The 72,089-nt window shown below is 43.1% G+C and overlaps 1 protein-coding gene across 1 annotated transcript; it reads right to left on the bottom strand.

Annotated features, from left to right (window-relative positions):
* Window positions 1–27,730: 27,730 nt before the first annotated feature.
* LOC124264059 lies at window positions 27,731–59,817 on the bottom strand. The gene is made up of 5 exons (XM_046698777.1): window positions 59,629–59,817; window positions 31,212–31,425; window positions 29,553–29,888; window positions 29,320–29,344; window positions 27,731–28,611 (listed from the first exon to the last, which is right to left on the bottom strand). The coding sequence occupies exons 2-5, from the start codon at window positions 31,408–31,410 to the stop codon at window positions 27,924–27,926; spliced, it is 1,248 nt and encodes a 415-aa protein (XP_046554733.1). The 5' UTR covers window positions 31,411–31,425; window positions 59,629–59,817; the 3' UTR covers window positions 27,731–27,923.
* Between the last annotated feature and the right edge of the window lie 12,272 nt (window positions 59,818–72,089).

Raw genomic sequence — 72,089 nt, 5'->3', positions numbered from 1 at the left:
TGGGTATAGCGGCGACCGCGTTGGTTGCAAAACAATTAGACTAAGTACTCATATAAGTATAAACATGAGACCTGCTCCATACCGATGCTAATACATACTTATGGGGAAGAAAGAACCCTGTGGTAAGAAATGTAGGACTGAGGGATACTGTTGTTTCACATGGGAAGCCCTAACTACTCGTGTTCTGTGTGTGGCATAGGGGTTAAAGGGCACTACTGCTCTATGTAAAGCTCACGGGCTAACGTAGTCAGACATCACCTCATCTACGAGAATAAAAGGCCTACATAAAAGAACGTAGGCTTACTTCTCAGGATAGACCCCAATTAGACACTGTGCACACCTACGTGATAGCTATGTCTGTGGAACTTAAGATCGAATCTCTGGTCAAAACATACTCAAAGATGAACTGAACTTATGGGGACGGCTTCAGATTTCAGGTAATATTGAAAGTGGCATGGATTAAAGAGGGTGTTATATACTCGCCCTTCACATGTGAGGGGACATCACGACTCAACACCAGATAAATTGTTTTTACAAGTATACAGGAATACCTGCACAACTTCAAGGAATACTATATCCAACAGTGTAAGTACTGGATTGAAACGGCCTCACTATATTTTATCAAGGTTGGAGGAGTTACCTCCCTTATACTGTGGTCCAATTAGACATTGATTCTCTTAGGTGTGTAATACGCAATTATGACTACTATACGCGAGCTCAAACAAATCGCCGGACGCGCAGGTTATCGGTATTTCGAATGCGAAGCCAGCCTTGTTGAGATTACTTAACATACAAGCCCCTCCCACGGTAAAACAATTAAAAGCTCAAGCATAACAGCTTGGGCTCACGGGTTATTCAAACCTGGGGAGAGCCAGGTTAGTCGCATTGTTATCACATGCCCCCGTAGCAAAACCTCCAACTGTAAAACAACTAAAAGCCGAGGCACGCGATTTGGGGTTAGGGGGATATTCCCGTATGAAGAAGCCACAGCTTGTAGAACTATTACGGCAGAATAGAGCTATCGACCTACAGTTCGTGCACACTGAGCGCCCTGTAGGTAACTATTTGAGAGGCTGGCCCATGCATGTTGATAAGAACATAGACATCGCCGATATCAAGCCTCTGATAGCTGATAAGGTCAATCAGGAACTAAACAGTCTGGGAAGTCGTGACCCATATAGAGACCATAGACGCATCAATCAATACCAGTTTTCAGCAGATACGGGAATACCTAGAACGCTACACACACTTGGGGTCCGGGTGGGCTGTAGATAAAATCGATAATGTCTATCTAGACATAGCTAACTACGTGCCGTTCAGAGGCGGGTCATACCTAGACTTGCCACCCTACTATAGGAAAAAACAGGCCACGGTAAACGTTAAGAATAGAGGAGACGATTGCCTGAGGGTAGCTACCAGGTCTGCCTTGTTTCCAGCTGACACTCATTCAGACAGGCTTTCTAGCTATCCCCAAGATGATGGGCTCAACTGGGATGGTATAGATGAACCACCCCCCATATCCCAGATCACTAAAGTAGAAAAACAGAATAATCTAGCTTATAACGTCTTTGGGCATGAAGGTAACACAGCAATAGTACACAGGGTCAGTCCAGTGTTGGGGGAGGAGGGTCGCCAAGTTATCAATATATTCATGATCCAACGAGGTGAAAAGTATCACTACGCGTGGATAAAACATCTCAGCCGGTTGTTGCACGACCAGTCGAAACACGTTGGGAAAAAACACTTTTGTGTGCGATGCCTGCACGGTTTCAGCCGAGCTGATTTATTAGAATCCCACCGGGAGGATTGCCAAGGTGTGGGGCAGACGGCCATACGAGTCGACATGCCTAAGGAAGGTGACAATATCCTAAAATTCGACAACCACAAGCACCAAATGTCTGTGCCTTATGTCATATACGCCGACTTTGAAGCCTTGGTCAAACCTGTTACAGGCGCGGTTGATGGGGATACCCCAACCACATGCAAAACACAGGAGCATGAAGCCTGTGGGTTTGGATACATTGTCGTCCGTTGTGATGGGGAAATGAAAGCTCCCGTAGTGTATAGGGGTCCTGATGCGGCTGAAAGGTTTCTAAAGTGTTTGCAGGAGGAAGAAAAAATTATTCGGAACGCACTGTATAGAGTCGCTCCCATGCGTATGACCCAAGCCGACAGGTTAGCTCACGCCTGTAGCACTAATTGTCACGTGTGTGACTCACCACTTAACGGTGATTCGGTGAGAGATCACTGTCACGTAACCGGTAAGTATAGAGGCGCCGCTCACAGCGCGTGTAACCTCAAGCTTAGAATCATCCCCAAGACAATAAACATCCCCTGTTGTCTCTTCAAGCAACTTGAGAGGGTACGACTCTCACTTAATCATGCAGGCCATCACGAAAATCGATGGTAATATAACGTGCATCCCCAACAACATGGAGAGATACATTTCCTTCAGCTTAAACGGTCTTAGGTTCATAGATTCAGTACAATTCTTATTGTCGTCACTAGACAGTCTGGTCAAGGCCAACGATACCTTCCCTATTACCGATCAATACACAGACGCCGAAACTAGACCCCTGCTTATGAGGAAGGGTGTGTACCCCTATGAGTACATGGATAGTTGGGCCAAGTTCGCCGAGACCAGACTACCCCCCATCAGAGAATTTTACAGCAATCTGACAGACTCGGAAATATCCCAAGACGATTACCGCGACGCTATTAATGTATGGAATAAACTAGGTTGTGAGAACCTGGGTGACTATCACGACCTGTACTTGAGGACAGATGTACTGCTGTTAGCCGACGTGTTTGAGACGCGAGGGCGACATGTTTCAAGCAGTATAAACTCGACCCGCGATGGTGGCATACACCAGCCCAGTTCTGTCGTGGGATGCCTTGCTTAAAAAGACCGGAGTTAAGTTGGAATTGCTTACGGATCATGACATGCACCTATTCATTGAGAAAGGCTTGCGAGGTGGGATCTCCATGGCAACCAAACGATACGCGAAAGCAAATAATCAATACGTGAAGGGCTACGACCCTAACAAGCCAACCAATCACATTCTCTACCTCGACGCCAACAACCTGTACGGCTGGGCCATGAGCCAGTATCTACCCACAGGGGGATTCGAATGGGTATCACCCATTGATGTTATGAGCATCGCACCAGATTCGAACAAAGGTTATATCCTCGAGGTTGACTTAGAATACCCCAAGGCATTACACACATCACACAACAGCTACCCCCTGGCTCCCGAACGTATGAGGGTTAACCCAGACTGGATGTCTGAGTACCAACATAACTTGTTAGGTGGGCGGGTGGCAGACGTTGAAAAACTTGTGCCTAACTTAATGAATAAGACCAAGTACATCGTTCACTATCGCAACCTACAGCTGTACCTGTCGTTGGGTATGAGGCTGACCAAAATACACAAGGTGCTCGTGTTCAACCAGAGCCCGTGGATGGAGCCCTACATCAGAATGAACACAGACCTCCGAAAGCTTGCTACTAGTGACTTTGAGAAAAACCTCTACAAGCTCATGAACAACTCGATGTTTGGTAAGACTATGGAGAACCTGAGGAAACGCGTGACCGTGAAGCTGGTTCGGTCGAATGAGGAAGACAAGCTCAGGAGACTGATAGCCAGTCCGGCATTCAACCGTAGCAAGATATTCACCGATGACATAGTTGCCCTACACATGAAGAAAAGTCACATAAAATTCAACCGGCCTGTTTACATGGGGATGAGCATCCTCGATTTATCCAAAAACCTGATGTACGACTTTTACTACAACGAGCTTAAGAAACAGTACGACGACAGGTGTGAAGTGCTGTACACTGACACGGATTCCCTGCTGATGGAGATTCGAACGAGGATGTGTACGAGGACATGAAAAAACACCTCGATTTGTACGACACCAGCGACTACCCCAAGGACCATGCCATAAACAGCACGGTAAATAAAAAGGTCCTAGGTAAGATGAAGGACGAGTGTGCTGGCACGCCCATAGCTGAGTACATAGGGTTGAGGCCTAAGATGTACTCCATTCTGAAAGCCAACAATAGTGAGATCCGGAAGGCTAAGGGTGTTAAGAAGTATGTGGTGAAACAACACATCAAACACGCCAGATTCAAGGAAGCCCTGTTCAAGACCCGTACCTTTAGACATAAAAATGAACACACACTTAGAAGTGATGGGCATAAGATATATACGGACTGACTATAAACAAGACGTCTCTGTCGCCTATGGACACTAAACGTTGGATAGCTATTGATGGGATAAACACGTACGCGTATGGGCATGAGAAAATTGAACCAAGAACGGAACCAGAGAAAGTTTGAGGTTATTTACTATAGCCCGCGTGGGTACTGGAAAGGAGCTAGCGCTGTAGATAAGCTGGCTAAAATGGCGCGAGTACCGCCGGAGGAGGTCAAAGCGTGGCTTGAAAAACAAGCCCTGTGGCAGATCTATTTACCGCCACCACGCTACGTGCCTAGAAGGAAGTTCGGTATTAACATACCTAATAGCGTTCACCAGGCAGACCTACTGTTCCTACCCCACGACAAGAGGTACAAGTATGCCTTAACCGTAGTGGACGTAGCCAGTCGCTACAAGGAAGCCGAACCCTTGACCGCAAAAGATTCGGTCCAGGTAGCCAGAGGATTCGAACGCATATACAAACGCAGTCCGCTAGAGCTGCAAGTTGACCCCGGGCGGGAGTTCATGGGTGCCATGTCACAACTGCTAGCCAAACACGATACAAAGGTCAGGCGTTGCACGGTCGGAGCCCATCGCAGTCAAGCCATAGTTGAGAGATTTAATAGGACTTTAGCTGAGCGCTTATTCGGCCATCAGTATGCGAGGGAGATGGCCACCCCGAGAAAACGATCGACTGAATGGGTCACGAGGTTACCCAAGGTGGTCTCGGCAATCAACCATGAAGTCACCCGTCTCACCGGCAAGAAACCGGCAGACGCTATCAAACTAAAATCAATAGTGTCAGAGTCGGCTGCTCCATTGTGTGGGAAGGAGAAACAGATACCAGATAGGGCCCTAGTGAGGTATCTATACCAGCCTGGGGAACACGAGGGTGATAGTCATAAGCGAGCCACCGATCCTATATGGTCATTCAAAACTTACAACATAGATAAAGTGGACATGAAAGCAGACGAGCCTAACTTGTACTAACTGGGATGGGCCAGGCAGAGGGTTTGTAAGAGAAGAATTATTGATCGTACCGTACGGCACAGTGTTACCTCCTGTCAACACGGCATAGCGATGATGCAATGATGCAATACCCGTTACTTCAGCTAAGTCCGCGGTAGCTCAGTCGGTTGAGTGGTGCGACCCCATTATGTGTAGTCTGCGCAAGCTGTACATGTGGGGTTTGTATCCCGCCGTCACAACTTTGTGTGATGTGAGGTTCTCTCACGGTGAGAGACACAATTCCCCTTGGGAGGAAGCGCAATACATTTCTATTTCTCCCTTGGGGAATTGTGGCTGCCGGGGACATTTTACTACTTTTAAGTAGTAGGGGTAATGGTAGTAAGAGCTAAGGGTCCGACCAAAGCCTTATTTGGGAAATAAGGCTTTGCAGAGGCTTTTTGTTGGAACTGGTCCCGGACAATCATTCTCTCTACTACTCGCCCGCAGTGCATATAGTTTTATGGGCTAATTATGGGAGCTGAATCACTTCTTTTAATTGTAGCTTTCACTTGTCTTTTTAAACCTTTATTTATAAGGCTAACTATAGCCTCATCTAGTTAGAGTTTTATAAAAGATAGGACCTTTCCTTTTCAATCTGCTGTCTTCTGTCTTCCGCCTGCATTGTGACCAGCCAAACAAGCAACTCAAAATGAGGACAATTCTGGAGTCAAAACAGCTTAAAGGTAGTATAAATTATATGAAATGATAATTTATGATGAACACTGTTACCAATATTAAACAAAATATGTGATTGAACGTTGAAGTTATTAATTTAGGCCTGGAAACTCCATTCTTCAACTCCTGTGACTTAGGTTGTTTTGGCAGGGAATGGATCCAACAGGTTGATGGGATGTTTTATTCCTACCAAATGGGTTTCGAACAATAATTGACATGTTTTGATGCGGAAGAGTAAAATCTTAAGCACTTTTATATGTTTCACCATTCAAATCTTTTGTTAAGGGCTAGTAAAATCTCGTTATTAGTTGATATATATTGCTTTTCACTCATTCTGAAGTACAATGAAAACTTCTGTTTCTTCCAGGTTTCTGTAGTCGTGATGAATAGTCTTCCTTCTGAGGTTTTGAGAGAGATCTTTCAGTACTTTGAACCGACCATCTTATTCAGGGATGTAGCTTAGGTCTGTAGACGCTGAGCCGAGATTTCTAGAAGTCCACCTCTTTGGTCGAAATACATCTACCTCAATCTTCAAATTTATGTCTTCCTTATATACCATTATGCACCAATGTGGACAAGCTTCTGCTCAGTAGGGTACATTTATGCTCCTTGCAGTCATTGCATGTGCTAAAAAAACTTAAAGAGCTCACCTTTTCCGGCTGGTTACATGACTGAAGATGTATGCATGTCTATCTCACCTCAGAATAATGGGGCTTCAGGATTTATCAGAGAAAAATCAGTCAGAAATTATCTCTGCCATACCGCGGCTGAAATACATTAAAGTTTGCAATTCACCTGCAGTATCTCCAGCCAGTGTGCGACAGGTCCTCGTGGAAAAGGTGTAACTGTAAATGAAGAAGTTAATCAATTGGCCATGCTTTCAAATGACTTCGTTGGTGATGTATGTTTTGGACATGGTATCATGATGCATATTCCAGACCCCCTCCTCACCCATCGTCGATGGGTTTACTCGGTGCCCTATCCAATAAGATCTCAGTGCTGATACAAAACAGACAACTGACATCATGAACAGACTATCAACAAATGATGTCCTCAAGTTCCTGTTTGATGAGGACTCTGACACGGACAGCAGTGGTCCTGACACCCAAACTACTGAGAACTTGTAAGCAATGACAATGTGGTGATGAATACTGTCAAGTGTGCCATGGAGAAAGAAGTTCTTCTAAATGATGAACAATTGTTACAGAATACCTTATCTGAAAATGAAGAATGTGTGAGTGATCCAGAGTATGAACCAGATGTCCCAGTCATCATCAGACGAGGAAGCAGTTCCATGTTCTAGTATTATGTCTGGATCAGAAGTGTCTCAGTCACCAAACAACCTTCATTCCAATCCTGATCTAGCTCAAGCAGTACCTCTTGTCGACAAGAGGTACTGCTAGATGTACTGGAGGTGAATGTTCAAGTTGCCTCGACAGCTATTGACAGTCAGTCTCCGATAAAAAGTCTTACGCATCTGACTATAGAAAATCAAACATCTTCACATGAGAGACAAGAACAAATGAACATAAATGAAATAAATAAAATGAGAAAATAAAGAAAGCAAATCCAGATTCATGGAAAAAGAATAAGAAAACAGAAGCGATCTAGTGGACAGGAGCACGTAAATTATAAGCATGAAGTCGTAGCAAAGAAAGAACTATTGTCCAGAGACTGTCGAAAGAAAACGTTTGGAGAAGATGGAGGATAATGCTAAGAGAATTTGTGATTAGTTTTACAGATTACCCACCAAGAGAGACCAAGACATGTACCTCTTCGGACTGATTGACCAAGAGACTGAAACAAAGCAACTAAGAGGCAGACATCAGGTTGCTAGACAGCGCTCATGTCCTCGTAGCTACCACGTGAGGCTACTCAATGGAGAACGGCTTGAAGTCTGTTGTGGCTGTTTTCTTCATTTGCATGTGCATGTGATAGACAGATCACGTTTGAGGGTTCATTGAAGAAGGATGGTTCCTCAAAGTTCTTGAATTTAAAGATTGAAGTTTTAAAATTAGTTTATGTTTTCATCCTCAATAATGTGAGTTCCAGTTCTTTTATTCGTTACTTGGAGAATCAAATCGTGAAGGTCACCTCAGTCTGAGATCCTGATCGCGATCCCTATCGCGGCTAGGTCATGTGACATGGATTTTTCTACGAGATTGAATTATGATTTGACAAACAGACAGAAATTAGTATTACATCATGGTTTGTTGATGTTACCTGAACAACAACAGGTAACATGCTGCATTTCCTATTCAATGTGTTCAATTGAATTGCGTTAATTTTTTATGATAAAAACTGCTTGTTGTTTTGTGACATTTGATAAGCTGTTGATTGCCATGTTCATATTTGTAATTAGAAATCAAAAATTTACATTATTGTAAAGCCTTTCCTTTATTGTCATTAACCATAATGTGGTTACAGAACTATAATACACTGACACAGAAGTGACAGAGTACTAAACGATTTTGTCTTACGGGTACCCATTTACAGCAACGGCTAGTCAAATGCAAGATTCAGGATATCTTGTTCAACACCATCATATTTTTAACGGAAACAATTTGTTCCATACCCCATGAGCATGCTTGTCACAGTGTGAGGCTCATGCTATCACAATGTCATCTTGTTTAAGTGGCAATAATTATTGAATCGGGAACTGCATATTCCATTAGACTTACATGCCCATACCAGGACCTATTCTATTGTCATTGTTATCATTTAGCATTGAAATAAAATAATGAATATACTTACAACCACAATGAGGGTAATTTACACTGAAATAATCAAAATAGTTAAGTATTTTAGTGACTTAGTTTATTTTTGGCATGTAACTTTTGTGACCTAGGTTGTTTTGGCATGGAAACTTGTGTTGACTTAGGTCGTTTTGGCGGGTGATGAAGAAGTCACAAATGGGTTTTGTGCAATAAATGTTGAAATATTACTGAAAACTCATGTAACGACTCATAAGCCTTCATTGTATGCTTCAGGTTATGATTTGAGCTTATGATTTGAGTTTTTCGTCTCTCCTGTAAAGTTGCAAAAAATGACTTAGGTTGGCATGCAGCCGTTTATATATTGTAAACAAAGGGGAGATAACTCTCATTTACTTGTTTTCAGTGCGCTGGAGCGTCAAAAATCCAAATTTAAACCTCATGTCATAATTTTGTTTCAATTTTAGCTTTCATTATTTACTATTTTGTATACTTTAGTTCTGCAAGATTTTATACCATTTTTTGGCCTTATTTTCAGATAAATAAAATAATTGAAAACTACCATTTTTTCATAGTTTTTGCCCCAAAAAGGCCACTTAGCATCACCATCCAAGGGAGGACTTTTTATATATTGTTTACATAACTATCATAAATGATATAAACACAACCATTTCTGTACCAATTCTTTTTAGGTTCAGCGATTTTTTCCACTAATTTTACTGGACTATATAGTACAGACACAGATATATATTCTTTCCGACAGTACAGTGACACACGATATACATCGTTTTTAGAAGAATTTATTGCGTTAGTTTATCGGCAATTATTTCTTGCAATTGCAAGGGTAAGAGGGTGAAAATTTTGTTTACTTTAGTCCACAAGATGGCATCAAATACAGTACTTTGCATGGCCGCCGCTGCTCGGCACCGTCTTGGCACAGACTGGATAAGTAGACGAAGTTGCTCTTGTGGAAATCTCCCCCATTCTTCCTGCAGTGCACTGGCCAATTGTTGAAGTGTCTGAGGGGTGTTTTGACGTTGACATACAGGCCAATCGAGTTCATCCCACAGGTTTTATCGGGTTTAGATCTGGTGATCGGGAAGGCCATGGCAAGGCACTGACGTTAGAATTTGCAAGGAAGGGGACTGTGATGCGTGCTGTATGTGAAGTAGCGTTGTCATGCTTGAACAACTCCCTCTGTCGGTCCATAATCGGAAACCTGTGACGTGCAAGGACTTCGCTGATATATCGAATTGCTATCAAATTCCCTCGAACCACCATAAATCAGACATTTGTGTGCGAGATATCGCACCCCATAGCATGACACTGTCTACACCGAATCTGTCTCCTCCGAAAGCATTTAAGGGCAAAACGTTCATTTCCCCGCGGTAAACACGCTGTGTTCCATCTCGCAGGTGAAGAAGAAATCGTGATTCATCACTGAACCAGACCCGCCTCCAGTTTCCTCAGGTTCCAGTTCCGGACTCTACGACACCGCCGCAAGCGGTTGCGCCGATGGAAGTCTCTCAAAACAGGGGAGACAACAGGCTTTCTTGGTCGAATCCCCACTTCACGCTATGGATTCCTGGCAGTTTGGTCGGAAATTATTTCCAAACCAAGGATGCGTTGTGCAGTCTTTACGGCTGTGGCAAGACGATGACGCAAGTGGACAAACCGGATGTAGCGGCCCTGGGCTTGGGTGGTAACTCTTGGACGGCCGCTTCTCGGGCGATCTTGGGCAGAGTTAGTCTGCAGAAAATGATCCCAAAGGCAAGATATGGTGCTCTGATGAGCGTTGAAATGTCGGGCAACTGCAGACTGCGACATCCCAACTTCAAGGCGGCCTTTGGCAATGTTTCGATTAACGGCACTCAGTCGTGGCATGATGATTTCATCTTTTTCCAGGCAAAACCGAATGACAAAATTAAATACAACGTTTGCCTTTCTATAATGATCGATACCGCATGCTTTTCCGCTTATTTGCACGTGCATTTTGCTTTGCATGTTTTCTTGGTGACGTTTTGGCGATCATTTCTTCAAACTCTTCTAAAACAAGGGAAAAGTTAGAATTGCAGCATTTTGGCACTGAAGTTGTTTACAATCACACAAAGATGACGTTTTTGAAAGAAATAGTATATTTGTATTGCTTTTGCCGCAGTTACATGAGTTCAAAGTTCTCAAAATCGCCTATGCGTTTCTTTTTTGAAGAGTGTATATCGTCCCCTATAGTCTGCCCACAGTACAGTGACGCACGATTCATGTTGAGGTCCCTTCTCCATATCTTGCTCCGTATCCATCCCCAGAGGCCCATATCTGACAGGGATTAGCTCAGATATGGGTCGAAGGATGATACGCGGCAAGACATGGAGAAGGGAGGGTCATAATATCTATATCACTTAATAATGTCATTTGCACGCGTTCATTCATCGTCGGTGTCGCTGTCGATTACCGGGCGTCGGATACGTTTGTATCGTTTACCCTCGCCGCTACTGACATAAAAAGGCATGCCAGATAGAGGTCCAATACTTTTGCGTCGATTTGCGGAATGTCCCGATTCTCTTTCACCGATAGCAGTCAGGCGTTGAGCATCTTGCTTTTATTTCCAGTAGTGGAACCGGATTGGTAAACAAGTTGTATGTTGCTTATTTGAATACCGCTCCCGAACACAAATATATTATAAATATAACAAACATGAATAGAAAAGCATGCTATTAACAAACGCAGAATAGCTTTCTGGAAATGTAACAATCAATAACTGTAAATATAGCTGGTTATAACATTGGAACAATTAGTGTCGGAAAGTAATACATTGTAGTTAGTGCAATGTCGTGTTCACTATTACAACACAAATCTGCCTAATTGTACAATGAAAGAATTATTAGATTCTAATAATTCAACTTGTTTGAGTGGCATTTTAGAAGTTGGGAAGTACAATATAGAACAAACTTTATGGATAACAACTTCTTTTTATTCGTGAGTGCGACGTTTCTATCCGCCTCAGTAAGTTGATTCTCTGGGGGGATATGACTCTAATCAGCACACAAGTCCGTCTTGGGGTCCACACGATTTATTCTGGTCTAGTTACAAGGGGTGGCTCTGAACTCTGAGTTTCAGTCCGAACTGCCCAGCACTGCTGGTTCACAATCATTTATACCATCCATTAATTGACATAGCTGACATTCCTTGCCCGTATCCGGCTTTCCCCCGATTCCATGTTTGGTGTTCTTGACCGATGGGGGGAGGGGTGACTCATGTCGCCAATTCGGGTTCCCTAATACGGAGACCGATCCTTGATTCTTGCCTCTGATATACACCTGATGATACTGTGACCGCAGTGATACCTCGGGCTAATATATAGTTGGACCCGCAGGTGACCAATTCTTCGATTCATAGTAACTAGTATAAATCCAAATAGAATCAATATTCCCCACATTGCCATATTGAGATACGTGAAAGGGTTGGTCCAACTAAATGTATCGGACTCCCCGCTCAAGGAATTTAGAAATAGTGGGTTGGAAGGATCAGTATAGATAATTTAGTCTGCCTTTGCTTGTGCCACCACATGTTTAAGATTGACACTTAGTTGTCTATCAGTTTTGATAAGTTTGTTGAAAGTTCTATTTGCCAAACGAAGTGGTGCCGTTTTGTATCGAACCGGTTCCTTAGCTAACAATGTAGGGATGGAGCTTTGGATTTGATCTGTATCGAAGAAATGGCGTAAGAACCCAATGTTTACTGGATATTCAATTTGGGTGACATTATTATGGCTACTGCAGTCATTAAGACGTGGGGGAATAGTTTTATTGCTTGCGTGTAGTGAGCATGAACAATACATGGGGGCGAGACACAGACTACATCCCTTGTGGGTCTTAACCTCTCTTCCACATTTATACTTGATATCAGGTACGTTCTGTAATACGACTTTACCCGACCTAAGTCCAAAAATGAAAGTTACATAACCTATGTACCAGATCGATGTCGTTAAGGAACAGGGCGAGTGTGTACAACTCGGTGAAGCGAACGAGGATTCTGGTGGCAGTATATCACAGTGAATGTGTGACTGTCCACTACACGCTTCGTATTGTTCAACCTGAAGTTCTACATACTTCTCACTTTCCCTGGAGATGGCAATGTATGGAGCCACATCACGGACTATAGTTGCGTGAGGGGATGCCACATGAGTCGGAAGTGAGAACGTCGATGTCGCGTAAACGCGCAGTACAGTACTGTCAGACACTAAAGGCACTAGTAACGTCACAAATATCATGTCGTTATGGCGGGCCAAGTGGACGTCGACGTCTGTGTAATACATGGTGGCGTTGGTGTATCGGAGTTTAAATGCAGGGTAGTTTTGGGCCAAAATTTCTTGAATGGAGGAAGTAGTTGAGGATAAGGTGTGTAAAGGTACGACGTTAGGGGACAAGCGACCCCTTAACAGTTGGAGAATACCTGCCAGCAGAGACTGAGACTGAGAATGAACTATTGACGGTAGCTGGTTTTCTCGGCCCACGTTTAGTAAAAATGTGGAGAAAAATCTTTCATACCACTTGACCTCTTGACGAGTAACTATACCTGTTTGCACTATTTGTTTCTGGTTACTGTTAATAAGTTTGATGATGTTGTCAAAACGGGCGTTTGTTTTTGCCATGTATGAGGCCATTTGGTGTTGAGAAACATTGAACCTTATGTCACGTGCGTGTATGTTTTCCACAATAATTCGGATGTGGTCAGTCACTATTTTGAGATCGCGTTCTGTGGCCAGTCCAAAGGCCCCCTTGTCTAATTGCCCCAGCCAAGGTAAGAGACAACGTGTTTTACGTGATCTGGATCTGATCTCGGGAGTGTCCGGGATAAGATCCTTGATCAGTTTAATGGTGTTTACTAGGTCAGTATTGGCGCGTTTGTGGATAGAACTAACCAGACTGAGTATAGTGCTTACATGAAAGTGTGTGTTTCTACATGTAGCGTTACAGTGGTTCGTGCAGGCAGGTATATGGTAAGACATGCCTTTCAAGTACGGCTGAGGTAGGTGTAAGGCGAATGTGTGTATCCATGACTAGCCATACGTTGTGAGCTTAACTCTCTAGGAGAATAGTACCCCGTAGTGTAGACGGTCATGATCCTGTCCGTGGACTGAACTGGTCAAAATGACCAACAGCAACCAGGCACAGGAAAGTATGTCGGTCACCATCCTGTGTAAAGATAAAGGTCATTTGGTAACCCACTGGTAAACTACTCTCCATCCATTCCAGTAATTATTTTATTATGAACTTGTGGTGAAATTCATTAAAAAAAACCCCACATTCAATAAAAATATTCTTAATGAACCATGGAACATTCAAACATCTGTCGGCTGTGCTGATACACACATTCTCGACATAATTATACCTACATAGCCCCAAGACGTCTTCTCACAATTACTTCAACAGTTCCCTCGGGTCGGCTGGCCCTTTAACTACTACCGGGACTTGTGGGAGGGGGAATGATTGCTCTATCCCCCCGTCCCATGGGTATCGAGCACGCCTGTGGACCCGTCCGTGATCAAGAGACGGGTAGACGGTGGAATCCATCAGCCGCCCTGTCGCGTAACGACAAACACCTGGTGTCTCTCCAGGGCCCACAGACAATGGCGTGATGGCTCTTTTGTCTGCGGGTTGTCCTGTACCTGTTTCTGCACAGTTGACACCTCACTCTACATCATTTCACTACTACTCACAAACACCTGGTGTCACTCCATGGCCCACAGACAATGGCATGATGGCTCTTTCGTCTGTGGGTTGTCTTGTACCTGTTTTTCCACAGTTGACACCAAATATCAACACTGCACAGCCCTTCCATTCTTCAAGTCTTTCATACACGAGTAAACAAAAATAATTTAAAAAAAAAAACAACCCCAAACAAACAAGGCATCTACACAGGTGATGACCGAACTATTGCATGTAACCTATTTTATGCGTGATGCATCATAAGTAGTAACCCACTTCTAATGGGTTATCAATGTGGGTACCTCGAGGGTGTGATATGGAGAACTATCCGTTTGTTGATCACGCATTGTTTGTGTTGTAAGGAAGGACAATCATGTTGTGTGTGATGTACTGATACCGACGAACAATGTAAAGAGAGCACATGTTGATTTCTGATTTGTGGGACTGGGTCACATTATTTTGTAACTGGGGAATTCTTGTTAGCTTTCTGTTATGCTCTTCAGTGTGCATCTTGCATAGTAGTCCTCAACAATAAATGTGGGTATTTGTGGCTTGGAGACCCACTGTGGGGGTGGGATAGCCAACATATTGTACCTTGAAATGTTGAACGCCGCATATGCGTTTCGACGACAACACTTGTTCAATAAAGGGTGTCTGGTCCACAGAGTCACTGACAGGTGAAATATGGTGTGGGGTATTCCATCTCCTCTGTAGGACAGCGAGTGGAATATCATCCTCGGGGTCCCAACTGCTATTTTGGGGAATGGGATTTGGCTCGTCTAGGCTTGTGTGGCTTCTTTGGGAACTGGTTGGGACATTGGTGGAGGCACTGTCGTGATGTAAATCAGCGTCGTTGTCTCCGTGGGGGTCAGTTTGGGTTGCGTCAAGTCAAGAGTAGTTTGGCTGTCAGTCAAAGATACGGATTGATTGTCTTTAACTGTTCAGATGAGGTATCTCTAAGTGGACCCAAGTCAAAGTTCGGCTCAAGTGACTCAAACATAGCAACAGGTGCGTTTGCTGGCAAGGTAATTATAGAGTTGGTTGGGTTGAGTAACCTATAAGGGACCTGAGAGTCGACACATCTCACTGCACAATGTATACCTATGACCGGATGAGTTTGGGTCAAAGTACAGAGTGGCTGCAGCATACCAGGGGAGCCTGTCGGGGTGTTAATTGGGATGTCTAATTGCAAATACAGCTCTGATCGAGGAGGAATACAGGCATGTGTGGGACATCTGGCTAAGATATGATCTGCTGTCGGGATAAGGAATGGGGCTTCGGCTAAACCCTGGTAAAGACAGAGTTTGTTATTGGAATAGTCAACTGAAGCTGAATGTTGTTTGAGGAAGTCAAGGCCAAGCAAGATGTCCTGTTGTAGATCTTCCACTACATAGAACTTATGGGATAGTTTAAGATTGGCAATGTGCACGACTAAATCAGCTGACCCAGGCACATTAAGCGTTATACCATCTGGACCAGCTAATTGAGCAGAACCACTGGGCGTAAGGTGGAATTTATCAGACCCCTTAAGATTGTTGGATTGGAGAACATTAACCTTAACGGTAAGTTCATTAATTGCTGACATTAGCTGATCAGATTTGGCGTCAGACAACCCAGATGTCGCATCTGAGATCTCAGCGCTCTCTGTCACTTGGTCTAATGAAGTATGGGGATGTGTAAGAATGAACTGGCGGATATGGGGCAAGGCATTACGGATTATGAGATCCTGTATATCCCCCTCAGTAAGTTGATGCTCTAGGGGCTATCTAATCAGCACACAAGTTCGTCTTGGGGTCCACACGATTTATTCGGGTCTAGTTACAAGGGGTGGCTCTGAACTCTGAGTTTCAATCCGAACTGCCCAGCACTGCTGGTTCACAATCATTTATACCATCCATTAATTGACATAGCTGACATTCCTTGCCCGTATCCGGCTTTTCCCCCATTCCATGTTTGGTGTACGTCCCTGTGGTCAGTTTGTGTCTTTCGCCAGGGTTATGTCTCCCCCCATCGGATTCTTGACCAATGGGGAAGAGGTGATTCATGTCGCCAATTCGGGTTCCATAATACGGAGACCGATCCATGATTCTTGCCTCTGATAGTAGTTCTGGCTTAAATCGACCGGTAGCTTTCGATGCACTACCGATGGTTGTTTCCCACAGGTGTCGTACCCACGTTGAAGATGATATTTACCATCCAGCGATACACTGTCTTCGTATAAATATTCCGATAAAGTCACTGGCTTCCTCGCGTCGGTATCATCATCATAGCAATCGGACAATTGACCCCTTTCTCCATCCTTCTGGTGTTTAAGGGTATCGGGAACGTAGTACTGAGACATCTTTGCTGTAGTGAGTGGACACTCAAAAATATACAACCTCACTCTCCGGCTGTCGGGTTCTAACTGACTTCGAGCCTGACATATCTGGGGCGTCAAACAGTCAGGGTAACGACGTGCGTGACATCATCGTCAAGCCCCGGGGCACACGTTACTCCACACCCGGGCGATAAGCACCTGTACACCATTGTCAAAGCCTCGGGGGCGTCTGTCGCCAATAGCTTCGTTATACCAGCGTGTCAGAGCAAACACGTGAGGGTCTCTGCCTAAACGCTAATCAAAACAGAATCCACTAGGAATACACAACCCTGCCCCGGCGCGTATTTAGAATTTTTCGAGCATACGTTTCAGGCTGTCGTCATACCATCTGAAAACCATCGAATCATTCTTAAGCGTGTTCTTTTGACTGTAATGTTTCACTATCTCGTCGTTGAAAATACCCCTAGAACGACAGCTACTGAAATATAGGCAGTGGTGTCCGCAAGCTACAGACGATAGGCTCTGCACGCTAACTCTATTGTAGGTATATTGCAAACGACCATATTTTGACACAAATTCGTGAAATTCGACCCAAATTCGCGTGTAATCTATACCGTATGAGTCGTGTATGTGTAATCTCCGGGTGCCTCTATACTTAACAACTGCTCTTGAGCAAGCCCATGACACTGCAGCGGGTGATGATAATATACATTACCAGCTACTGAAACACTTACCTGAACCATGTCTGATGACACTTTTAGATATATTTGACCAAATATTGACGTCTGGAGCATTTCCTCCTTCGTGGCGTAATGCCATTGTAGTCCCAATACCAAAACCTGGCAGGGATCATACAGATCCGTCAAATTACAGACAAAGATCTCTAACTAGCTGGGTCTGTAAAAGCATGGAACGGATGGTGAATAATAGATTAACTTGGTATCTTGAAACCAATAACCCTTATAACAAATATTCAATGTGGTTTCAGGAAAAATCGTAGTACCATTGATCATTTGCTGATCAATTTTCTTGAGAAAGCTTATGATACGACCTGGAGGCATGGCATTTTGAAGGATTTACATGACTTTGGTTTGAGAGGCCGTTTGCCTCTTTTTATATCACAGTTTTTTAAAGACAGACAATTTCAAGTCCGAGTGGGTTCAACCCTGTCTGATCATTATAATCAGGATCAGGGTGTCCCTCAAGGCAGTATTTTGTGTGTCACCTTATTTAGTATCAAGATCAACAGTTTATCCAAGGCTTTAAACGATTCAATTGATGGATCACTTTTTGTGGATGATTTTAATATTTCTTGTCGTGGTAAAAATATGCATACTATTGAACGGCAATTGCAGTTGTGTTTAAATAAAATAAATAAATGGTGTCTAGAAAACGGCTTTAAATTCTCCAAATCTAAAACTAATTAATTGTCTACACTTTTGTAGAAAATATAAGCCGCATAAAGAACCAGAACTATCTTTAAATGGCACTCAAATCAATGTTGTCAAGGAGGCCAAGTCCTGTCGCATAATTTTCGACTCTCATTTAACTTTTTTGCCGCATATAAAATCCCTTAAAGCTAAATGCCTGAAGGCCCTTGATTTGTTGAAAGTTGTTTCCAACTGACAGTGGGGAGGGGATCAAGCTACACTCCTCCACCTATATCGATAATTGGTCCGCTCGAAACTTGATTATGGCTCCATCGTATATGGTGGAGCCTGCAAAAGCAACTTAAAACTACTTGATTCTGTCCACCACCAATGCCTAAGACTTCGTTTTGGGTCTGTTAGAACCTCTCCTATTGATAGTCTCTATTTTGAGGCTGATGAGCCATCCCTTAACCAACGTTGTATCATATTATCATTACAGTATATAACAAAACTCTATTCTAACGAGTCTAATCCTGCATTTAACTGTGTTTTCAATCCTCTGTATGAGGATTTGTACAACAAAAAGCCTTCTCTTGTTCCACCTCTTGGTTAAAGAATTAAACCATTCATTTCTGCTGCCGGCATTGAGCTGGAAAATATATCTCCTTCTCGTCTTCTTTCTTCTCCTCCTTGGCAATTGGTTAGGCCACAAGTCGACCTAACACTCACTAAATATAAAAAAATCAGAAACTAATGACTTACTATATAAGTCGACCGGCCTTGTTTTTGAGCACTGCCCGAAGGCGGTGTGCGGGAACAGGTGAGGGGGTTCCGGGCATTGGGGGATGCAGTGTCCCCAACCCTGTACAGAGTGCAACAAGGAGGGACATTATAGAAGAAACTGTCCCACACTAGGGGGCAGGGTGATGACCAACCCCGCGAGGACCATCGCCGCTGAAGCGCCCGCGCTGTACGTACACCCTGGAGCGGACACTACGACAAACGGTGACCCACGATCCCTCGGTGTCCAAGAAACGGAAGGAGATCCCAGAGAGCGACCTCTGGCATGAAAAGGAGATGATGGTGGTACCTGTGGAGAAGTGCTCCAAATGCTTCACAAAAACATCCGATGCGAGCACTCAGACAAACGGGCGTTGGATGAGCTGCTCGCAGTTTAGGGGGGGCTAGGAGCACATTGACTTTGAACATAACAGGTTTAGCCCATCGTGCTCATTCCTGAAAATTACGTGTCCCTTCAAATTCGACAGTGATATGAGTGAGTGAGTGAGTATGGCTTTACGCCGCTTTTAAGCAATATTACAGCAATATCACGGCGGGGGACACCAGAAATGGGCTTCACACGTTGTACCCATGTGGGAAATCGAACCCGGGTCTTCGGCGTGACGAGCGAACGCTTTAACCACTAGGCTACCCCATCGCCCCTGACAGTGATATGAGGACGCATACTATCGCATGACAGTAAATTATTGTATATCTACTCCTCGTCGTATTGCTTAAAATGTGTATATTCTCGTCGTTGTTGTATTGGTTAAAAATGTATATAGAATATATTCTCGTCGCTGTTGTATTGCTTAAAAAAATGTGTATATGAACATATGTTTGATGGTGTCCAGAATTGCGAATAAACTGTATGAAATGTATGAATGTCTATGTTGTATTTTACGTGTTGCTTCGTACGGCCTAGTAGAGACCTCGGGAGTACACGATTTGTTTGGTAGACTTAGAGCTTTACACACACACACACAGAGCAGGGTCAGCGCATGACCGCCACCGTGACGTCATGCTGGACGCTTTGTGCTGGACGCTTTGTCATTGGGAGGGGTGGCATGCCACTGACACCTTGAGTGGACGTTTTTTTCCTACGTCATAAGGCGCAAGACAGACACTGTGACGTCAGGCGCTTTTCCTACGTCGTAAGTCGGACACCGCCATCGTGACGTCAGGCGCTTTTCCTACGTCATATGGCGGTCACCGTTATCGTGACGTCATGGTGGTTGTGAGTCAGTGCGTTTTCGACGCCATAGGGCGGTCATGCGATGACCGCCTCTGTGACGTCATGGTGTTGGGCCAGCGCTTTCCCGAGGGCATATTACGTCACCTCGTAAAAGCGCTGGCCCCATACTACTCAGCTTTTTGCATGGTAACCTGAAGTCACATCATACACCCGTGTGTACCTTTGTTGTATCTGGTGTACTTTTGATGAAATCTTGATCGGAGTAAACAGCGTTGTTCAAGCTAACATATTTTGAACATGCATGTCCGTTAACGATATTAGTTCCCATGTCGTCACCTCATCTCTAGTTCAAGAGAAGTATAAGTAAAGCTTTAAACCAAAAAACGTAACCTTAATAAACAAATAGTTCAGGTTAAATGTTATATCAACAAAGGCATGGGTTGTGTTCCTTTACCACAGAACTTCACACGACAAGAACACTCAAAAGGTCAATCACGAAATGGGATAAACATGTCCTGCCCTACCATCAGCACCAGTCACAGTGTTTGTTTGTTTGTTTGTTGCAGTAACTCCTACCAAGCAATACCTTGAGGGTTCAACCTCCAAATCAGTTAGAGACATTTTAAGGCCATCCCAAAGGGGCTACCTCAAATATCCTAAACTCGACATTTAAGCCCACTTCACTCCACCTTGCCGACTTCTCGTGTTCTCGCCAGACTATGATTCTGAATGTGTAACTAACATGTCCATGGTGGGAAGGGAAATACATCTGATCTAGTCAAGCACCGCCTGCATTCAAACCGCAGGACCTTGCAGCACCCGTATCAGAGACATCTTAACGTGGCGCCACCTTGACCCACATTACAGAAGTAGGACAAGTGTTTGCCACTAACATGGCTACAGTGCATGAGACATTGCGTTAACAAGAAATGGGGTCAAAGTGGTGTGGTGACCTTGAGAATACGGTCAAGGTCACCCAAATGGACTGGAGTCTGCGTAATCCCCCACAGTAGGCTTTCACCTAAATCGAAGACATTGGGTACAACAGTTCATGAGATATCGCGTTAACAAGAATCGGAACGTACGAACGGACGTACGGAGGGCGCTGAATACATAGTACCCTGCGGGGGACAATATACTTGCTGGAAACAGTAATTATGTCCCATATAAAGTGGTGTAAATGTTATATAATTACAACACTGTGTTTGGTCATTCGTCTGATCATTTTTTATCAAAACACATCACCCTGTGTAATTGCTCAACTGACAATGTGGACTACAGGCATATGCCTCACACACACGAGGTAGCAGCTGCGCACTGGAGCAACCAGCGTGTTCAAATTCCATATGTCACCCACGACTAAGCTAGTGTGTTCTGTAGCCTTAGTTTTGTGTACACATTGTTTATCTCAATCGCGACATGTTGTATGGGGAAGGGGTCCAGAGGAACAACTTGGCATTACAGCGTCATAACGTCCGCTTTAACACATGCGGGGCGGTGGGGTAGTGGTTAAAGCATCCGCTCTTCACGCTGAAGACCCGAGTTCGATTCCCCACATGGGTACAATGTGTGAAGCCCATGCTTGGTGTCCCCCGCCGTGATATTGCTGTAATATTGCTAAAAGCGGCGTAAAAGTAAACTCACTCACTCAACACCTGTCACGTGTGAGCTTGTGTTACTGTGTTGCAGTGTGACGTTACGTCCCTGTGACGTGTGACGTTACGTCTCGAACGATGTGTTTAGGCTGTGCATGCCGTTCAAATTTTCATTAACAATCATGAGCTGTGCTATACCATACCATTCCGCTTCTAACCTTAAACAACAAGCGCAACTAAAACGTTTTCCTGAATGCCTGTATACCACTACACAAACACCTGAGAAATTGTCTGTGAAATCAGTTGTGAAAATTATACTGTCCTAGTCTTGTATTCTGAACCTCAGATGCTGTCTTCATAAAAACAGGAAGCAAAATTGGGAATAGCCTGCGACCTCGTTGTATCGCGGTACTTGACATATCCGTAATCGTAAATAAAATTAAAAACTTTAAGGCCTAATTTATTATTAAATCCGATTACCATCACATTTAATCAACACATTTGTGAAAAGAATATTATTTTAACTTTGATAGTGTTTCAGCGAGAGCCATTAAACGAACGAAGCCGGTTAATATTTACCAAAGGATGGAACTCCATCGTATCGCGGTAAACGCTAAAACTCGGATTGCAAGGCGAAGTAGGGAACAAAAAATGAAATAGTTTAACTCACCTTAATATGAAATCAGTTGAGATATTTTTTGCAATCGAAGGTGCATAAAACTGTATCCATTATGAAATGTTATTCAAGGAAATCACCAAACTTCCAAAATATATCATTTACATCATGATTTTCTTAATATTTGTTCATACTGTTTATTTTTTTTAATTTCAGGCATGATTTCAACAATATTTCAATGCAAAAAATTCTTTGAAATAATGTGAATAAATAATTGAACAACAGTATAATAAAATCCGTTCTAACTTTCTATTTTGTTAGAGTGTGCAAAATCGTTTTCAGTGAACAGGGATCATTTTTACGTTTTGTGTCCTTTTTTGAATTACAACTTTTGGTATTCTGCAGGAATTTGGGGCCTGGTGTAGTGCTTCCTCAACCGGTTACCTACAGCAACGCCATCAAGAACTGGTTCAATACTTGTTCTCCAGTGGTTAGTATAGCCCACAGCAACTAATGCCTGACGTAAGAGACGACCGTATGTATCGGGTCTGAGGAACGGTGACGTTCAGATAGCTCCTTGACAACGTGGGTCGTTGCTCACAGAAGCAACCACTGGATTATGTGGAAAGTGCTAGAGTGTGGCGGTGGAGAACTTACAATTTATCAATACAAATATTCAACAGAAGCCGCATACCATTATTGGCAAAAAGATAAGAAAATGTTCAAAAAATATGTTTTTCATCACTATTTATTCACGTTTCTATTAACGGTTTGTATTACACTAAATGGATACAGTGCAGCCGTGGGTGCTCATTAGAAAAACAAATCGAACAGTTTACAAAATATGTAAGTACATTAGTGCTTGAGTATCCTTAAATAGAAGCCACAGACTGTGTTAAAAGAGAAACAAATACCACCAATAGCATGACTGGGTAGTCAAATCAAATCATATTAAGTCAAACCAAGAAAAAAACCCGGTAAAAAGTTAGTTACATTAAACACGTAAAACGGCAAATAATCTATCTTTAGACTACAAAGTGTTGATCCAAACATACATAATTTAATCTATTGTCAAACAATAAAGCAATAAAAATCCCATGAGTGATCAAACTAGAAGTCAACCTGTGATACGGACTGAATGACCTGGCACAATGGTGACAAAATGTGTTGGTTTTGTACACCTTCTAACTGTTCTGACACATTTCATAAGTTGTAGAAATATGACAGATACTATCTTTAGATAGCCAATAGCCTACATATAGCCCAGTTAAATACCTAAACAACACTTTACATAGTCCAAAGCACAGTCACCTGGTTCTAAAAAAAATCATGACATGGAAACTGAACCAACTGAAAATTATCTTTACCTGATAACTGTGAGTGTTATTTTAGCCAATCTGGAGGCTGTCAAGTCTAATTACCATTGAACGGTTTATACATAGAGCAAACAATATCGTTTCCTCTTAACTTACTTCTCATATACCGTCTAATGATTTCTGATCATGTACTTATAACCTAACGTCTCAGAAACCACAATAAAATGTGCCCAAACTACACGAATGGATATTAAAAGAATCAGACCGAGACAACTACATATAACACCGTGACCATATGAATTGAATCGATGAAAATAAGAATCGATTTACAATAATAAAAGAGGGAATTTGTTAACATCAAATGCTGTGACACGTGAACACAGCATAAGACTGTCGTATGTATGACAAAACATTTCAACCACATGTTTTAAAGAGATATTGGACATAAAACCAGCAATAACAATGTCGGCTGAGCAACATCATGTTTTAAAGAGATATTGGACATAAAACCAGCAATAACAATGTCAGTTGAGCAACATCAAGCTTTAAAGAGATATTGGACATAAAACCAGCAATAACAATGTCAACTGAGCAACATCATGTTTTAAAGAGATATTGGACATAAAACCAGAAATAACAATGTCAGCTCAGCAACATCAAGCTTTAAAGAGATATTGGACATAAAACCAGCAATAACAATGTCGGCTGAGCAACATCATGTTTTAAAGAGATATTGGACATAAAACCAGCAATAACAATGTCAACTGAGCAACATCAAGCTTTAAAGAGATATTGGACATAAAACCAGCAATAACAATGTCAGCTGAGCAACATCATGTTTTAAAGAGATATTGGACATAAAACCAGCAATAACAATGTCAGCTGAGCAACATCATGTTTTAAAGAGATATTGGACATAAAACCAGCAATAACAATGTCAACTGAGCAACATCATGTTTTAAAGAGATATTGGACATAAAACCAGCATTAACAATGTCAGCTGAGCAACATCAAGCTTTAAAGAGATATTGGACATAAAACCAGACATAACAATGTCGGCTGAGCAACATCATGTTTTAAAGAGATATTGGACATAAAACCAGCAATAACAATGTCGGCTGAGCAACATCAAGCTTTAAAGAGATATTGGACATAAAACCAGAAATAACAATGTCAGCTCAGTAACATCAAGCTTTAAAGAGATATTGGACATAAAACCAGCAATAACAATGTCAACTGAGCAACATGAAGCTTTAAAGAGATATTGGACATAAAACCAGCAATAACAATGTCGGCTGAGCAACATCATGTTTTAAAGAGATATTGGACATAAAACCAGCAATAACAATGTCGGCTGAGCAACATCAAGTTATAAGGAGATATTGGACATAAAACCAGCAATAACAATGTCGGCTGAGCAACATGAAGCTTTAAAGAGATATTGGACATAAAACCAGCATTAACAATGTCAGCTCAGCAACATCAAGCTTTAAAGAGATATTGGACATAAAACCAGCAATAACAATGTCAGCTGAGCAACATCATGTTTTAAAGAGATATTGGACATAAAACCAGCAATAACAATGTCAGCTCAGCAACATCAAGTTTTAAAGAGATATTGGACATAAAACCAGCAATAACAATGTCAACTGAGCAACATCAAGCTTTAAAGAGATATTGGACATAAAACCAGCAATAACAATGTCAGCTGAGCAACATCAAGCTTTAAAGAGATATTGGACATAAAACCAGCAATAACAATGTCAACTGAGCAACATCATGTTTTAAAGAGATATTGGACATAAAACCAGAAATAACAATGTCAGCTCAGCAACATCAAGCTTTAAAGAGATATTGGACATAAAACCAGCAATAACAATGTCGGCTGAGCAACATCATGTTTTAAAGAGATATTGGACATAAAACCAGCAATAACAATGTCAACTGAGCAACATCAAGCTTTAAAGAGATATTGGACATAAAACCAGCAATAACAATGTCAGCTGAGCAACATCATGTTTTAAAGAGATATTGGACATAAAACCAGCAATAACAATGTCAGCTGAGCAACATCATGTTTTAAAGAGATATTGGACATAAAACCAGCAATAACAATGTCAACTGAGCAACATCATGTTTTAAAGAGATATTGGACATAAAACCAGCATTAACAATGTCAGCTGAGCAACATCAAGCTTTAAAGAGATATTGGACATAAAACCAGACATAACAATGTCGGCTGAGCAACATCATGTTTTAAAGAGATATTGGACATAAAACCAGCAATAACAATGTCGGCTGAGCAACATCAAGCTTTAAAGAGATATTGGACATAAAACCAGAAATAACAATGTCAGCTCAGTAACATCAAGCTTTAAAGAGATATTGACATAAAACCAGCAATAACAATGTCAACTGAGCAACATGAAGCTTTAAAGAGATATTGGACATAAAACCAGCAATAACAATGTCGGCTGAGCAACATCATGTTTTAAAGAGATATTGGACATAAAACCAGCAATAACAATGTCGGCTGAGCAACATCAAGTTATAAAGAGATATTGGACATAAAACCAGCAATAACAATGTCGGCTGAGCAACATGAAGCTTTAAAGAGATATTGGACATAAAACCAGCATTAACAATGTCAGCTCAGCAACATCAAGCTTTAAAGAGATATTGGACATAAAACCAGCAATAACAATGTCAGCTGAGCAACATCATGTTTTAAAGAGATATTGGACATAAAACCAGCAATAACAATGTCAGCTCAGCAACATCAAGTTTTAAAGAGATATTGGACATAAAACCAGCAATAACAATGTCAACTGAGCAACATCAAGCTTTAAAGAGATATTGGACATAAAACCAGACATAACAATGTCAGCTGAGCAACATCAAGTTTTAAAGAGATATTGGACATAAAACCAGCAATAACAATGTCAGCTGAGCAACATCATGTTTTAAAGAGATATTGGACATAAAACCAGCAATAACAATGTCAGCTGAGCAACATCAAGTTTCAAAGAGATATTGGACATAAAACCAGCATTAACAATGTCAGCTCAGCAACATCAAGCTTTAAAGAGATATTGGACATAAAACCAGCAATAACAATGTCAGCTGAGCAACATCAAGTTTTAAAGAGATATTGGACATAAAACCAGCAATAACAATGTCAGCTGAGCAACATCAAGCTTTAAACAGATATTGGACATAAAACCAGCAATAACAATGTCAGGTGAGCAACATCAAGTTTTAAAGAGATATTGGACATAAAACCAGCTATAACAATGTCAGCTCAGCAACATCATGCTTTAAAGAGATATTGGACATAAAACCAGAAGTAACAATGTCAGCTGAGCAACATCAAGTTTTAAAGAGATATTGGACATAAAACCAGCAATAACAATGTCAGCTGAGCAACATCATGTTTTAAAGAGATATTGGACATAAAACCAGCAATAACAATGTCAGCTGAGTAACATCATGTTATAAAGAGATATTGGACATAAAACCAGCAATAACAATGTCGGCTGAGCAACATCAAGTTTTAAAGAGATATTGGACATAAAACCAGCAATAACAATGTCAGCTGAGCAACATCAAGCTTTAAAGAGATATTGGACATAAAACCAGCAATAACAATGTCAGCTGAGCAACATCAAGCTTTAAAGAGTGGGGTCATGCCATTTAGACTCCATTATGTGATGCAGAGTACTTTAAACATTATGCCCACCTCAACTGGAACTCTTAACCTCCTACAAATCATTCAGACAACTGCAATCTGAAAGCAAATTCTTATTGAAAACTCTTATAGATGGGCCTCTTGTGGAAAGGGTTCTTTCAGTGTGTGTGTTCTATCGCTGTGGAATGAACTGCCCCTTTACTTCAAATAACATCATAAACGCATCTCTTTTCACTACACTATTAACTCTACCCCAACATTACTTTGTTCCGCCGGAGCACCCACTAAGTGGTTGTTTTTTTCGCTATATAGTAAATCACAATTTGAATGACATCCCAAAAGAAAGTACAATAAGTTAGAAATGGGAAATGCACTAGTCCAAACAAAAAATGGTTTATCATGGTTAATAATTCCCCAGCGTAACATGGCTGCCTCACTAAGGCACATCATACTCACTCCGACAAGTGTTTAATCCACTTAGTGTTAAGTGGCTGGCAGGGTAATAAAAAGTATCATCTCTTTTGTCGAATCCCAAACCCTCTGCTCTATGTCGGCCCCGTGTTATACAAGGTACAGTCACAAACATACTCTCATATCCCATAGTTTGCAGTTTACTTGTTGATCTTCTTGAAAAATAACTTTTCTGTATTGTCTTTAAACCGGATTTGGAGCTTCATTCGGACATATGTTACAATTTACTGTATATTGATGAATATTGTATATTGGTCAGCATCACTAATGTCCTTCACTGTACTTGTAACAGTCGGCGAAAGGGATCCACGTCCATTCTTTCTATTTGTCGAGCCATGTCCCAGATATCGTCTTTCACCACTGAAGGGGGACGCCTTTTATTTTGCACATTTTCAGAAATGAACTCGTATAAATTCATTTTATCCATTGGGATTTCCTGCCCGTTGATGTTGAAAACCATCTTTGAAGCGGACTTTGCGGATTGTCCGAGAGATATCATCATATCTGATATCTGTACTGGCTTGACTTTCAGACGTTCCACAACTGCGCTTTCCACCAATTCTTTCATGACATCATCTTGCTTCTTCAGGATAGAAATATTTCTCTCCAGTAACTCCACTGCTCTGATGTACGCCTCCAAGCTCTCTTGTGCACCTTGTCTTACTTGACTTTTCTTAATTGACAACAAGAATGCAGCAATGAGCGCTACTACAGAAGCAGCACCCAGGCCCGCAGTAGCAGCTCCAAAGGCGAGGGATGCTCCAAACGTGAAGGGAGCGGCAATCAATGCAGCCGTGCCAAGAGCAGCCCCTCCAACCATAGCTCCGTTCAGGAGTTTCCCAATTTTTTCCACCTCTTCAGCTACGTCTTTAAGCCCTTTAACAGACTGGTGCTGTACGATCTCTTCGTTGCGTGAACTGTCCAAAAGCTCCTCCACAAGTTCACAGGCGAACTGTTTCTTTCTGAGGATAGAAAACATATTTCACCTTTCAGATCATGTAAAAACTATGTTCAGATATTTAGATATGAAGTCTCCAATCTCTTCATAACAAGACATGATCACATAAGTAGCCAGTGGTTAAGTTAAATTGGTACGTCATATGGGAGTATATTACTACACAGTTAAGAGTCACAAAGAAAACGCCCATTGAGCTCAACATTTTAGTAGTAGTAGTGAGGAGGAGTAGCAGTAGTAGTAGTAGTAGTAGTAGTAGAAGTAGTAGTAGTAGCAGTGGCAGTGGCAGTGGCAGTAGTAGTAGTAGTAGTAGTAGTAGTAGTAGTAGTGGCAGTGGCAGTGGAATTAGCAGTAGCAGTAGGAGTAGTAGTAGTAGTAATAGTAGTAGTAGTAGTAGAAGTAGTAGTAGTAGTAGTAGTAGTAGTAGTAGTAGTAATTATGAAAAAGGGTGTTTCAGCCGTTCCTATGCTAACCAAGCTAACTGACAGATGAAACCCCGTGGCATTGGCCTTTAATGGACATTTAATTTGTCTCGGTGTTAATGTATGTAAATTCACACGTGGTTCACACGCTCAGGTTTTACTGCAATTAAAATGGTTTCCTAGTGATAGACTCAGTGTGTTGGGAATCACGTTTACGAACACTTAAGATATGTATGCCAAAATAGCATATTCTACAAACAAGTTTTAAGTTTTTAAGAACATTTCATACCAACCTTTTCATCTCTTTAGACATCTCCTCTGAATAAAAGAAAGCATATTGATGTAACCAGTATTTAGGTTTGGTCTCAATCAGAATGAATTAGCTTCCAGATGTCTTTGCAATGTACTTCCCTGCCAGCTCAAATGTGAAAGCAGTGTCACGTTAAATGAAACTATTAAATTAGGTAGTGACAAAACATACAAATTACTAAATTGAACTGTCCTGCGTACAGCTGACCAAACCTACCATACTGGTCTTCCGGGATCCTGACTTCAACGGTTATCTCCACCTTTTGACCTTTAATTGTGTCGAAAACGCCCTCTTCTTGAAGGAGATTCAGGATGAATTCATTCAGTCGACCTTCCTTGGCTGCCTTCTCGATACAATGGAGGAAGTTGGAGTCTGTCACCTGGAGTTTCAGCACCACACTCCCCCGATATATCCGCTCCAGTCCAGCATATAGTGTGCTGAAGAACCGTCGCAAATTATCCCACACTCCACGTCTGTTGGCTACTTCGGTCAAGCGTTCCTCGGCAGCAGTATTTCCGCTGATGGTTATGTGTATCTCCACTGTGTCAACGCCTGAAAGAAATATAAAATTCACTGTCTGAATACTGTGCTGACAAGACTATACAGGTACTGAAATATATGAAAACAGATCCATGTAACTAACAAATCGAGAGCCTACATGACTAGTTACATCATTAAAACGAAATGTGCATGTAACTTTTCACAACCGAAATATTGCTGATTTTTCTGTCATGGCAATCAAGGTCTAAAGACTTTAACACCATCTAAAATGTATAGGATGCTCTTGATCATCTCAGCGATCACATCAGCATCAGCCACAGAACCTCCAACAGTTGACACAAGCACTGCAGGAGGACTGGGTGAACAGTCCCCTGGCAACATTTCGTAATCTGATTGGTTCCATGGGGCGCCGATGCCAGGCAGTACTTCAATCCCATGGCCATACAAGACGATGAGAACAGATGACCTTCGCCTTGACAGTTATTGTTTGATGTTTGATGTTTGAATATTGCCCGACATGAAAGGGAAGTTGACTATTGGAAAGTTGAAATCATCCCTTTTGTCATACAGCCTTGTTTTTTGTCACTCTGAATCTTTATGCATAGATCTAAATATGCAAAAACAACAACAACAACAAAACCAAAAAAACAATAGATCCACAAGGAGGGGAGCACAATTGGTAGCCAAGGTGATGCCTACTTCTTGGCAAAATGTTTTACCCCCACATTTCACAAAGAAACAATGAGAAAGTCCAGCAATTCACATATTGTTTTCTCGGTAGGCTTCAAATGACATTTGCTTTAATTTTTAACAAATTGTCCTAAACCTCTGAAGATATGTAAGGATGTCTGTGTTCACCACGTTCGTTTACAAATGCCCCATGCAAGAAATGAAGATTTTCCTTACGTTTGTCATGTGGCATAGTGGTAGACAGAATGGAATTCGGTCCGTTTCTGAGATTGTAAACTTGTAAGCAGATGCTTTGAGCTTTGGAGAATCCACATGGTATTAATTCCGCTTGTCTCAAATAAGTACTGTGCATATAGGAATTCCTTCCTTGATACTTTTAAGGACCATGGTTAATCTTTGAGACAGGGATTTATTTGGTGGACAAAAAGAGGACTGGACATGTACTCTGGTCAATAAAGAGTCAACGACTGACTGACTGACTGAGTTGAGTTTTACGCCGCTTTTAGCAATATTCCAGCAATATCACGGCGGGGGACACCAGAAATGGGCTTAACACATTGTGCCCATGTGGGGAATCGAACCCGGGTCCTCGGCGTGACGAGCCAACGCTTTAACCACTAGGCTACCCCACCGCCCCAAAAGAGTCAACGAAGAAATAAAGACGTTCATAGACGAGGTACTTACTTGCTTTACGGATCATGACACTCATTTTTACTTCTGTGTCTTGAGGCAATTCATGTATTCTGTTCAGTTCAATGGTGTTTTGGGGTCCCATTTGAAGACATTTAATTATTCCTTCCCTTTGGTACACGGTCGTTTCATTTTTGTTTCCCACTTGTATGTAACGTTGGTCATCGGCATCGGACGAGTCACAGATGTCCATGGTGAAGCAGAGTACCTACAACAACCACAAATGTTACACTGGCATTTTAATGCGTAAAGAAATCTGTATAAGGACAGTTCACATAAATAGGAAGGAAAAACATGTAATAGGACAGGGAGGATGGATGGATGTTTGACCGATCATTTCTATAACCTACTGATAGTGATGGACAGTAAAATACAAATTGTTTCTTTTAAAAAAACAAGGAGCAGATGGTATTACAAATAGTGAGCGCAGGGAAAAAACAATCCTCCATTGCTGCCTCCTCAATATCCCAGAAACATGTATACACCCCAACATACATTTCCAGTCTCCATCTTCAAACGAGATTCAAAAGCTTTGACTCATCATTTGGCATCATTTGGGAATATACATACACTTCCAGTTGAATCTCGATGCTTTGGGCTCGAGAGAACACATGATGTTCCATCTCTGTTATTATGTGACGTGGCACCCTTGAAGAGCCACCTCTCGTGGTGGGTGGTGGGTAACGCTAAGAGCTCTTCAACCCCCCGTTGTTGACACGGGGGTATATTTGCTCCACCAACCCGTTTGCCGTGGGTTGCGCCCCTGTGTCGGTGGAGGACGGGACAGTGTTCCTTTTGCCCAACACACCACTTCGGCCCTTACTTCACCTAGACGGGTGGTAGATTGGGCCTGGTTCTACAAATCGGTTGGTCATGCCAAGCCCTGTGCATGTATATTGTGCTGCACAAATATATTATATTGTTAAATGTTTCTATCAAATGTCTTGGCTTTATGATGTTTCCTTCGAAATTCAAATTAGATCTTTCATTCTATAAATTGCCTAAAGCCTTATGCCCCGAAGGCGGTGGCTCATGGGCCAATCTGGTGGAGTAATTATTTATAATTCTTCTGCTGGAGTATATCATCAAAGTATCCTTGGTGCTGCAAGTCGGAAATCCACTTGTTTTTAGCATTGTCTATATGATACTCCGTGGTGGGTGGGGAGCGTGGATGACGAACCAATATAACAACCATGGATTATCAACCCCCTAACAAAAAAAACAAACGTCCACTTGAAAACGATGATCAGCAACGACCCTTCATATCTATTGATTATTGGCCACGATTTTTGGTTATCGAGACTCTCGATAAGACTCCATTAAAACCAAACCCTTTTGCAATTTCTAAAGATGTCTCTGGAATAGCAGGAGAAGTTAAAAACATCAAAGGCTTGCGTACAGGATCGCTGTTAATCAAATGTAACAGAAAACAACAAGGCAACCAACCTGCTATCAATTGATGTGTTCATTGGAGTCCCTCTTGTGGTGTCAGCTCACAGAACGTTAAACACCAGCAAAGGTATTGTTAGAGATCGAGATCATCTATTTGCAGACATGACTGAGCTCGATATTGTATCCGAGATGAAAGACCAAGGAGTTTCATTCGTTAAAAGGTTTACAACCAGGAAAAACGTACTCTTCTCTAGATTTGTCTCTTGCAGACTCTAACCTCCTCAATGAATTTGACTGGTCAGTTCACAATGACCTCTGTGGAAGTGACCACTTTCCAACTATCTTCTCAGAAATTTATCCATCTTATTCTACATCTTATACAAGACGGAAATTTTCCAAGGCAGACTGGTCCGTATTTCAAACTTTATGCACATCTAAACTAAGACCCGAATATTTCAGTGATATAACTGATCCTACTGAGGTTTATTCTGACGTTTTAAATGAAATAGCTGATGAATGTATACTAAAGACCTCTACAACTCCACATGTACGGAAACCATGGTTTAATACAGATTGTAGGCAAGCCAGAAAAGCGTGGAAAAAGGCAGAGAACTATTTCCGCCATCACCAAACTGTCCATAACTTAAATAAAATTTAATACTCAATGCGTACCTTCAAACAAAACAAAAAACATTTTTGGAGGAACTATGTCTCCAAAATTAATTCACGTACGCCAATGTCCAGAGTATGGAACATGATTCAAAGAATTAAAGGCAAAGGTTCAAAATCTGCTGTTCATCATCTTAAAGATGGAGATAATTTAATAACTGACAAATCTAAAATTGCAGATAAAATTGGCGAAACTCATCAGAGATATCAGAAACAACAGGAAAAGACAAAAGTTAATTTGGAATCAAATAATGGTGAAGACTATAATGAAATGTTTTCATTACATGAACTATATGCAGCTCTTGAGCAAGCTCATGACACTGCAGCAGGTGATGACAATATTGACTGAAACACTTACCACACTTTTAGATATATTTGACAAAATATGGACGTCAGGAAATTTTCCTCCCTTGTGGCGTAATGCCATTGTAGTCCCAATACCAAAACCTGGCAAAGATCATACAGATCCGTCATATTACAGACCAATATCTCTAACTAGCTGTGTCTGTAAAACCATGGAACAGATGGTGAATAATAGATTAACTTGCAACCAATAACCTTATAACAAATATTCAATGTGGTTTCAGGAAATATCGTAGTACCATTGATCATTTTGAAGGATTTACATGATTTCGGTTTGAGAGGCCGTTTGCCTCTTTTTATATCACAGTTTTTAAAAGACAGACAATTTCAAGTCCGAGTGGGTTCAACCCTGTCTGATCATTACAATCAGGATCAGGGTGTCCCTCAAGGCAGTATTTTGTCTGTCACTTTATTTAGTATCAAGATCAACAGTTTATCCAAGGTTTTAAACGATTCAATTGATGGATCACTTTTTGTGGATGATTTTAATATTTCTTGTCGTGGTAAAAATATGCACACTATTGAACGGCAATTGCAGTTGTGTTTAAATTAAATAAATAAATGGTGTCTTGAAAACGGCTTTAAGGTTTCCAAGTCTAAAACTAATTGTCTACGATTTTGTAGAAAATATAAGCCGCATAAAGACCCAGAACTATCTTTAAATGGCACTCCAATCAAAGTTGTCAAGGAGGCCAAGTTCTTGGGTCTTATTTTCGACTCTCATTTAACATTTTTGCCACATATTAACTACCCTCCTCCACCTATATCGATCATTGGTCCGCTCGAAACTTGATTATGGCTCGATCGGATATGGTGGAGCCTGCAAAAGCAACCTAAAACTACTTGATTCTGTCCACCACCAAGGCCTAAGACTTTGTCTTGGGTCCTTTAGAACCTCTCCTATTGATAGTCTCTATGTTGAGGCTGATGAGCCATCCCTTACCCAACGTCGTATCAAACTATCTTTACAGTATATAACAAAACTTTATTCTAACGAGTCTAATCCTGCATTTAACTGTGTTTTCAATCCTCCTTATGAGGATTTGTACAACAAAAAGCCTTCTCTTGTTACGCCTCTTCGTTTAAGAATTAAACCATTTCTTTCTGCTGCCGGCATTGAGCTGGAAAATAGATCTCTTTCCCGTCTTCTTTCTTCTCCTCCTTGGCAACTGGTGAGGCCTGAAGTTGACCTAACTCTGACAAAGTTTAAGAAATCTGTAACTAATGAATTACAATAAAGAAGAATATAATCAATTAAAAATCAAATATAAAACATACAAATCCTTATTTACAGATGGTCCAAGGGTGGTGGCGCGGCGGCACGTGCCACTGTCATTGAATCCAGAACAATATCTTCTCGACAACCAAATAACAGCTCTATTTTCACAGCATAACACCTTATTAACACCTCTTAAATATATTCAAAGACATCCTAAACATAAACAATATATACTGAGTCAAAAAAGAAACTTCACATTCTTTCTTCAGGGCACTATAAAAGAACAAGAGATGGTAAGATGGTTAAATTGTTATTATTTCAGTCCTGGGATCTGTGTGATGTACTCGATACACTGACAGTGCCATAATCAGTTCCATTAGGCTACACCGCCGTTCCAAAACATGGGTATACAGAATGTCAAGTCACAAGAATAAAAATGTGAAGTTTCTCACTTCAATATCGTGTATGGCCGCCCCGCGCATTCACCACTGCCAAACACCGTCTCCTCATCAACTGCCTGATGCTTGTGAACATGTGGTTGGGGATTCTGCGCCATTGCTCTTGCAAGGCAGCGTCAAGTTCCTGCAAATTCTGAGGTTAGTTCCTAAGACCACGAAGCCTTCTCCCAAGTGCATCCCAAACATGCTCTATTGGATTAAGGTCAGGGGACCTCGATGGCCAGTCCATGACATGTTGATTCCAGCGTTTTGAAGGAAATTTCATGTCAACATCGCGGTATGCGGCCGAGCATTATCATGCTGGAACTGTAGACCTGGGCCATGAGCCGCCATGAAAGGAACGAATTCAGGGGTGAGCACCTGGTCGTGGTAAGCAGCAGAAGTCGGGAACGGTTGTTCCCACAGAAAGCACCCCACACCATGCAACTTCCGCACCCGAATCTGTCGTACTCCTGTACACAACATTGGGCATACCGTTCATGACGTCGTCTCCAGATTCTATGCCTGCCGTCCGCGAATCTGAGGGTAAACCTGGATTCATCGCTAAAGATGACTCGATTCCAGTCTCTCTGGGTCCATTGGAGGTGACGTTGGGCCCACAGCAGATGTTGACATTGATGAAACGGCGTCAATATTGGCCCACGATATGGACGTCGAGAATTGAGATTGGCAGCCCGCAACCGATTTCGAATGTTCTGTGAGGACAGTCGACCTCTAAACATCTCAGCCCTGGTTCGTGTAGCCGGCAGAAATCTGTCACGTAGGTGACGTAGGACGATTTGACGGTCTTCTGCTCGTGACGCCACACGTGGACGACCCGACCTTGGGCGATCAGAAGTGGTGCCAGGTTGTTGTAGACGACCTCGCAAGTCACACACAGTACGACGGCTGCATCCCATTGCTCTTGCGACGTCAATAACTGATCTTCCACTTGCAACATGCCAACGGCACGTTCGCGTTGCACATTTGACAGTCGTGGCATTTCAAGTACCGTTAGAACTGTGGTTTAAAAGAGTTTTTTCAATTCTTGAGGTCAATACAAACACGTGCATATGAAGAAAACTTCGATGGGAAAATCACGTGATCGACTGCATGTGCAAAACCTGATTTGGCACAAACGTCATTTGCACGACGAATGGATGGGTTTGAGTGGGTTTTGCTAACGTTTTTCTAGAGTCGAAAGATAGGGATCCCATTTCGGATACATAGATGTATCAACAGAGAAAAATTCTTTTTTGACTCAGTGTATAATCTTTTCTGACTCTCTTTCTTGCCTTCAGGCTATTAAAAAATTATCTTGCAAACATCCACTTTAATTGAAATAAATAATATTATATATGTGATTATCTAGTATTTTTACTGTCCATCGTCGACAGGTTTTACTCTTCAAAATATTTTCACTCTTTATTTTATAAATTGTTTTCGTCACGATATGGCTGAGATATTGCCGATGTGACGTTAAATATAAACTCACTCACTCACTCCCTATATTTGACGCTTCCATTTCGTAATGTGATCACTTCCGGTATCGTCGAGGACGCCTTCGCGCCCTGCTCTACTATCTTATCCTCCGGGTTACATAAGGGATATGGACAATGTGTAACTTTTTTGATTTCGCATTGAACCCTTTCTCTTTTCCTTCTGTTGTTTTTTCTTTGCCTGTTTTACCTTGGCATCCGTTGTTTTAGCAAATCCTTTCACTAGTGCATGTTCAAGTCTGATATACGCCTTTGTATTCCTCACAAAATGTTCACAAAATATTTTGTGAGTGTACCTTGTAACTTACTTTATATGTGTATTTATGTTTATCATTGAAGCAGGCAACAGAACTCACTTTTTCAGGTAAACGTTGGCAGTCCACTGACAAACATAATTCTGACCACTTTGAAACACTGAACAACAACTAGCTGCCGTACCTGGCATTACTTCATGTATGTAACGGCGACCTTTGTTTCGTCTGCAAAGTCAGATTTGTTCGGGCGATAGTAATCATGACATTCAATAACAACCAAACAGAATATCAGAGAATGTTTCAATCTGCCAAAATTCAAATTTATAAGATGAAATTATAGCGTATTTAAAAAAGAATTCGTCAACGTTAGACTTGACATTACGCAATCGGATTTTATAAACTGAATAAACATGACTATGAAAGATATATCTTCACCCCAAATTGCAACTCTCCTAACAAACAGCATATAAACAAATCAACTCTAGACGCCAGATCCTAGCGACTATCAGCTGTTTTCAGTCTGTCGTATCAAGAGTGTGTGTGTGTAGAAGTGTCAACTTAAAGGATATGGAAATAGAAGCAACAAAACTCTGTCCACGTCCATAGGAAACCTCGATTGTACAATTGTGATGAAATCATGAATATATATTTGTTTCAGCAGCATTACAGCTGTAGGATGTTGTTTGTAAACAAATCAAGTCTGAAACCAGACAATCCGGTGATTGTCACCATGTGATGCGATGACAGAGCATGTGTTAATGAATCACTATGATGATACCAGGTGTTCGCGAAAAGGTGGGCGCATCCTGCCCCACTGGTGGCACCCGTCATAAACATAAGCGAAGTCTAGTCAAATGATCACCTGAAATAATTCAGGAACGTACAGTATAAGTAAAAATAGGGAACTGCATCGGACATCATTTTTGTCACTGATACGCCAAATTTGGAAATTTCCTCCACATGTCTTCCATAAAGCATTTTGAAAGCTTGACTGAGGCCTTGGATATTGGAACCCTAATCAAGCAACTTCTGAGCAAGAGTGGCGTGACACTTTCTGAATTCCTGACAAACATAGCACACAAGATGGTACCTCAAAGCTGTTGGAATATCACTCGACATGAAAGGGAAGACGACTAATGGAAAGTTGAAATCATCTCTTTTGTCATATAGCTTTGTGGTTGAGTTGGGTTTTACGTCGCATCGGCATTATTTCATATAGCGAAGTAATCATTTATAAGCATTCCAAGTACAAAGTCCATGTTAAAAGGCATATAATTTGATTACATTATTATATAAAAACGGAAAATTGTCATACCAAATTTAGAAGCGAGCAATTCGCCATTCACATCACATTTGTTACAATTTATGATACAGGTCAACTTCCCTCAGGTAGTTAACGATGAGATGTCCGCTCACACGGGAAAATAGATCTTTCAGATTTCTCGCATCACAAAGTGAATCCCTTGCGGTCGAAACGTCCACACAGTCAAGCAGAATATGCTTGATGGTCAACACCTCATCGCAAGAGACACACATGGGAGGTCCATCCCCATCCGTTTTCAGGACATAGTCATGAGTAAACCGACTGTGGTCAATACGACATCGTCGTAAAATCAGCTCATCACGTCTTGACTGACAACCCAAGTAGGTATAACCAATTTTTGGTTTCAATTCATGAAGTTTATTTCTTCCTGCTTGGGTGTCCCACCTTTTTGCATGAGGTCCCGAGTATAGCTTTTGATAGTTGGTTTGAAGTCACTGTACGGGATCAGCAGTGGAGATGAGGGTTTGTCAAAGGCTGCTTTAGCTTCAGCATCGGCCTTAGTGTTACCTGCTATGCCGACGTGACAATGTCGCATTGGCCAGTGGAAAGATCATTGTAAAGTTCCAATGCAAGATGTCCAGGATGAAAGGGTGACTTGAAGTAACATTTGGAAGTGCTTGAAGGCAAGACAATGAATCTGTAAAAATGATGAAGTTTTTGGAATGGTTCTGTTGTTTAATATAGGTCAAAGCTGTGAAGATAGCTTTGGCTTCAGCAGGCAAAATGGAACTATTGTCAGGAATTCTAGAAGAGACAGTCTTGGATCCAATGACTGTAGCACTGGCAACTTGGCCATCATCCTTGGATCGGTCGTGAAAATTGATCCATGGGTGTTATACTTGGAGCGAAACTGGTTGTATTCCTGTTGGAACACCAAATTATTTGTTTCTGACTTTTTGAGTTTGGTGAGGGTAGGATCCACCTGTGGTTTCACCATCTGCCACGGTGGCGAAGACAGGAGCCGGAAAGGTGCAATGAAATTGAAGTCAATTTTAGCTGCAGATATGGTGGATATCCTTGGTGGTGGATAGAGTCTAATTTTCTAAATTGCTTTTGCAGGCTCCACCATAGACAATGGATCCGTAATCTAGTTTAGAGCGCACCAAAGATATCTACAAGTGAAGTAAGGTAGTCTGATCCCCTCCCCACTTTGTATTTGAAACGACTTTTAGCAAGTCAAGAGCCTTCAAACACTTTGACTTCAAATATTTTATGTGTGGTAAGATTGTCAAGTGGCTGTCGATTACGATTCCCAGGAATTTGGCCTCTTCTACTACCTTGATAGGGGTACCATCTAAGGACAGGTCTGGATCCTTGTGTAGTTTGTATTTACGACAAAAGTGAATACAATTTGTTTTGGATTTTGAAAACTTAAAACCATTTTCATTGGCCCATTTTTGGATTTTGTTAAGGCAGAGTTGTAGCTGCCTTTCTATTGCGTGCATGTTCTTACCACGACATGAAATATTGAAGTCATCCACGAAAAGGGACCCATCAACACAGCTGTTCAAAACGTTAGTGAGGCTGTCAATTTTGATGCTAAAATGTGTGACAGACAGGATGCTGCCTTGAGGGACGCCCTGATCTTGGTGGAAATAATCAGACAATGTGGAACCCACCCGTACTTGAAATTGTCTGTTGTTTAAAAACTGAGATATGAACTGATGTAATCTGCCCCTCAATCCAAATTCATGTAAATCAAGGATCAAATCGAAAGATAGATACAGTATGTTGTTTTTTGACAATGGATTTTTTTATACCTGATTCCAGACGCACCAGATGGTCAATCGTACTTCGGTTCTTTTCGAAAACCACATTGGAGGTCACTAAGGAGGTTATTGGTCTCCAAGTACCAAATTAATCGATTGTAGACCATGCGCTCCATGGTTTTACAAACACAGCTAGTTAGTAATATAGGACGGTAGTTTGAGGGATCGCTATGATCCCGGCCAGGCTTTGGTATAGGGATGATAATGGTATTGTGCCACAAAGGAGGAAAGATGCCGGATGTCCAAAAGTAGTAGATACAATGATTGTCCGGGACCAAGTCCAACAAAAGCTTCTGCAAAGCCTTATTTCTCAAATAAGGCTTTGGTCGGACCCTTAGCTCTTGCTGCCATTGTATCTACTACTTTTGAGCCTCCGTTGATTTCCCGCCCACACGTGGCATTATGTCACGTTGACATCGATGAAACAGTTTAATGTGAATCGCCTATGATCTCTTTGGTGTTCGTAATAAAGGCTTGCTGGGCTTTTTGTATCCCCTGTTCTATGTACTTTTTTTCTCGTCCTCGCTGATAGCAGCAGACTTACGAGACTTGGATCGAATCTCTTGTTTCATTTTGTCATATTTTGTGAGTTCAGAGAGGATTGAACGAAACTCCTCCTCTGAGATCTTACTGTCAGTGAGTGCCGTGGAAATACGCTCACTTACCGTGTTCAGCTTTGCATCAGCCAGAACCCTGATCTCGTCGTGTTTCAACGCCTTACGATGCAGTCTGCGTGATGCAAACTTAAGCACCAACCCTAACACCCCTGTCACCCCAGCTGTTATTTCAATGCCTAGCACTACAGGTGCAGCCACGATGGTAGCTAACAACCCAACCTGCCGCCCCTAGTCCCATGCTGGTTACCATAAGGGCAGTATCAGTCCCGTCCACGGCATTGAAAGCTCTATGGTACTTCTTATATAGTGCTTTCCGCGTGTCGCGGTCTTGTTCTAGTTGACGTTTTACATCACATAACTGTCTCAAGCGGAACCCGTCTACGGTTTCCAGGGTCTTCGCTACTTCCTCTACGACTGGGTACAGCCCCATCCTATAATATATATTACGAAAGATATTTTAATTGGGTTTCATTTAACCTTCGATTAATGTACTTAAAGCTGATAATATTTAGATTAGGGTGCGTGTAAAAAAGCAGGGTCTTAGCTCTAAGTCCATTAAGGAGACGAACTCCATCAAGGCTTGCTAAAGGTTCGTTTCCCGATACCTTAGTAATACGGCAACGTTGGTTATTACACCTGGCTTCCCAACCTATCTTCATATCATCTATAATGTAAATATAATTACTAGTCCAACTTATATCTCCGAGATAGACGTCTATGATGAATGTGTAGTTTTCCACGACACCTCTATCTAATCGGGAACTACTATAAATGAGCTCTGTCTTTACCTTCTTATTGGAAAAAAACATGTTACCCGAGAAGTCTGGTATTGGTATGACTTGTACACTAGATTCCAGAACGAACGATCCTAGAAATATGCTGTTGTTCTTAATCTCGGAGATAGTATTATTTTTTTCCAAGGAGATATAAGGTGAGGTGAGGGTTAAGTTGGCTAACCATTCAGGCTCTTTAAAATCTGATAACGGCACCCGCCTATACATGTTGTCTTTGAGTGCAGGATGTATAAGGTGTCTTCCTCACCAGGTTGATCGAATCCCTCCGTGTCCCCTAAGTCGTTAAACGTAGCGTTGGGACGATGACTGGTCATTGCTATAATACTATTACGATATAATTTCCAACTGGTTTTCTGATAATAGTTCAGGGGTTAACTTCACCCCCATGAAGTGTATGTTGTCGGGTAGGAATATCTTGGTTAGTGATATCGTGTCTTCCACGACCACTGTGACGCCCTGCAGACTGGTTTTGGAGTCGACACCCACCCGCACGTAACCGTTGCAAACGTGATACTGGTGTTGTTTCCCCCACCGGAGTTTGACCCCCTTCACAACCTGACATCATTCCGCGATGGTTCCCCTAGGTAGACTTGGATGATCAGTGTTGAGTTCGCCGGTAGACTCTCCAGTATCTTGACCACGCCTTCGAATTCAGGCACCAACTGCAATACCACGTTTTGCATGCCCGGTTTACTCGATAGCATATGGGCTGCCATACTGGCGAGTGGGTTGATGACTACGCTACGTCTCTGAGTCGGAACGTAAGCCACTAGCAGGGTTCCGTTGTTCACGACTTTGTTTAGGTAGTTTAGGTAGCCGAGCCTAATGTTGAGAAACCAGTCGTCTTTATCGGGTAACAACACCCACTTGTCATCTTCGGTGAAGACGAGCGTATATGGTTTGTTTCGGACGACGGTAGTGCTCTCAACATCGGCTAAGTCGAACAGTTTGCCCCCGAACGATGGGTATATTATCCAGTTATCATCACCGGTGTTGACTAGGGTGTACTTAGTGTTGACGACCGCTCTTGAGGTATCTACTATATCACTTAGGTTGCTAGTACCACCAATGGAGGGGACTTCAACGCGTTTGTAAATGTTGTTTTTCAGTTGCAAGGCGTACAATTAACCATCTACTCTGGGGTCGTCGAATCCGCGTGTGTCCCCGAGGTCGGAGATCCCCACATTGATGCATTTTTTCAACTTCATTCCGGGGCCTTGTGCGCTGGTCATTTTATGTGCAGCGTTACGCTGAGGTATCCTATATTCACGGGATTATGATTTATATCTAACACCGATATTATCAGCTCAGGGATGTTGCCCTGGGTTAACCCCTTATACTGCCGCAGTGAAAACGACTCAGTTCTACCGTCGTTGTATTTCTCCGTTTTCACCGGTACGGCTCTCAGTATAGTGGAAGGGTGACCCCCTTGAATGTTGTCTGTTGTGCTCACCTGGTTGAGATGAATGCACAGCTCTCGGTACGGTACTAGGTCGGGTAACTTCACACCTGTGGCAGTAGTTGTTGGTTTTATCTCGTCCGGCGGCATACTGAGTGTCCTCGCCAATGGTCGGCTGAGCCTCAAGGAGTTTCTTCCGTTGTTGATTAACACAACTGTGCCGTTTGAGTCGTTAATCTTGAGTTCGGCTCCCAGGGGCTTGAAGACCTGGAAGTAAACCATGCGGCGAGCACACGCTGTAGTAGCCCGAGTTATCTGGTTTGCTTTGGCGCCCCGACGATCAGCTTATTGTTGTTGGAGTTGATGTTAGTCCATCGCGGTAGGTAGGTGATATCACAGAGTGCGACTTCGAGTTGACCCGACGTGTTATTGATCGCGTGCGTCAGCTGAACGGCCTCGCCGCTCGTTATTCCTGGAAGTGTTATGTACATGTTAGAGTATATATGCTCATTATATAATAGTTTTAAAATGTTCTCCCCTGGAGTGTTTTACCCTAAACTGGACGTAGATTTCCCCCACATGAAGATCGTGGTCGCTGCTGGGTTGTATTTCGACGCCCAGTTCATAGATGTGTTCGACCGGTATAAGTTTTCTGTGACTAACGCCAAGGTAGTTCACGCTTGGTTCAACAAACCGATGCAGTTCTGGCAGAATCAACTCAACTTCGCCGTGTGGTGCGCTACAAGGGGGTGTGGTGTGACATTGACCGACACTCGGCGTGGACCGCTGAGTCAGTCTGTGTTCACGTTTCACGTGTACTACCAGGTCAGACTTATCCTTAAAGAGATCAGCGCCCCGCTCCCACAGGAAAAGGCGTGGAACCCAGTAAACAACCAGTACGATAGACGGGCCTACGAACGTATTTGCAACGAATTCGAACTAAACACGAAGACAGATTGACGTCTGCCGGGCCCGAACCACGAGTTGGGTATCCCCATCGTTCACAACATGCCCCTCGTGGAAGCCAGCGAGAAGATGAAAGAATGGGGATACAAGTCGTATCATCACCTCACAATCAACGAGTGGGATGACCGTTACATGGCTTTCGACAACAGCAAGGATTACCGAGTCTGGAGGTTCGAGCAGGGGCAGCGGATGACTGGACAAAGTTCATGCTGGACACGTCGAGAGGGTTCACTTTCGTGCGGGGTAATCAGGTTAAGCGACTTTCGATTCGAACTTACGTGTGGGCTGTTGGAGCGCAGAGGCGCAAACGCAGCGTCCAACATCCTCGGTAAGGGGACTGCTTACGGCACGCTCAGAAACAGTTTGTTGTCAACGTTGAGGATGCTATCAATGCTCCAGTTGATCTCCCGAGTGCCATCAAACGCTACCAAAACGTGTTGGAATACGCCAGGTCGAAATTGGACTACGTCTTCGACGTGGGATTGTACATGGCTCCGAGCGATATGCAACTGAGAGTAAAAAAAGTGGTGGGCTACAACAACGAAATAGTCATAGCCACGGTGGGTCAAAAGTTGGGCGTCAACCTCGATGTCAACGTCCCCCACGTCCCACCACCCACAACCGGTGAAACGGGTATAGTGGCACCACCCCCGGAGCCTAGGGTTCAACCAACACCCCCATCCCCACACGTTCAGGCGTCCAATCAGCAGCACATCGATCGTAAAACAGCCCTGGTGGTTGGCGGGGTAGCTTTGGGGCTCATTTGGTTAAAAATTCCTTAGCCGCTACATACACCAAACCCGCCACGGCGACGATGGCTGCCCACAGGTTTTGACTGAGCCACGTGGCAGTTTTAGCCAGAGCGCTCAGCAGCCACGAGACGATGCTACCAAGGGTGCCGGGCAGGGCTTCGGCAGCCTTACCAGCCAGTTTAGCCAGGGCTTCCCCGAGGGATTTCAGGTGTTTTTTTATCCAGTCTTTGACACCACCTGTGGGTGTTGGTGTGCCACTGCCGCCGGCAGGCGTGGGGGTACCCCCACTCAATGACACCACCAGGGTTGATATGATAAAGCCCAATGCAGTCAGAATGCTGGCGATGGTGATCCCTTGCTCCCGGAACAGGATCCAGATCCTGTCAGCTAACGTGGTGTCTTGGTGGAGGACTCGATCAACGGTTTCCCGCGCACGGCTGACCTGGGATCGAAGCTGGTCTCGGAAGGAGGATGCCGTTTCCAGCCGGGTCTTCCTTTCCTCTTCCAAATTACATATTCGTTCCTCGATGGTGGCTTTCAGAGACTCGTCCTCCGTTTCACCGAGTTTGACCTTTTCATGGGCAATGTGTTGCGTCTATCCAGCGTCCAGTTTGGCGTGTTGTTCAATAGATGTCCACATGAATGGTTTGCATGGCCATGTCCAGCCCCCGCAGTTCCCGAGCGGTAAATTCGAACCCGGGTAAGGGTTTGTCATGGTAGATGGCCAACAGCTTTTCAATGTTATCAGTCACGTCTTGATCCGATGTGGCACCCCTGATGTCTTGCAGAAGGGCTTTAGGTCGTGCGCCACCGTAATCTATGAAACCTAGTTCATCGCGGATCAAGTCACCCCCATGGCGACTGCCTAGTGTTGATAAGGCAAGCGGTTCTCTCGTGCGCTTATTCATGAGATCGATCTCCGGGTGAGCCCTCAATCGCAGCGTGCCCTTGCCATCGACAAAAAACTTGGAATAGTCTCGCCCCCACGGCTCTACATAATTTTTATTCCCTTTTAAACCATCGTAAAACCCGTTGACGGCCTGCTTCACGAGTTCGTTGCTTTGCGTGAAATCCCCCCCGAACGCCTGGCCACTATCATCCCACATATCATCCATAGGGATGTACTCATAACCGCCTTCAGCCATTATTTAGTATTAAAACTTATATATTTCATTTATATAACAATGTATGGTAGAAAACTAGATCCTTTCAGAAGATCAAGAGAGCCACTAGGTGTCAGAGCCGTGCGCCAGTCGGTGACCATCACCAACAATCCCAGCAAGATAGACCAGAATCAAACGCTGCTGGTAAGATTTCCAAACCTTGGCGAGAATGACCTCATTGTACCAGGCACGGTTCGACTGGCGTTCAACCTCACGTTGACCTCCAACAAAGACAAACGTGATCTAGTGCGGAACGTAGGTCGAGCCATCATCAAGAAAACCACCATCAAGATCAGCGGTAACGAGGTGCTGAGCATCGACGACAGCGACGTGTTTCACTGTTACGGGGACCTCTGGAAAAGCGAGGGAGAATGCGCCAATGACGTGTACCAGGGTATCAGCAAATCGACCCGGTTGCGCATGGGGTATAGCTTCACGCAAGACCAGCTAGACAAGATATCGGACGGTCACAAAGCCATCGCCCACGCGTACGGGAACAGGTTCTGCGCGTCAGCCGACTTGAAGTTGCTCACACGTCCTGCACGCCGCCGCTTTTACCAGGCAGCGCTGGGTGATAGGCTTGAATACGAGCTAACGTTTAACGACTACAGCAAAGTAGTGCGTACACCGAACGGCAATGAGGCCAGTTACACTATAGACAACATCTCTCTGAAGTTCGACATGGTCACTAGCCCGGAGCTGGCCAGGCAGGTTCGAAGCCAGTACTCGGGGAAGATGGCCATCCTGTACGATCGCATACTCGACATAGATCAGTCGATCGCGGGATAAGAGCGACACTGGGTGGAATATCAACCTGAACGTGCCGGCACGATCTATGAAAGGCATCCTGGTCGTCCCCGTGGAGGATTACGAGCCATTCCAGAGGGACAGCGAGAAGTTTTCAACCCCGAGATTGAAAAGGTAGAAATGACCATCGAGGGCGTGCCCAACCAGCTGTTCAGTCATGGTATGAGAGCATACCAGCAGTGGGATGAGATAAAAAAGCTACCGGCCATCAAACAACATCCATACATAACCAAAGACCTGGACCTATCCTCCGTGCGAATCGGTGAATACCTGACCACCAAGTACACGCTGTGGTTGGACATGCGATCCACGGATGACGATAAACTGCACGGTAGCGGTCGCCGCATCGATAACGGCAGCGAGGGGATAACCATCCAGATTACCAAGAAGGCTCAACCCGCTGGCAAGTTGAAATTATATCTGTACGTTATTATGGACGCGCTACTTAATATAGACAATGGGAGATTCGTGCAAGCCATCTACTGATGGCGGCAAGCCATCTACTGATTTGCCCCGCGACCCACACTGCGCCATAGTGTGCGGGCAGACTGGCTGTGGGAAGAACGTTTTCATGTTGGATATGTTGGAGGGGTACTACAGGGATGTGTTCGACAACATCGTTATCATGTGCCCTACTCTGCAAATGAATAAAACGTACACGGAAAGACCTTGGGTGATGACGGACCCAGACGTACACAGAGTCGACCCGGGACCACGTCTGCAGGACTGGTTGAAAGCTTACCATATGAAATTTAAAGGGGAGTCGACGCTGTTCATACTGGACGACTGCAGCGCTAATCGCGAGATAACAAAAAAGAGAGATATGCTATCGTACCTGGCCTTCTCCGGCCGGCACGCAAATCACAGCGGCTGGGTGCTAACGCAGAAGTTCAACTCGGTGTTGAAAGACCTCAGGGAGCAGACACGATGGGTGGCCTTATTTCACTGCAAGGACAGGGATTCGTTCGAGGAGTGTTTGAGAGAGAACGATGTGATGAGCAAATTAGAATGGGAACGGGTAAAGAAACAGCTCGCTGAAACTAAACACGCTAAGCTAGTGCTCAAGACCGACCAACCCGTGGCCTATAGGGTGTTTTAGCTTAGCAAAAGCTAAGCAAATGCTAAGCAAAGCTAAGCAAATGCTAAGCAAAGCTAAGCAAATGCTAAGTAAAACTTAGCTTTAGCATTAGTAGCTATGATATTTGAAGTGTTTGTCGTGTGCAACTTAACCTTCATTTCTCTGTGTTTTGCCTGCATAGGGTATTATATTGTTAAACCTAAAACTTACTTGTTACATTATAAGATGGAGTGTGAGGAATTGCTAGAGCAACTGTTGGTACCCCAATCACCACAGGTGGACGATGATAAGTGAGAGAAACTGGTGGCGTTGGCTGTTGGCGGCAAAGCCAAACATTACTTTGGGGAGTACACTCCCGATAAAATTCATAAAATGTCAGCCGAAGAAATCGATAAGCTGCACGCTAGATACGAGTCTAGACTCGGGGCAGAAATGACAAAGACAATAGGATCGTCTATGACCCAGATATACACTGGTATTGCGTCGTACTTCCTCCCCATCCCCCCGGAGCGCCGACTTTACCTGTGGGAAGACCTCGAGAAAGACCCTTTTATCGAACACGCCTTGAGCTCCATCAGCTGCGAGCTGTACCACAAATACGGTATGTTGTTAGCCCCAGTGACGGCGGCGATTATCACGGCAAAGCATTGCCAATTTAAGGAGGGGAAAAATAATAATAATAGTATAAAGGATGGATGCTGCACAGGAGACCCCACCCCAGACCCCTTCAGAGGAGACGGGGAAACCCCAACTGGAGGTGAACCCTCCCGAGGAGACCCCTCCCACAGTCACCAGGCAGAAGAATCCTAAGTGAGTAGCTGCCGGTAAAAAAAGGTGGTGTAACCAACATAAAATTATCACGGTGACTCACATGACTCGACTCTTTTGGGCTGTAGGCGTAACTGCTGCCGTGGTTATCTCGTGGTTATATACACGACACAGGGATCCCAAGGATCCTGGGGATCCGGTCCCACAATTAGAGGTCAACCCACATATCATGTTATAATTTAATATTTTTATATCATATACATAATGTCTGAGGGGAAAACGTTCGTCAACGACGCATACCACGCCACCGTGGTCGCCAGTCTAGCTGTAGGATACGCTCGGTTGACCAAAATGGTGCTTAAACAACCGACTATCAAGCTAGATTTCAACCTGCAGGATATGGGTATGCTCATAATGAACCTTGGTATGGCGATGGCCACAAAGGACATCCTAGTAAAACAAGGGATACAACCTGAAAATATTATGAAGTAAATATAGGATGGCTACGATTGCCATGATGGTCGGTGGTGCGTTAGTAAATGCCCTAGCGATTTCCGGGAGTAATTTCCTCTTCTCGAAACTACGAGAGTCACACGCGGCTGAAATACAGGAAGAAAGGAAGCGACATAACCTCGCTATTGAGAAATTACAGGCCGCACAACTTTCGAGTATGCTAAAAAACGCCTCCAGAGGATCTATTACATTAACGAACAGCTCAGGCGTGAAAACCATGCCGTTCAAACATTCCACGATGTCGACGACGCAGCGAGAGAATACTACCTATTAACTGGTAAACAGTTGGAACGGCTCAATAAACCCACACTCGCTCAGTACTACACACCATCCAAGGGGCAAATGGACCGTGAACTGGTCTTCTTAGCGTTGGGTATAGCAGCGACTGCGTTGGTTGCGAAACAATTAGACTAAGTACTCATATAAGTATGCTAAACATGAGACCTGCTCCATACCGATGCGAATACATACTTATGGGGAAGAAAGAAGCCTGTGATAGGAGATGCAGGACCGAGGGGTAATGTTGTTTCGACATGGGAAGTCCTAACTACACGTGTTCTGTGTGTGGTATAGGGGTTAAAGGGCACTACTGCCTATGCAAAACTCACGGGGCAAACGTAGTCAGACATCACCTCATCTACGAGAATAAAAAGGCCTACATAAAAGAATGTAGGCGACTTCTCAGGATAGACCCCCAATTAGAGGAGGACACACCTAAGGATAACTATGTTTGTGGAAATTGACCCCAGGGACATCGGATCTCTGGTTAAAAACATACTCAAAGATGAACTGAACTTATGGGGACGCTTCAGATTTCAGGTCATATTGGAAGTGGCATGGATTAAAGAGGGTGTTAAGTATACTCTCCCCTTCACATGTGGGCGGGACATCACGACTCAATACCAAATAAATTGTTTTACAAGTATACAGGAATACCTGTACAACTTCAAGGAATACTATATCCAACAGTGTAAGTACTGGATTGAAACGGCCCATCTAGTGATTTTATGAGCGCCTCACTATATTTTTTCAAGGTTGGAGGAGTTACCTCCCTTTGCCAGTGACCCAATTAGAGACTGTGCACACCTATGTATAGCTATGTTTGTGGAAATTGAGTCCAGGGAAGGTTGCCTGAGAAGCTGGCAGATGGATGTGGGGAAAAGTATAGAGTAATACAAAACACCCTACTATGCTGTGTATGTTCCGGGTGGGCCGATAAGGTCTATCTAGATATTTACTAATTTTTCTACCTTTACTGTGGTCCAATTAGACATTGATTCTCTTAGGTGTGTACGCAACTATGACTACTATACGTGAGCTCAAACAAATCGCCAGACGCCGTGGTGTGATCGGGTATTCTCGAATGAGGAAGCCAGCCTTGTTGAAATTACTAGGTTTAGAAGCCCCTCCCACGGTAAAACAATTAAAAGTCCAGGCAAAACAGCTTGGGCTCACGGGTTATTCAAACCTGGGGAGAGCCGGGTTAGTCGCATTGTTATCACATGCCCCCGTAGCGCAACCTCCCACTGTAAAACAATTGAAAGCCGAGGTACGTAATTTGGGGGTTAGAGGGATATTCCCGTATGAGGAAACCACAGCTTGTAGAACTATTACGGCAGAATAGAGCTATTGACCTACAGTTCGTGCACACTGAGCACGCTGTAGGCAACTATTTGAGAGCCTGGCGCATGCATGTTGATAGGAATATAGACATCACAGATATCAAGCCTCTGATAGCTGCTAAGGTTAACCATGAACTAAATGATCTTGGAAGTATCAAATTTCAGATCACAGTTAAAATGTCGCTCGATAAGCAGGCAGGGAATGGGGTCACTGAATACGTTCAGCCTTACTTCAGAGGTAGGCAAGAGGTCGTCACGCATACAGAGACCATAGACGCATCAATCGATACCAGTTTTCAGCAGATATGAGAATACCTAGAACGCTACACACACTTGGGGTCCGGGTGGGCTGTAGATAAAATCGATAATGTCTATCTAGACATAGCTAACTAAGTGCCGTTCAGAGGCGGGTCATACCTAGACTTGCCCCCCTACTATAAGAAAAAACAGGCCATGGTCAACGTCAAGAATAGAGGAGACGATTGCCTGAGGGTAGCTACCAGGTCAGCCTTGTTTCCAGCTGACACTCATTCAGACAGGCTTTCTAGCTATCCCCAAGATGATGGGCTCAACTGGGATGGTATAGATGAACCAACCCCCATATCCCAGATCACTAAAGTAGAAAAACAGAATAATCTAGCTTATAACGTCTTTGGGCACGAAGGCAACACAACAAAAGTACACAGGGTCAGCCCAGTGTTGGGGGAGGAGGGTCGCCAAGTTATCAATATATTCATGATCCAACGAGGTGAAAAGTATCACTACACGTGGATAAAACATCTCAGTCGGTTGTTGCACGACCAGTCGAAACACGTTGGGGAAAAAAAACTTTTGTGTGCGATGCCTGCACGGTTTCAGCCGAGCTGATTTATTAGAATCCCACCAGGAGGATTGCCAAGGTGTGGGGCAAACGGCCATACGAGTCGACGGAAGGTGACAATATCCTAAAATTCGGCAACCACAAGAACCAAATGTCTGTGCCTTATGTCATCTACGCCGACTTTGAAGCCTTGGTCAAACCTGTTGAGGCTGTTGGGGATACCCCCACAGGTGAGAGCTTCACACACAAAACACAGGAGCATGAAGCCTGTGGGTTTGGATACGTGGTTGTCCGTTGTGATGGGGAAACGAAAGCTCCGGTAGTGTACAGGGGTCCCGACGCGGCTAAAAGGTTTCTAAAGTGTTTTCAGGAGGAAGAAAAAATTATCAGGAATGCACTGTATACAGTCGCTCCCATGCGTATGACCAAAGCCGACCGGCTAGCTCACGCCTGTAGCACTAACTGCCACGTGTGTGACTCACCACTTAACGGTGATTCGGTGAGAGATCACTGTCACGTAACCGGTAAGTATAGAGGCACCGCTCACAGCGAGTGTAACCTTAAGCTTAGAATCAACCCTAAGACAATAAACATCTCCGTTGTCTTTCACAACTTGAGAGGGTACGACTCTCACTTGATCATGCAGGCCATCGCGAAAATCGATGGCAATATAACGTGCATCCCCAACAACATGGAGAGATACATTTCCTTCAGCTTAAACGGCCTGAGGTTCATCGACTCGGTTCAGTTCCTCCCGCGCTCACTTTCGACAGTCTGGTCAAGGCCAACGATACCTTCCCTATCACCGATCGATACACAGACGCCGAGACTAGACCCCTGCTGATGAGGAAGGGTGTGTACCCCTATGAGTACATGGATGGTTGGGCCAAGTTCGCCGAGACCAGACTACCCCCCATCAGAGAATTTTACAGCAACCTGACCGACTCGGAAATATCCCAAGACGACACTCACACGCCATTAAAAGTATGGAATAAACTGGGTCGTAAGAATCTGGGTGACTACCACGACCTGTACTTGAGGACAGATGTACTGCTGTTAGCCGACGTGTTTGAGACGCTTAGGCGGACATGTTTCAAGCAGTATAAACTCGACCCCGCATGGTATTACACCAGCCCAGGTCTGTCGTGGGATGCCTTACTTAAAAAGACCGGAGTTAAGTTAGAATCACTCACAGATTATGACATGCACCTATTCATTGAGAAAGGCTTCTTGAAGGGACCTCCATGGCAACCAAACGATACGCGAAAGCAAATAATCAATATGTGAAGGGCTACGACCCGAGCAAGCCAACCAATCACATTCTCTACCTCGACGCCAACAACCTGTACGGCTGGGCCATGAGCCAGGATCTACCCACAGGGGGATTCGAATGGGCGTCACATGAGGTCGATGTTATGAGCATCGCACCAGATTCGAACCAAGGTTATATCCTCGAGGTTGACTTGGAATACCCCAAGGCATTACACACATCACACAACAGTTACCCCCTGGCCCCCGAACGTATGAGGATTAACCCAGACTGGATGTCTGAGTACCAACATAACTTATTAGGTGGGCGGGTGGCAGACGTTGAAAAACTCGTGCCCAACTTAATGAATAAGACCAAGTACATCGTTCACTATCGCAACCTACAGCTGCACCCGTCGTTGGGTATGAGGCTGACCAAAATACACAGGGTGCTCGTGTTCGACCAGAGCCCATGGATGGAGCCCTACATCAGAATGAACACAGACCTCCGAAAGCTTGCCACCAGTGACTTTGAGAAAAATCTCTACAAGCTCATGAACAACTCGGTGTTCGGTAAGACTATGGAGAACCTGAGGGAAATGCGTGACCGTGAAGCTGGTTTCGGTCGAATGAGGAAGACAAGCTCAGGAGACTGATAGCCAGTCCGGCATTCAACCGTAGCAAGATATTCACCAATGACCTAGTTGCCCTACACATGAAGAAAAGCCACATAAAATTCAACCGCCTGTTTACGTGGGGATGAGCATCCTCGATTTATCCAAACACCTGATGTACGACTTTTACTAACGAGCTGAAGAAACACAGTACGACGACAGGTGTGAAGTACAGCTGTACACTGATACAGATTCCCTGTTGATTGAGATTCGAACCGAGGGATGTGTACGAGGACATGAAAAAAACGCCTCGATTTGTATGACACCAGCGACTCACCCCAAGGACCATGCCATACACAGTACGGTAAATAAAAAGGTCCTAGGTAAGATGAAGGACGAGTGTGCTGGCACGCCCATAGCCGGTAGTACATAGGGTTGAGACCTAAGATGTACTCCATCCTGAAGGCCGACAATGGTGAGATCCGGAAGGCTAAGGGTGTTAAGAAGCACGTGGTTAAACAACACATCAAACCGCCAGATTCAAGGAAGCCCTGTTCAAGACCCGTACCTTTAGACATAAAATGAACACACTTAGAAGTGATGGCCATAGGATATCCGGGACTTACTATAAACAAGACGTCCCTGTCGCCGATGGACACTAAACGTTGGATAGCTATTGATCCGGATAAACACGCACGCGGTAATGCGGGCATGAGAAAAATTGAACCAAGAAGATAGATATATATATGTCAACGGAACCAGAGAAAGTTTGAGGCTATTTACTATAGCCCGCGTGGGTACTGGAAAGGAGCTAAGCCTGTAGATAAGCTGGCTAAAATGGCGCTTGATACCCCGGAGGAGGTCAAAGCGTGGCTTGAAAAACAAGCCCTATGGCAGATCTATTTACCGGCACCACGCTACGTACCTAGAAGGAAGTTTGGTATTAACATACCTAATAGCGTTCACCAGGCCGACCTCCTATTCCTACCCCACGACAAGAGGTACAAGTATGCCTTAACCGTAGTGGACGTAGCAAGTCGCTACAAGGAAGCCGAACCCTTGACCGCGAAAGATTTCGGCCCAGGTAACCAGAGGATTCGAACGCATATACAAACGCAGTCCGCTGACGTGGCCAACAGAGCTGCAAGTTGACCCCGGGCGGGAGTTCATGGGTGACGTGTCACAACTGCTAGCCAAACACGATACAAAGGTCAGGCGTGGCTGCACGGCCGGAGCCCATCGCAGCCAAGCCATAGTTGAGAGATTTAATAGGACTTTGGCTGAGCACTTATTCGGACATCAGTATGCTAGGGAGATGGCCAACCCGGGAAGCGATCGACTGAATGGGTCGCCAGGTTACCTAAGGTGGTGTCGGCAATCAACCATGAAGTCACCCGCCTCACCGGCGCAAGAAACCGCAGGCGCTTATCAAACTAAAATCAATAGTGGCAGAGTCGGCTGCTCCATTGCGCGGGGAAGGAGAAACAGATACCAGATAGGGCCCTAGTGAGGTATCTATACCAGCCGGGGGAACATGAGGGTGATAGTCGTAAGCGAGCCACCGATCCTATATGGTCAGTCAAAACTTACAACATAGATAAAGTGGACATGAAAGCAGACGAACCTAACTTGTACTACTTGAGGGATGGGCCAGGTAGAGGGCTCGTTAGACAGGAATTATTGATCGTACCGTACGGCACAATGTTACCTCCTGTAGTGATGATGCAATGATGCAATCCCAGGATAGACCCATTAAACCGAGATACTCCAGCTAAGTCCCCGGTAGCTCAATCGGTTGAGTGGTGCGGCCCATTATGTATAGTTTGCGCGAGCTATACATGTGGGTTCATATCCCGCCGTTGCCTCAGGAGATTCCTTGCAACTTTGTGTGATGTGAGGTGTTTCGGTAAGGAATCAAGATCATATCAGTTGGGTCGCTGAAAAGGGCTTAGCTGAGCGGGGCACTCTCATGGTGAGAGAAAGGCAGCCGACGCAATTCCCCTTGGGAGAAGCGCAACATCATCTTTCGATTTCACCCTTGGGGAATTGTGGCTGCCGGGGACATTTTACTACTTTTTAGAACCTTTCTATCTTTCTATAGTGCCACGTGTGGGCAGGAAATCAACGGGGGCTCAAAAGTAGTAGATACAATGGTAGCAAGAGCTAAGGGTCCGACCAAAGCCTTATTTGGGAAATAAGGCTTTGCAGTGGGTTTTGTTGCACTTGGTCCCGGACAATCATTGTATCTACTACTCCAAATGTCATCAAATATATTGGGTAGTGTTTCCAAACTTGAATCAGGGAGGTGTTTTAGAAGCTGATAATGAATATCATCAGCTCCTGCTGCAGTGTCGTGAGCCTGCCCCAGGGCAGTAGGTAGTTCATGGAGAGAAAACGTTTCATTGTAATCCTCACCATAATAATAATAAGGGTGTCAGCGCTTTGAGCATGCTTTGTTGCGTGGAGATTAGCGCATTATGAGACTTCTCATTATTATTATTATGTTTTACAGATTAAAGATAGTATGCAGCAGAGAGAGTTCGGGTGATCCTGGCACAGTCAGGCTGGTAAGGCTCATCATCAGGTCAGGGCCCTTGCCCCCTCTACACGCAGTCAAGACAGCGAATGAGACTTCTCCCAGGAAACGCTGCCTAGTCGAACCCACTAAGAACTTTCCGGAGAATATGAAGGCTCCCCAACACTGCAGCCTTCTGCATTACCCAGAGTGTCAGAAGGGCTGTACTCCCGGTGGAGAATCCGGGCACACTCCTGATCTGCGCCAAGAGATCAGGAGGTACCAAACCAAGGGCACCGAGAACAATGGGGAGCCTGGCGACAGTGTACTTGTGATGCAAGCGAGACATTTCAAAGGCGAGGTCCGCATATTTATCATGCTTTTCCTTAATCTTGCCAATCACATTGGTGTCAAAAGGGACAGAAAATGCGATGACATAAATAAATTCATTGGCTTTATCGAAAAGGACAAGATCAGGTTTGTTGACAGGAATTCTTCTGAGGCTGTATATGGGCCTATTCCAAAGAAGTTTGAAAGCATCATTTTCCATGACGCCCCGGACATGTTCAGGGTCGTACCATGGATGGATCTCGGAGTCAAAGCCACAGGCATGTCGGAGACGGTAGTAAAAGCAACGAGCCATGCCATCATGACTGTTGGACAGTCTCCGTGAATTCATTGCAAAGTCGACATTTCATATTGATATTTTCTTTAAGAATCACATTTAGGCGACTGTGACTGGGAAGTGACTGGTCCTGAGCAGCAAAAAGGAAGCCCTCAGTTTCACATTTAAGACCAGCCGACTTCATCCAGGCGAAGGAGTCGGTGGGATTGCTATTCTGTTCAACACACTGCATGTACACACGAGACTCGTACATCGGCGAAACCTCAAGACCCCTTCCTGTAAGAATCAAAGAACATCAAGCCTCTGTGAAGAAGAAAGACTCTAAATCCGCCATCTCTGACCACACCCAAGCTCACCCAGACCACAACATCCTTTGGAACAGCATCAATGTACTCACCAGCAATCACACCCACTACAAGATCAGAAAGCTAATAGAAGCCATTCACATCAAGAGACTCCAACCGGCCATGAACAGAGACCAAGGATATTACATCCCCACTGCCTACAACCAACTCATCACCAAGCAATCTTAATCCTATTATTCTCCTGTTTGTCATATCACTGGCTTCCTCCCTTAATCCCCCATAGCTTACTATGTTTGTGTAACTATTGGCCTCTTGTGTAAACATCCACCACCTTGTACATCTACCTCATTTATTGTGTAAACATCATCACTTACTGTTCAACATTACCATGTATATAAATATACCTTGCATCTAGTATTGTACATCATTTGCTTGATAACGGTGTTAGTTGCTACACCGAAACGTCGCTCATATCATATTAAAGAAGGTTGTATATCCATAGAACTCTCCTTGTTGTTCGACACGAGGTTTGTCAAACACTCTGTGAATATTTCGTATTGTGTATTCAAACATGTGATAGGGCGGAAGTTTTTGGGATCAGTCAAATCTCCTTTCTTGGGGAGAAGTATTGTGCGACCTTGCAGGACCATGGAGGAACATCACCTGTGTCCACGAGAGTATTGAAACAGTGTAGTAATAGTGTTTGGACACAGGGGAACAGTTTCCAATACCGGTTTCGAATGCCATCAGGCCCTGGAGCTGTATTAGATTTGGACTTTTTTATAACACTTTTCAGGCAATCTGGTGAGATGTAACAGACAAACGACCTAGTTACCTTCTCATGCATTGCATGGTCATAATCACGGACCCATGGTGCCTCAAGGTTACAGTTGCCGGGTACAGACCACAACTGCTTCCAGAACCTTTCATTGGCATCCATGGGAGGCCGTTTATCATGTTCACCATCACCCTTTGTTTTCAGTTGCCTGTAGAAGTGCTTTTCATTGTTTCTAAAAAGTTTATTTTGTTTGATGAATTTATTTTTCTTTTCCCATTTTTTCTTTCTTTCAGTCCAAACCTTTATTTTTACCTTAAGGGATTCGACAATTTGGAGAAGTACCTTTTCTTTTGTTGTCTTGTATTGTAATTTTAATTTTCTCCAAATTGCCTTTTGCCGTTTTGACATTGAACTCCCTGATGATCTTAACTTCAGGCACAGCTCTATCCAGGAAATGTATTTTCTAGTTTCTGTTAGTTTTACTTGAAACCGGTTTTTCTTTGGTGTATTGTTCTTAGTATTACATGTTTTTTCTTTGGAAAGTGTGTGAATTTCCTCCATGGTTCGAGCGGCAGCATAGACACAACAATTCACTTCATGTAATGAACAGTCCGATGAAAGTTTCCTAGAAATAATATCATTTAATAAATTGATTTCAGTTTGCATCAAACCATGGTTTGCGTATGTGCGGGTTTGCAGAGGACTTAGGAATGGTTTTGTCTCCAATGGCATGTAGTACGTCTGAAAATAGTTCCATGGGATCAGGAACATTCCTTAAATTTTCAGGTTAAATTTTTTTTCGGAGCAGAGTGTTTTGGATAATGGCCAATTGGTCTTAGTAAAATTCCACTTTGTTGAAGGTGGTTCATCCGCGGGATTGATAGGAGTAAGAATTGTTGGGAGGTGGTCACTTCCACAAGAGCAGAGTATGTTCCAGTGGCAGGATGGAGATAAGTGTTTGATCCATCGTTGAAGATGCATAGATCATTATTTGTGAGAAAATCTTCAAGAATCTTCCCCTTGTTGTTTGTATCGGAACTCCCCCATAGGGGGTTATGGCCGTTCAAGTCGCCCATTATTATGCAGGGCTGTGGGAGTTGATCATAGCGTCGTGCGGACAGCAACAGATTGTAGATTGGTGTTAAGTGGAACAGGGCTATGGAGGATGCCCTGCCTCACCAAGATAGAAGTGCCTCCTGTAGCTTTAAAACCGGGAGGAGAAAAGGAGTGGTAGGAACTGTACCGACAGATATCAAATTTATCAGTCCTTTTAGGTAGGTTTCTTGGAGACAAAATGCGGATGGTTTGAAGTCTTGAATCTATATACTAAATTGCTGTTTCAGAACCCCATGCCTCGTGTCATATTTGATTACTTTTAATGACTGAGTTCATTAATCATTAAGAACTGTGTTCTGTATGGCTAGTGAGTGAACTTGGTGGTAAGTGAACTCCACTTACTCGAACAGACTGTAATTGTGCAAGCACTCGACTGTTAATCCTAATCCGCTTATATCCAACTAAAGTGCAGGCAAAAAGAGAATACACCGTCTCTAATGGCTATCATGCAAATCAATCTACAGTCCGTTTCACAACATCAGAACGTGCACTGTGATGACTGCACGAGTAGCATGTATAGTCCGTTTCAAACGACAAAGCGCATGAGTCGATACATTTTCATTAGCCGATATGTAGACTTGCTTGCCATTTTATCCATCTTGTAATACCTAGCGAACTGACACATGAACAGATGATGCTATTAAAAAGATCCAAGGCAGTGCCGGTCAATACGTAGAAATTGTACAGCGTGTCAAACATCATGAAATCGACTAAACCCATTGAGGGGATTCCCCTAGCGCTGGAATTTTGTGAAAGATGATGTAACTTGAACCAGACACAATAAACATACCATGAATATTAACACAATAACAACACAACACAACATGTTGACAAGAAGTAATATTGAATACAGGCCACACAAAGCCAAGGAGGCTTTCCGAGAGAATCACCTTACACCAAGCGACAGTGATTGACAGCAAGGCACATACTGCGTCGCAGTACTGCAACCATGAAATCAAGATGTAATACGTCACACACTACTTACAGTGTAATGAATGTCCACTTAGGTCCTATTCTGTCCACCTCTTGCTGCTGTGTTGTCTACAGGTCAGTGCTCAACACCGCACGTATGTGACAGCGTATGAAACGCTTGATCTCCCACAGAAAAAGATGAAATTTCAATCGGTTGAACTGGGTGAATGAAATTGATTTCTCTTGTATGGGTAGACAAGTTATAAAGGGAGGTAATTCAAGGCAGAGGGCGCTGCTACATCGGGTAATTCAAGGCAGCGGTTATATATAGGGGTGAGACGCCCGGGGAGTTCAGTCTCTCCTGCGGTGTTTGTGTTAATTCATAACCTAAAGTTTTTGCCAGGTGCTTCATTTGCCATTACAATGGATCAAACAGAAGACATCAATAGGAATTTGGACAGTAGACGAAGAGGGAAGACGAGGAGGAAACAAATTGAGAAACTACAGACTTTTCAAAACAGACTATGAAGCAGAACGGTATGTTAAGTGCCAGCTTCCCCAAGGTCACCGAAGTGCTATAGCAAAGTTCAGATGCGGAGTGGCCCGATTAAGAGTTGAAACGGGAAGATATGGAAATATACCACACAACGAGAGACTTTGTTTTAATTGCCAAAATGTAGTCTAGGATGAAATCCATGTTTTACTTTGATGTCCAGCTTTTATCAGTATCAGAAAAGATCTTATACCAAAATATGTTCTTAATAACATTCATTTGAAGGATTTATCATGCCATGAAAGGCTTTCATAAGTTTTCACTTCCCCCGATGTAGTTTTTAGCGTTGCCAAAACCTGCCAAGATATTTTAGTTAAAAGACGTGAAGTTTTATATGGCTAATTGACATGATGATTTTATATAGCTGTAATTTGTAAATATATATTTTAGGAATATTTGATGTCAGTAATTGTTAAGATGTCTCTCATAAGTCGCTTATTCGTCTCCTGCAGCGCAAGACAGGCCTTTTCGTCAGAGGTTTCGTGGCGGCATTGGAGACGGGACTGTTTCTATCTTACAGGAGCCAAGAGCTGACTCACACAGCAAGGTGACCCGGGAAGCAAGTCAGCCACAGAGTAGACTAGGTACATTTGCTTCTTCAAAGATTGACCTTACAAACGAAATATTGTGGTTATGAAAGTGTAAAGACTGAAATTATAGTGAGGGGCCGTCTCGGACAATGTTTGCAGTTTTGGCGTGACATTAATGCTTCGGAATTTGTTTAGATGTCATTGAATGTGGATATAAGAGACCTTTTCATTCTTCACCATTACTGATGGAGTTAAGAAATAATCGTTCAGTTGTGAGTCATTCTGATTTTGTTTTTGAAGCTATTTCGGATCTTGTTCGGAAAGCGTTAGTCGTACAGTGTGAAGAAAGGCCACGTGTTGTTAATCCCTTGTCTGTGTCAATAGTGGTTTATTCAGCAAGAGACGTAGGCCATCGGTCCATGACACAGCAGTTGTACAGCAGCCACAATACCTATTGCCTACATTAACAAATTTGTTCTTAATTGCATGGAATTCTCAACATACACTGCCAACTTTCTTATAAGATTACTGTTCTCAATTGACATTAAAAGATTTAATTTAGCTAATGTTGGAAATACGTAGTATTTCCTAGGAATAAACTGTTCACGTAGATCGACATAAGCCTGGCATACTAACAAGAAGTGGTAGTCATCTTCCACATAGTTCATTTTACAATCATCACAAAATTGTTTATATCTTGGGACATTTGAATATCTACCCATCTCAATTTTCAGTTGGTGAGAACTACATCTAAACTTGGCTAAAGCGACACGAAAATTCCGAAGTTATATGCTTAATATAATGCTCTGGGTATAAGTTTAACATGTACATAGAATAATTATATGCTTTAGAACCTTGTGACAAAGATGTATGCCAAACTTGCTGATAAATACATATAGCTCTATCCATAAATTCTGATAAAAAAGACTGAATATTATCAATAAACTGGTTATCACAAACATAGTCAAATCCCATTTTAAATAACACATTTCTCAGTTTTGAAGCCCAATTACATTTACCATGACTCATATCTAATAGTAACATGTTATAACATTTCTTGGGCAAGCTTGAGTTTGGCATGGACAGCAGTTTATACCAATATTTTATACAACGCTTAATATATACCGGGTATCTCCCACACTCGCCACAAGCAACATGGTTTGAAGTTGACGTTTTCACACCAAGAAAATATTTGCATGCTTGAACATGATCTCCTTCAATAACACTGCTAATCTTACATTCAAAATCAAAGTCTAGTCCCCATATTTCAGAACCATACAATAAAACTGACATCACTTTACTATAAACCTTGAAGAAAACATCATATGGTAATGGTCTAAGCTTCGACAGACATTATAAAACACCAAATAATGCTTTTCTAGATTGCAAGAATGAACTAATAAACTGCTTATTCGAAGTATCGCTGGCACTTTGGAACAGGGTTTATCAGGGATATCTATAATATTCCTTGAGTTATGTGAATTGAATATCTCTCTAAGTAATGACCATGCTGTCAATGGAAATGAATCAACACAACATGACCATTGTCAGTATGGCCACCACTATAGAGTCCTTAGCTGACTATAATCAAAGTTAGACAAAGGCTGGTTGGCCACTGAAGCATGACGATGTGGATGAGGTGCGGGGTACTGCAGGCTGACCAGACATCTGTCGTCAATGCGACACGTGACAGTCTGATCAGAGCCTTAGGGATAAATTGAGAATGCTATGTGTTAGTCGAGACTTGACCCTGAGACAGCGACTAAGCAGGTTGGCTGACCATCGCCTCCGACATGCCGCCTAGTCATTGTTGTAACTTCATGTATGTATACACACTGAATCCAGAATAAAGTGTTGTGGACCCACTGATGGACTTTTGTCATTGAAGACATAGTTATCCCTCTTAAACAACCCGGGATACATGGTGGAGTCCAAGATCTCGGAACGTCTCAGCAACAAAGGTCTTGAGCGAACCTCCGGCGATATACATCCATCCTGGGTCCACATCACAACGGAAGTCAACCAACTACATGCAACAACATCAGACTAAGGGTTAGTCCTGAAGAGTAACTGACCACGACGTCTGTCAACTGTGTCTCAATTTGGACTCTTGGCTGTTTGAAGGACATGATCACAGTGCTATTGTGTGTGCACCGATGCCAAAACAAGAACTGGTACGTTGATGATTTGTACACAGCGCCTACATTCGATCACGCACAGTCGTCCAACAGCAAATACTGTGTACGTGTAAACGAAGACTGACTGAGGAGAAAACTAAGAACTACAAGTGTTAGTGACTTTTAGTGATATTTCTGTGTTTCTATTGTTATACACTACAGGGTGAGTGTTCATACGGTTTGGTTCATTCATTCATTGTTTTTTTTTCAGTGCCTTTCTTTTCTTCTAAATCCGATGACGGATCCTCCAGTAAATCATATTTTCCTTGGAGGATCCGCCGAAAATCTAAATGTAATGACATGACTCACGACAATACATCCACCCGCTCAGATTCTCCGTCTGCCCCTCAACACCCTGATCACCACTGCCGTATTTACAATCCCCATTGTTGTGGTCGTTGCTGTTCTCCCCCTCCATGCTCCTCCCCGCCCGCTGACCGTCACGCTGTCTGTCCCCAACCCCGTGTCAGCTTCACAACCCTTCCCATGCCATCATTCGACAGACGTGATTCCCGATCAGCACCTTCCTGGCTTAGTCGATTCCAGAAATTTGTCAAAATTCAAAATTACACTGATGAAAGAAATTGTTATCCTTTTCCCCCCTTATATTTATCACAGTCAGCTTCAATTTGGTATGAAGGACTTCCTAGTAAAGATAACATGACATGGCCTGAACTTAGACAATGTTTTTCACAATGGTATGGACCAACCTCCATCCAAGCCATCATTCGGAAAAATGCCCTGATTGACAGGAAGCAAGCAGAACGTGAAGACTTTCGTTCATTTCTTCAGTCTGTGCAGTATGAGGCATCCCTTTTAGATTGTAACGAGGATCAGTTTATAAAAGACCTCATTTTCAGAAACGCCCTCCCCCACATTGTTCAATTTATTGTCACCAGGCGCCATCACACTTTGTCGGACATGATTGAAAGTGTTCAGGTAGCAGAGGACATATACAAACTAGCAGGTACTGAGGGACTCATGTCTGTCAATTCACCCACGAACGTTCAGCCGAACAGACTGCAGGAGGAGAGACAAAACTCGGCACATTATTTTCAACCTTCCCCGAACAATGCTTTCCCACACCCCATTCCCTCACGCGGATACCCCCCACTCTCTCCCATCCCACCACCTCCCACCCCGCCTCCAACCTACCAGTCCCACACACACCCATACAAGTGTATCCATTGTGGGTTATACCATCTGAGTCCCCAGGAGTGTCGCCTCAATCCCCCCTACCCCGTCAATTGTTTTCCTGCACCACTAAATGCTTTCTTTGTCAATATGTTCAATTTCATGTCCATTTTCTGTATTCTATCGGTAGTAGCATACACATATTTGTGTATGTACCGTTCTATTTGTACCCTGTACCCCTGCCCAGCGTTTATCAATATGTACTAGCTTTCATGTACATTGATTTGATCGTCATTTCGCTGACATTTAAAGAGTGAATGTGTGTTCCAAAGAACAGCTTATAATGTCTTTTTGTGGTCAGCATGTAAATGCTATGCCCTTGAATTTGAATATAATGTTATTGCTATGTCCAATTATGGATATTATGTATCAAATGATACATGTGTGAGGCAAGGAGATGAGATACAAGAAGGGAGTTGTAATTGTGAGAGAGGCATAGAGAGAGAGATAGATTGAGAGAGAGAGAGTGAAAGAGAGACAGCGAGAGAAAGAGTACAGGAGAGAGAGAGAGAGAGAGAGAGAGAGAGAGAGAGAGAGAGAGAGACAGAACGTTCTTGTAACTGAGATTGAAAGAGAGAGAAACTGAGAGGTGACTGCTGTCTTATTGTTAGGATGATATAAACATGACGATCCATTTCATGTCCATGTTGATGCTATTTTGTACTTTCTGTTTCTGAAACACTTGTCATCGTACAGGTTATTCAGTGGACGATATTCATCTATAGTTGTTTCTTGTACCTGACTTACTTTGATTTAGTGCGTTATCCGTCTGTCAATATGTTGATTTAGAAAAATTGGTTCCGCGACATATATCTTAATTTGTCCAAAGGAAATTGTCTTTAAAGAAATATTTACTGTCATTCTAATGTCGATATTGCTATCAGCAAATCTCAGTTAATTATGCATCAACTCTGTAAATGTGTATCAGTGTTACAGAGCTTATCCAAATACTCAAGACTGTGTAATTAATGTCATCACTAAAATAATGCAAAATATTTGTCACATCAGCTTCCGAATTGTATTGCCTGTATAATTATTTGTCAATGTAAAACCAAGCCCCAACTGATTACAGCATTTTATGTTTATTCCTATTATTAAGATAGTATATGTTGAAATGTTATCGCTATTTCATTCACAATGTGCATAAGGGCGTGGGTCACGTCCTTCTTTACAGAAAGGGCGTATATCGCAGGCACTTTGGAATAGGGTTTATCAGGGATATTTATGATATTCCTTGAGTTATGTAAATTGAATATCTCTCTAAGTAATGACCATGCTGTCAATGGAAATGAATCAACACAGCATGACCATTGTCAGTATGGCCACCATCATAGAGTCCTTAGCTGACTATAATCAAAGTTAGACAAAGGCTGGTTGGCCACTGAAGCATGACGATGTGGATGAGGTGCGGGATACTGCAGGCTGACCAGACATCTGTCGTCAATGCGACACGTGACAGTCTGATCAGAGCCTTAGGGATAAATTGAGAATGCTTTGTGTTAGTCGAGACTTGACCCTGAGACAGCGACTAAGCAGGTTGGCTGACCATCGCCTCCGACATGCCGCCGAGTCATTGTTGTAATTTCATGTAGATATACACATTGAATCACGACTAAAAGTGTTGTGGACCCACTGATGGACTTCTGTATTTGAAGACATAGTTATCCCCTCTTAAACAACCCGGGATACAAGTTAGATTCCTAGAAAATACCACACCTAAATATGTATAAGATGAGACACATTCCATAAGATTGCATCAAACCACTCATATCACATAATCAATAACACTTTTACCCAGTTGATTTATGAATGTGTAATCTCCCGAGCGTGCATCTGATCCACAGCGACCGTTCATAATATACAAGTTTAAAGCGGAGCACCACTCAAGTAGAACTTTCCCGGAGTGATTAACGACTTTATCACAGGAGTGTCTCTCCGTGTCCAGCATGTCAAATAACACATGAATATCATCAAATACTAACATATCAGCAATGCTATCTTCAACGCTGTCAGGGTCCTCACCAGTTCTAGCATTTAGATCAATTCAAATCATAATATACATGTCACCAAAATCACGCAAAAAGGTTAATAATTGTTAAAACATCATCATAAGTCCACACTTACATTGCGTTTGGTCATACCAATTTTAACCAGAAGGATGCACATACACAGATGCTATTACAACATCTTTATCCAACTTAAAAAGCTTCTTGTCAAACACTGTACAAATAACATTATCATAAATGGCCATTCTTTTCACAAATATTTCGAATAAAAGTTTCTTAATCAAAACAACAAGGCCACCAGAGAGTCTTCCTTTTACGGAAGTTTTTACAGCATTTATAGTAATGCAATTATAGTCCTGGAAACAATGGGCAAAATCAAAGTCACTAACCCATGTTTCTGACAGAGTCACAAAATCGAAGTGCTGAATGAATGGTATAAAGTTAAAGTCATTATATTTATTTGGAAAACCGGCAATGTTCCAAAATAAACAGCTTACTGTGCATTGTTCAGATTGGCTGCTTATTCGGGCTCGGCCACGCCCCTATTTTCCATTGTCTGTTCCTTGGGCATCTGACGCTGTTTCAGAGGGCGGTTCCTGTCCCCAGCCCACACGTGTATCACGGTCAACAACAACAAACCGTCCATTCTTATGATAGCCTCTTCTATTATTCTGATAATATACTGTAAGCCATTAAAAACGCAATTTGACATTCATACTTTCTTTACTCACACCAATTTCAACATATATAAACCTAACTGGCAGATGTGTTTTAAGTGAACATCTGTGAATAATTTCATCTGAAAATGTCCAGTCAACAACATCAGTGACGCAACAACGACATCAAACAAAGGAGGGGTCACTTGCAGTCAATATCGTGTGTGTCCACCGTGCGCTGTAAGACATGCTCGCAAGTCTTTGGGGCATTGAAAGACACACATTTCTCAGGAACAGCTGTTGGATGGTCTGCAGCCTCTGATGGTCTGTGGTCTGATCATGACACCACCCCCTCCAAAACGATCATGTTCAAGGACACAGTTTGACGCAAGTCTTTCTCCTTTACGTCGATAAATCTGTGGACGTCCATCCGCAAAGGATAAGTTAAACCTGGATTCATCTGACAAAATGACATCTGACCATGTCCTGTTGCCTAGATTGGCCCCATTTTCTGCCCATCACTGTCTGGCAAGTCTGTGGCGATGCAATAAGGTTGGACCACGGTACGGGTGACGACACCGGATGTTGAAGGCAGCAAGGCGTCCTAGCACCTTTTGGGCGCTGAAATGACGTTGACTTGTCCCAATTGTCCTCCTTGCCTCATCATCAGCTGTTTGGAACCGATTTCGCAAGTGTGAAACTCGGATATTGCGGTTTTGTCGAGCTGTTATCACAGGTCGTGCACCAGGTCGCGGACGATCAGCAACACTTCCGGTAGCCCGAAAACGTTGTCTGAGTCGACTTACAGTGGATGGATGCACATTAAAGTGCCTGGCAATCATCACATCTGAAGCACCTTGGCTGACCGTACCGATAACCTGATTCCTTTCGTCTTGTGTCAAGTGTGGCATTTTCTCAAAGTGATTGAGTTCCACAACTCCTTGTGCTTTTACAGGGCCTGGGTGCAGGTAATGCAAGTTCACAACGTGTTTCATTAATGTGGTTGTGTTTACGAGAAATGTCAAAGGTTCAGTTTTAAGTATCAAAGTTCATGTGAGAGGAATGCTCCGGGACTCGAACTCGAAATGGACCAGAATAACAGCCTTTTATCCCTACATCCTCTGTATCGCAGGCAAAAATCTTCAATAGAACTTTTATGAGTTTCAGGACAAAAATACCAATTGTGTTTTTAATGGCTTACAGTATACCTTTCTCTGTTTCCTGGTTAGATCGCTGGAGATGCCATACCCATTTGACTTCAGTAGATCACGACAGTGGAGAGAACTGATTTTACTACTGGTGGTGTGGAATCGCACTATGATCGGTCGGGTCCTTCTTCCGGTATGCTTAGGAGAACCCAGCCTGTATGCTTCTAGTATTTCATCCATCGAGAACTGTTCTTCTGATTGTTGATTTAGAATACCTAGTACATGTGTTTTACAGTCAAGTTCACTCTCGCGATCACTAGTGTACTCACTGACTCCATATAGAAGAAGAACATTGTTCTTGCGGCTGTACTGTTCCAATTGCTCAATACTGTTTGAAGATGTTCAACATCTCTGGTTAATCCCTCTAACCAAGACCGCCCTTCTCCAAAGTCTCCGTGGAATTTGATTGTGGAAACACTGTATAGTTGCAGGCAACAGAACAATTGAATACAGTACAAGTCCTGTGGCCAAGAGACGATAGCCGACGTCCATGCTGTATGTCCACTTCAGGTAGGGGGTGTACAAGCCAACATGGCCGACTTGCCTCACACCTCGTGGGTGACGAAAGAGCCCTATCCTTGCCCTCCATATTTCTAGCGACAACCCCATTAAGCTGAAGACGGCTCCGAATACACCCCACGCACCTGTATGAACGAATGATGTTATTTGTCGGCTTCAGGTGGGTGTGAAATATCTCTGTCTCCCCACGTCTGCCCGGCTGCAGGGGCAAGTAACTGATGTCAATTCAATCAAATGGGAAGAAAAGACTGATTTTAGTCCTGCCTGTGGTAAAAAATCATTTGTTTAAGGTTTCCGTTAAGTACGAAGACTGGAGGATGGCTCTTATGTATATCAAACATTGTGATTGGCTAGTTAAAGATGATATCCACTCGGCTAACCACCACATTGAAATGATGTATCCTCATACTACTGTAGAGTACTGTACGGTACTCCTTATGACTTTGATACCTTGAGTCATCACCTGAGGCAGAGTCTCCATCAGCCAGACCCAAACCTGTACCAAGGCCGAGATGATCTAAACCACCACCAAAGTCAGATAATGTATTACCAGTTGATAACACCAGCCAGGAAGACATCATTATAGAGATCCACAAAATTAGAGATGCTGCAACTTCTGATATTCATACAGATACTAAACAGGATGTTTCTGCAGATACGGATACTGCTACCCAGGCGAGTGGTGACGATCATGAGGCCGAGGTAGCAGTGGAACACATCTCTAGTGACGACAGTCACATCCAAGGAGAGGCAGAAACAGAGGTGAATCCTCCTGATGATGAAGTGGATGAAGATGCTGGTATTAATACTCCAGATCTACACAGAGATGGAGTAGTAGTACAATGGGGATTCTGCATCACATGCGGCTTAGAGGATTATTTATTATTAGCCTCCAAGCCCCCCCTTAAAAATGGTGAGGGTGTCGCGCGAGGCATCCTCCGATGTGCGCCCCTATTAAATATGAGTGATGATAGAGGAATATCATCATGTGGAATATCCCATCGATTCCCGCTGAAAGGATATTGCGCGAATGGTTTGACCCCACCAAAACGCAGTCTATTTTAGATCACGTAGGGTCTACCGATAACGAATTACAATGGCTCCGCACGTTGATATGCAAACCGCTTTTAAACAATGATGATGTACTTATTTGCTGCCATTTAGCGACGCATGATATCACCCCTGATATCATCGTCAAACTTAAAAAACAGCCAGTTGAAATGACGCATCAGCACGATTGTATTCGTCGGTTGTTTTAAGACTCGTTTCTGAGTTGAGTTGAGTTGAGTTGGGCTTTACATCATATAGTGACGAGAACAAGTTTGCATTAGTAAACATTGTGAGTACATACTCGGAATGAGGTTTATTTCAAAGACATATATTGATTACATTGTCATTTAAAAGCAGAGAAAGTAATAGCATCAAATTTAAAGGCTGGCAATTTGTTAGTCACATTTCATAGTTACAATTTATGGTTGTTACATTTCGCAGTTACAATTTATGATACAGATCAACTTCCCTCAGGTAGTTCACTATCAGATGAGCGCTGCTCACGCGGGAGAACAGATCTTTTAGGTTTGTTGCATCATAATGTGAGTCCCTTGCAGACGATAAGTCCACGCATTCAAGCAGAATATGCTTGATGGTGAAAACCTCATCGCAAGAGGCACACATAGGGGTCCATCCCCATCCGTTTTCAGCAGATAGTCATGTGTAAATCGACTGTGGCCAATACGACATCGTCGTAAAATTACCTCATCAGGTCTTGACTGACAACCCAAGTAGGTATAACCGATTGTTGGCTTCAATTCATGGAGTTTGTTTCTTCCTACTTGAGTGTCCCACCTTTTTTTGCATCAGGTCCCGAGTATAGCTTTTGATAGTGGGTTTGAAATCACTGTACGGGATTAGCAGTGGAGATAGGGGCTTGTCAAGAGCTGCTTTTTGCTGCAGCATCGCCTTGGTGTTACCTGCTATGCCGACGTGACCCGGCAACCAGCAGAGGACGATGTCGCATTGGCCAGTAGAAAGGTCGTTGTAAAGTTCTAATGTGTCCAGGATGATTGGGTGACTTGAAGTCACATTTTGAAGTGCTTGAAGGCAGGATAATGAATCTGTAAAAACGATGAAGTTTTTGGAATGTTTTTGCTGTTGAATGTAGGTCAAAGCTGAGAAGATAGCTTTGGCTTCAGCGGTGAAAATGGAACTGTTGTCGGGGATCCTAGAGGAGACAGTCTTGGATCCAATGACTGTAGCGCTGGCAACTTGGCCATCGTCCTTGGATCCGTCTGTGAAAATGGATCTATGGGTGTTATACTTTGAACGTAACTGGTTGTATTCCTGTTGGAATACCAAAGGATTTGTTTCAGACTTTTTGAGTTTGGTGAGGTTAAGATCAACCTGTGGTTTCACCATTTGCCATGGTGGTGAGGACAGAAGTCGGTAAGGTGCAATGATGCTGAGATCAATTTTAGCTGCAGATATGTGTGGTTTGATCCTGATTCCAAGTGGTGGAACCAGGCTTGGCAGTTTAGGAAACAAGTTTTCATAGAGCGGGTTGAAAACACAATTGTATGCTGGATTGGACTCATTTGAACGTAATTTAGTGATATACTGCAGTGAGAGTTTAATGCGGCGTTGTTCAAGGGAAGGTTCATTGGCCTCCGCATATAGACTGTCTACCGGAGAGGTCCTAAAAGCTCCCAGGCAGAGCCTCAGCCCTTGGTGGTGGATAGAGTCTAATTTTTCTAAATTGCTTTTGCTGGCTCCACCGTAGACAATGGAGCCATAATCTAGTTTACTGCGAACTAATGATCTGTACAAGTGAAGGAGGGTCGTCTGATCCCCTCCCCACTCTGTATTTGAGATTACCTTTAGCAAGTCTAGAGTCTTCAAGCACTTTGTTTTCAAATATTTTATGTGGTAAGAATGTCAGGTGGCGGTCGAATATGAGTCCAAGGAATTTGGTCTCTTCTACTACCTTGATGGGAGTACCATCTAAGGTTAGATCTGGATCCTTGTGTGGTTTGTATTTACGACAAAAGTGAATACAATTTGTTTTGGATTTTGAAAACCATTTTCATTGGCCCATTTTTGGATTTTGTTAAGGCAGAGTTGTAGCTGCCTTTCTATTGTGTGCATGTTCTTACCACGACATGAAATATTGAAGTCATCCATGAAAAGGGACCCATCAACGCGACTGTTCAGAACGTTAGTGAGGCTGTTAATTTTTATGCTAAAAAGGGTGACAGACAGGATGCTGCCTTGGGGGACGCCCTGATCTTGGTGGAAATAAGTCAGACAGTGTGGAACCCACCCGAACTTGAAATTGTCTGTTGATTAAAAACTGAGATATTAATCATACACGAGCTAAGGCTTTCCTGCTGGCGTGCAAAATAGAAACAACATGTTATTCGGCAACGATGGATCGTGGTAAAAAAAGTACAACGATGATCAAACGCAATTGGGATGCTATGGAGTTCGTGCATTGGTATTCATCTACATGCGGCGAGGTGAATGCTAATCTCGATCCCCTGTACGAAACGTGTCAGTTATGGGGTCCGTATTTAATCGATCAATTACTCGATCATCAATTATCCCCGCTAAAAATAGGATTTCTTCCCGCGATTCAATTAAATCCACGAGCGAGTTACGAAGATCGACAAGACATTATTTCACGGAATCAACAAAA

The sequence above is a fragment of the Haliotis rubra genome, unplaced genomic scaffold (genome assembly GCF_003918875.1).
Source record: "Haliotis rubra isolate DU_JTF1 unplaced genomic scaffold, ASM391887v1 Scf906, whole genome shotgun sequence".
In the NCBI taxonomy this organism is placed as follows: Eukaryota; Metazoa; Mollusca; class Gastropoda; order Lepetellida; family Haliotidae; genus Haliotis; species Haliotis rubra.
Note: the sequence above shows the minus strand (reverse complement) of the source record. Positions and strands in the feature narration are given on the sequence as shown.

Excerpts from the sequence above, each read along its gene's own strand:
- LOC124264059 (XM_046698777.1), bottom strand. The coding sequence starts at position 31,410 with ATGGACATCTGTGACTCGTCCGATGCCGATGACCAACGTTACATACAA. Across the intron at positions 29,889-31,211 it reads TGTCATGATCCGTAAAGCAA|GCGTTGACACAGTGGAGATA; the intron begins GTAAGTACCTCG and ends TATTTCTTTCAG. Across the intron at positions 28,612-29,319 it reads ATGTCTAAAGAGATGAAAAG|AAAGAAACAGTTCGCCTGTG; the intron begins GTTGGTATGAAA and ends TTCTATCCTCAG.